Raw genomic sequence first — 72,089 nt, forward strand, 5'->3', positions numbered from 1 at the left:
TCAAGGTAGGATTTTCTGGAATTACCAACACTTGGTAAGCTTTTGGACTCCTAGGAGACATCCATTAGTTATCTCTTGCGAGTTTGTGAAGGGGAATCCAAGGTTAAAGATCACCTTGAATGGTAAGTGCTCGTGAGAGGCATGAACCATTGCAAGTTGTATCAGTGAGAGAATTAAAGTGAAATCTAATTGAAGGAGTCTCTGTACATCACCGGTTAGAGAATTGACTATAAGTTGAATCTCTAATGCGAGGAAATGAACCATCTGACCGGAGCTATGTCTTTTGCATGAGGAACCACCCCAGTGAACCTAAATCTCCAAGGAATGCTTTTCTTCCTAAATTATTCCAAACTTCTGTTAAGTTAGTTAGTTTAAGTCTAAACCTTTACCAATCAAACTTTGTGTTTTACTTCTTAAGCTAACCGTGAAATGAAACAAGACCAATTCACTTGGAATTGGTATCCTTGATTGCTTGCAAATCATTCCCAGTGAACGATCCTTAGAGCCACTATACTATAGTAGCTTTGTATTTGCTACCCTAGTGTATGGTGTTATAGGTATAAATTTTGTTGATCACTTCCTCAATCAAGGAGCACCAGCTGAACACAAATCAGCTGAGACACCAATTGGGCATGAGTCATGTACCTTATAGGAGTGTTATTCGCTTCAGTTTGGATTTGACTTCTTAAATCAGAGTTGGAGATAGATTGATCAGGGTTTCAGAGCAGCTAGGTATGGATCCTCAGTATATTACAATTGATTGACTTATAGTCACCATGACTCTATTCAAGAGACATTAGTAGGTTTGAGCCAAGGAATTGATGGACAATGAGATAGATAGCATCCAATTCAGGATGAGATGTTGTATGATTCATTACCACCCACCCCCACCACCCAGTTAGCCAGTGACATTGTTGAGGGTGACTTCGTACATATGATGAGTTTAGTGGATTATGAGTCAAAGTTTATCAGATGAGAGTTCTTATAGAGGACGTTAGTTTTTCTCAGATGGGAGATTTGATTGACATGGTTTTCTTCATGATGGGCCTGAGATGGACATGTTGGATGATAGTTGGATGGTTAGCACAGATTAGCCAGAGATAGTTCACTCTCTTAATATGCTTGAGATCTTCATCGTTGAGAGTTCAGGAGAGATTCACTTTATTTATGTTAGGGCATTCCACTCATGTTGATGATATGTTTGAGGATGATATTAGCCCGATTATCGTCATGGAGATTCATCTATTCCAAGAGACCCTAGGGACTTACTTGGAGTATACCACTTGTCATTAGAGATTTGACCCCGGAAAGGAAATATGATTGACATATCTGGATAGATGATTACTACCAAAAAGTGCTATTTTGTAGACCTAATTATAATGGTTTTAAGCACCTTTGAGTATTAATCATATTCATTTAACCCAATTAATTCATTAAGGTCCTTAGTAATTGGTTTTAACCATTTTATGGCAAGTTTATATGTTTTTATCAGCTTATGAATCAATTCAAGCATGCCAAATGATGGAGGAGCTACTTGGACAAGTTATGGCAAAGCTATTGGAAGCTCAAATTCATGAAGAACCAAGCTTTGGAGCTCCATAGCCCTTTGCCAAAGTCGTTCAAAGTATGCAAGGAGAGAAGCAAGGAGAGAGGAAAAACAGAGTGAAGAGGAAAACAGAGGACAGCAGCTGCAGTCTTCTTGCGCACTTTTGGAGCACTTCCCGAAGTTCATTTTCTACATTCTATATACCATTTGAAAGCTCAGGAAGTCAAGAATCCAACGCTTCAAACCGTGTATGATTTGGAGTTTAAATGAAGGAGTTACAGCCATTGCAAGACGATCACTCCAAGCTGAAGGAAGCATTTTGCAAAGTGTTGCGGAATCAGCCTTTTGTTGCGAGAATTTCGCAGCCTTTTTGCACAGTGTTGTGGATTTCCTCCTGAAGTTACCCGATATATGCGACACGCTGGAAGATGAGCACCTCAAGATGAAAGCCAACTTCGCAGCCCTGCGAGGATAGCTTGTTGCTACGAAGTGATTTCGCAGCCCTTTTTGGATGTCTGCGAAATCTCGCAGACCTCGTTTTCACCTGCGAAATGGTCCTTAGTGCTTCCCGATAGTTGTGCACCGACTCTTTTAGATCTTTTCTTCAGATATTTTTGTATGAATTTCCATTCTTCTCCTTGTAATCCACCAACCATAAGATTTCTTAGTTAGGAAGGTTGGAAAAACATCTCTATATATATTCCCTTGCATCCACTGTAAGAGAATCATATATGTAATCCGATCAATATATAGATATATCATATATAGAATCAACGAACAGAGCACTTGCTCTGTTTTTCATATATATTCTTGTCTTCTCTTTCATTTTCATTTTCTAGCCAACCAAACTTTGAGGATTTTTCCACAGAGGATGAGAGGCTAAGCTTTTTGTCTCTTGGAATGAGGAAAGCCGGGTAAGTTTCCACATGCATAAATTGGAAGTTTTGTTGTTTTAGTTTTTAATGAAGAGAAAGTGTGACCCGTTAATGGTTTTTATCTTTTTAGTTAACTTAAAACGTCTTTAAATCACCTGGGCCAACACTTGGTAAGGCAAGTGATCTCCGTCCATGGAGATTCACTAGTTTATCTCTTGCGAGCCTTTGGGAGGTGGTTTGAAGGTAGGATTTTCTAGAATAGCCAACACTTGGTAAGCTTTTGGACTCCAAGGAGACATCCATTAGTTATCTCTTGCGAGCTTGAGAAGGGAAGTCCAAGGTTAAAGATCACCTTGAATGGCAAGTGCTAGGTGAGAGGTATGAGCCATTGCAAGATGCATCAGTGAGAGGGATTTAGTGTTTGAACCCATTAATGGGAAGCATCTGTACAACACCGGTTGGAGAAGGAACTATATGTTAATTCTCTAATGCGAGGAAAAGAAACAAGTGACCGGAACTCTCCTTTTTGTATGAGGAACGAGCCTAGTGATATGAACTCCAAGAAACACTTTTCTTTATAAGTAAAATCAGTTACTATTTTTGGTTAGTTTAAAACCAAACCTTTTTCATTCAAACATCTTTATGTTTCCTTTTAAAGCTAACCTTGAAATGAAAAGACACCAATTCAGCTTTGAATTAATATCATTTGCAAAGTGAAAACCCATCCCAGTGAACGATCCTAGAGCCACTATACTATAGTAGCTTTGTCTTTGCTACCCTAGTATATGGTGTAATAGGTTATAAATTTTGTTGATTACTCCCTCAATCAAGGAGCACCAGCTGGACACGAATCAGCTGAGACACCAATTGGGCATGAATCAAATGGCGTCGTTGCCGGGGATCGAACCCCGAATCAGATGGTGCCATTGCCACTGCCACTGCTAGGGACGAATCAATAGAGACCAGTTCTCAAACCCCACCAATGTGGATTAGTTGAAGAAGTATTACATTTGAGACCATGGTCGCAGGATGGGTGGCCATCATTTCGATTAGCCTTACACCTTATCACCTTTATTAATATATTAAATCGTTGCTAGCCCATTGAGCCTCACGTGGTATGTTATAGCCTTATTTCTTTCTTATAGCCTTGATTACCATTTCTACACCCGGGTTGGGACCCTTTGGTGTATATGCATGCTTTGCTATGAAAGTCTCATGAGCTTTAGACTTATAGGCCTATCTTCTCATTTTTGTCATCATCTTCTTATCACCCCGTTTGTTCTATTTTGCTATCATCACATTTCCATTCTCTTTCTTGCTTTTATCATTATTTGCTTCATTTTATCTCTTCTCTTCCTTGGGCTGATGATTCTTCACATCTTAGTGTAAAGAGGGCAGTCATATCACTCCATTCATCCCATCATTTGGCATTGATTCGGAGATTTTAGTTTGAGAGGTTGTCTCATGGGTAGGGGTTCATGTATTCATCAGTGATTTGAGAGAGTTTATTCATTTCTTGTATCTTTCCCATTGGAGTTTGACTTATTGATGATCAGAGCATGCGCTAAAAAAAAAGAAAAAACAAACAAACAAATAAAAAACAAAAAAACAAAAAAAACAAAAAAAAAAAGAAAAAAAAAAAGAAAGAAAAAGTGAAATGATATGTTTGTGTGTGGAATCTTGCTCCATTGGGCACTTATGTCACCTTTTGAGGTCTATTTATTGGGTATATTTGTCATTGTGGGTTCTTGCGAGATTTTTATATAGGTTTGCACTCCTTGAGCCATTCGTGTCATGCATTTGGAGTCTCGAGGGTTCATGTGAGAGTTCTATGGTATCCTATGCTTCTCAGGTCATGGTAGATATGTGTTAGGTAAGAGAGATGAATGACCTTTTACTAGGGTCTCCAGATCATTGTCTTATTCACCATTCCATCATTGGTGATATGACTTTCCTTTATTGTACTAATATGAGTTGATCATCATTCATTCCACTTTCTCATTGCCTTCTTTTGTATCTCACCACCTCTTTCCAAATCATTGTTCCATATTTTATCTATTCCCTACATATTGATACACATTACTGATTCGATACCTTCTTCACATCACTCACATGTTTCATTGATGGTTTGACCACTTATCCTTTCTCTTGTTTCACCATCAACATTTCCTTTGGTTACCTTTAGGTTCATGACTCATGAGATTTTTTCTATGCATTACATTTTGTACATGAGGGTATGGGTTTGATCATTGGGTATTTGAACCTAGTTTCCCTTCATTTCTTTCATCTTATCACCCTAGTTTACGTTACGTCTCGTGTCTTAAGACCACCTTGAGGCCATGAGATCAAATGTTATCTTTGACAGCCTCTACTTAGGCTAGTGTTTGGGATTTGGTTGATATATAGACGTTGTTCTATTTCTTCTTCTAGGAGATGCTTCTTTGATGCTTGGAGGTGATCTAGTGTTGGATGTAGACGATTACTTCATTTTTATGGATGATATTTGATGTTGTTTAGCTTCCAATTCTATTGCACATCAGATATCCATACTAGGGCATATTCTCCTTTCATTTGGTTGAGATGAGCCCCTAGTGGAGCACTTTATTTGAGCCTGGGCATTTTCATCAATCAAAGATCCCTAGTGGAGCATGTTGAGATGATATCAGTTCTAGTGGAGCATTATTGAGCTCATTGACAGTTTTCATGATTCTAGGTTCCATCTGCAGAGTATTTTTGAGATAGACTAGTGGATCATTTTTTTGTTGGAGACAGTTTTCAGTGCAGTATATAGATCTTGTACACTAGAGTATATTCCCTCACTTGGAGGTCACCAGATTCCCATCAGATTTAGTTAGGGATTCATCAGAGACGTGCTTCTACTCTCGAGATTATCATATTCCTCATCATTTTGATTATTCATTTGAGATCAAATTTAAAGAGTCTTCCTTGAGGTATTTGTTGATACTTCATTCTGATTTCTTAGTGGATTATTGTTGAGTTGGAGACAGTTGATTGATGACATTAGATTCATCCTTTTGATTGTGCGTCAAATATCCACACTGGGGCATATTTCCCCTTTTCTCTGAGGCTTTTAGTTGTTGTTGGATGATATGACTATTCCTATCCATGGTTATTGAGATGTTTGATTGATTTTGACGAATTCTTTATTGTACATCAGATATCCATACTGGGGCATATTCCCCTCTCCATGATGAGATTATGTTCGGGCAGCGGTATATAGATGGATGATCATTGTTGGTTGTTTATCTCACGACTTTGACATCAAATATCATACTGGAGCATATTCCCCTCTCCTTTGTGAGATTAGTTTGGGCAGTGGTATGAGAATGGATGATTAGTGTCGGTTGTTTACCTCATGACTTTGATATCGGAACTTATACTGGGGAGTATTTCCTCATTTTCTTTGAGTATCCTTGAGATTGAGACAGTGGCCAACTTGGTTTTAGATTGAGTATTAGTTTAGAGCTTTTGACGATTGATTATATCAGGACCTCCCTACATGGATTTGTCGAGATAGAGATGGATCATATCAGGTTTCACCCAAGGAGCATGGGCGGATCCTTTAGCTAGATGTTCATGAGATGGATTTGTTTTCGTCATTGTTACCTTGCATATTGGATTATCCATATGAGTAGTATTTTGTGCACTTTGAGATTTGTTTTTAGATGAGCCACGATATCCACACTTTGAGATTTACCTTTTGAGATTCGTTGGCAGAGCAGCTTTTCAGACACAGAGAGTTCTTCCAGTTTGACTTTTCAGAGGTTTGTCATGGTGTATTGGTCCCTGACCCATTGATTTTAGCGGATGATTGATTTACTGGTTGTTTTAGCAATGTGAGCACCCTGGTTACTGGGGCATATTTCCCTTCTTGAGCTCAGTAGTCCGACTCTTGTCACTTTGAGTATACGACTTTGAGCCCATTTACTTCCTATCCACTTTCGAGTTGGTCTTCTTTACCTGTTTTTTCTAGGCCCTGAGCCTCAAAGCCCTGAGCTATCCACTCCTTTTAGACCCTGAGTCTTATGGCCTTGATTTATCCGTTCCTTCTAGGCCTCGAGCCTCATAGCCCTGAGTTATCCATTCCTTCTAGACCCTAAGTCTTATAGCCCTGAGCTCTCTTTCTTCCCTTAGGTCCTGAGCCTGGTAGCCCTAAGCTATCGTTTCCTATAGACCCCGAGTCTTTCCAGCCTTGAGTTGAGCCTTCATCATTTGGTCGCCCATGAGTGGTTTGACCGGGAGTTTGCGTGTTGCATTCTCCTTCTAGCCGTTCTTTCTAGAGCCCAAAGCTCATAGCCTTGAGCTATTCATTGTAACCCCGAGTTACACATTGCATCATGAACCAGAGTCATTTATGTCATCCATAGCCTTGAGCTATTCATCGTAACTCTGATTTGCTTATTGCATCATGACCCAGAGTCATTCATTCCACCCATAGCCTTGAGCTATTCATCATAACCCTGAGTTACTCATCGCATCATGACCCAGAGTCATTCATAGCATCCTGAGCCCTAAGCTTATGACCCAGAGTCGTTTGCATCCTTCACATCCTTGAGATGTCTCATTTTCATCATTCTAGCCACTTGTGAGTGGCCTCGACCCGGCACCATGAGCCGGAAAGCATCCTGATCGACTATCCATTTAGAGCCCTGAGTTCTCAACCCGGAGTCAATTTTCATTTATGACCTAGAGTCATTTCTTTTCCATTTAGAGCCCAAAGCTCACGACTTAGAGTCGTTTTTCTCATCTATGACCCAGAGTCATTCTTAGCATTTATAGCCCTGAGCTCATGACCCAGAGTCGTTTAGCCTTGCATCATGATTCATCATAGGTTTTATCCAGTGTGCATCACATACATTAGTGCACTTGCTATGGGAAACTCATCCTGATGGCCAAGATAAACCATCCCTCTAATTATGAGGAGGTGGTGCACTACAATCTCTACTGGTTTTCCCAAATCCATGAACCAACTGGGGACAACTTATCTACCTACAAAGGAACCCATTACTTGTATCTTTTGTTTAACTCTTAATGCACGTAGGTCATGTACAATGTAAGTGCGGACCCATATTTTTCACTTGCGTTCCCACTCGATCGGCGAGACTAGCTTTTTATTTGTGAAAAAATATTTAGTTTTGGAAAAGTTGGAGCCGCCACTTATTTTATTTTTATTTTAAAGGGAAAATAAAACAAGAAAGAAAAACCCTAAAACATCAATGGTTAATTCAAAAGTATGACACATGACATGCATTTTATCAAGGATGATCAGACAAGCATTGAGACAATCAAGTATGGCATCAAACAAGGGCAATGACACATATTCATGAAATTTTGGAACGTACCTAGATAGCATATATAACTCCTAATGCGCTTCCTTAGGACATGGGGGTTAGATAATAAATAATAAATAATGAATAATAAATCCTAGCATGCTTATCTAATTAATTAGCAAAAATTATCAGAATTTGGAATAATTAATTATCATACATATCTTGCATACAATTCCCAAAAAGAAAAAATGTAAATATGATTACAATAAATAGCAAGGTGGTAGCAAAAAATAAATTTTGAAAAAGATTTTCTTATGTAGGGATTTCACCAATTCCCCAAATTAATATACATGAATTTAGCCTAAAATTGTCCCATTTATTTGGGACCACAAGCTTTGATTCGCATTTTTTTTAAAACCAAAATTTTTGTTGAAAATTGAGAAGGATGCAAACCGATCGAAATATGGTTGCAAATTTTAAGAAAATGAGATTTTTTTTTTTTATTCTAAGGACTCTAAATGAATTTTTTTTAAATAGATTTTTAAAGGGATCTTTTAAGAAAAGTGTTGGATTTCAAAATAAAAGAAATTAATTTGAAAACGACAAGACATAAGGAACAAAATACCAAGCAAAACAAAAGTGATTAAAATCGCAAAGTAGAGTTTTTGACAACTGAGAAAATTGAAGTGGTGGGAATGGAGGTCAATCTTCACTATTTTCCGATGGCCTCCGAAAAGTAAATTTTACCATAGACTACCAAAGCAATAAACTATTCGAACTTAGATCATATAAGCTAACGATATACCCACCAAGAATTAATGACTATTTTCGAGAAACACATCAATTAAAAATAACAATCAAGAATTAGCACATGATCAATCAAACACACAAATGCATCTAGACTGGTTAAAATGGACGAAATTAAGTCAAGGCAAATGTGAATTTTCAGTCATAAAATTAATTTTATTAATAAGCTAATATTATAGAAAATACCTAAACTAAATAGATGAGTGAAGCCAAATCAGAGTAAACTAAAAGCATGAACTTTCAAATATAGAATCAATTTTATTAATGAATTAAAACTATAAAAGTACCTAAACTAATCAAAATGAACCAAATTAAATTGAAGCAAGCTAAAAAAAAGTGAGCTTTCGAACATGGGATTAATTTTATTAATAAACTAAAATTATAAAATTACCTAAACTAATTAAAATGCACAAAATTAAATAAAAGAAAACTAAAAGTAAGAACTTTCAAACATGGAATTAATTTTTTCAATGATCTAAAACTACAAAAGTATTTAAACTAAATAGATGAGTTTAATTTAACCAAGGTAGAATAAAAGAAACATGATTTTTTCACATAAAATTGATTAAACCAAAAAGTTAGAAACTCACAAACACATCTAAACTAAAAGAAAAATCAGCACTAAAGTAAATTGAAATGAAAAAAATAAGAACTTTATCATGTAGAATTAATTAAACTAATTATAAAAAAAACATCTAAACTAACGAAATAAATTAAAATTAAACTAAAATAAAATTTTAAAAAAAAGAAAAAGAAACTTGCCTTCAAGAATGCATATTGTTGAATCTGTTGTAGGAAGACCGCTCTTAGATGCGTGCTGTTCTTTCCGTGTTTCAGAAAATCATCTCTTAATGTGTGGCTTATGTGGCGGCCATCTTCCTCTTTCCATAAGATACAATTCCATAAGTACCCGAACCAAGTTCTTTTATGTATTCCAGGTCAGAATTTTATTTTATTTTTTATAATCTGCAGCACTCTAGTGGCTAGAAGAGAATAAAATATGGTCTGGTTGTGTAGTTGACAATGATGGGAATTGGAGGATTCATCATTTTCAAAGATGCATGGATGGATGGGCTATTGTCCAGATGGTTTCGTCAGTGAGTTCAAATAGCCACCTCTTTGCTCTCAAATCTCCTTGCACTGATCCCTTCAAAACAGCCCCTCTCACACTCTCTAAACTCTCTCTTTTATATCCCTTGAAATAGCCTCTCGCATGCTCTCAAAACTCTCTCTTCGGATCATCTCAAACAGTAGCTCCTCACGCTCTGAAAATGCGGACTGATCTTTGTGCGAACAGCAGCCTATGATCCCTTCAAAATGCTACTAATCTCCTCCCAAACGGTATCCTCAAAGGCTCTAAAAAATCCCTCATCGGATCACTTCAAACAGCAGCCTCTCATGCTTCAAAACACAGGTTGATCCCTTCCAAACAGTCGCCTCCTCCTTTATATGGCGGCTTCACTCTAATATTTCTTTCCTTTCCGTCGATGCACGTGATATAGGAAAGTGCATACATGTGGTTCACATTGGAGATTTCCCAAGGATGCAGCCGCATGTTGTTTGGTAAGTCATTAGATCAGTTGACTTTTCTTTCTAAAAAAAAACCCAAAGGAATCTCCCTCACAGCCCACTATATGCGTGTTGTGTGGCCACTTCCTTCCTATTTTGGTTTTCCTTGATAAATTATCCACCTTGTCATCTCTAAGCAACGCATGGCACCTAGAGTGCTCCTTCTCAAGCAGTTGGTTTGCAAATACCGACAGCAACTCATTCTGGACTTTCTCAAGTAGCTTTGGTTCACTTCTATCCTTGGCAGAATATGAAGTTTTTAATCTTGAATTGACTGCTACTGTGGGGGCTTCAGGCTGATCCTTCAACCCAGAATTAGATGATGAGTCCACTAAATTCTCACTATTTGTCACAGCAACATCATTGGCAGAGTTAAAATCATCAACTTGATCCTGTTTCTTCAACTCCTCATAACTATCAACAATCTCCTATGCTGCACGAACAAAATCAGCACCTTTTCCTTGACGTTTGGTAAGAAGAGATTCTTTTTTCTCTTCTATATCAGAATCTTCGTCATCAAAGAACCAATCTTCATCCTCACTCCAAGGGTCTACTCCAAAATCAAGGCTTTAGGATTTAATATCTTCTGGTACTTTAAACCGGACAGCCCCATCTTTAACAGTAGCAAGCTCTCTCAATAATTTCCTCATGCAAAACAGAATAAAATTAAATTGAAAATAAAAATAAAATAAAAATTAGAAGAAAAGAGAATAAACTAATGGAAATCATGAGATTGGTAATAAAATAAAATATGATTTAAAAGAAAAGAAAGAGAACAATGAGATACTAGATTATATATCCATCATTCAATAAGGGGGCTATATGCACATTTTGGAGTCTAAACAATTCAAGCAAATTCCTATTAGATAAGTGAATAAATAAAATAAAAATAAAAATAAAAATTGTAATAGTAATAATAATGACAATGATAATAATAAACAAATAAAGAGTAAAAAATGAAAATGAATAAACAAAATAAATATAATTATCGAATACATGCAATAATAATAATAATAATAATAATAAAAGTTATCTATATATATACATATAAAAGTTAAGCCCGATGAAGTGTTTAAACGGGCCTACATGGGTGCCTAATGAACTAAGTGTCCTAAAGTGATCGGGATATTGTCTAAGTGACCTAAACATGCTTAAGAACTATCCTAAAAAGGAATGGAAAGCTTAAGTCTAAATCAAAACTGCCAAGGGTCACAATAAAGGGGTTAGGCAATCCCTTAACTAGAGTCTCCAAGGTGGCTCAAGAAAGGTAAGTAGCACTACAAGGAAAAAGGTATATGGTGACATTTATAACGAGTCACCATAAACATAGGGTGTTACTACAACATAGCGTCACCTTCTCCACTGACACCATAGAGGGTACCAATTGGTGACGTATTTGGAAGTGACACCAAAGTAGATAAATGGTGACCCATTCGGAAGTGACACCATATATTTCTAGTGATGATAAGGTGGCACATTAAATACATCATCTTTGAGTTATGATGTCACATTAAATGCATCATCTTTAAGTTATGGTATCACATCATTGTAAATTATTGTGGAAGATATGATTGGTTTTAGTTGTTGATTTTTGTAATGCTTATGAATTAATAAGATTAACCTATTTATATTTTGTCCATAAATATAACAATCATATTATATTTAACTCATTTTTCTGTAATGTTTCTGGAATAACTCATAATACATTAATCATCTAATAATATTTGTATATCAAATGTTCACAAAAGGATAGTACGTCCAACATATCAAACCCATCAAAACTAAAAAAGAAGAGTGAATACATACCAAAACATGATTTAGAAATGTTAAAGATCCCAAGATTCATGTATACCTCCATTTCCTAAGCATAAAACCGGCTAACCATAAAATGACATAAAAGTCCCATCTAAAAATCTAAATTTCTCAGTTGCAATTAAAGTAACGTTTATGTCCTACAACGTATAACATAAGAGTTGCATTTAAAAACCCAAAATCTTGTTGCCTTCTTCTTTCTTTTTATTCTCCATTTCACCATCCCAAGAGTGTATACCTACATTTCAAAATTTAATGAGTTTTAAAGATTTTTATTGAAGAAAATAAACATGGATCGATGTTATCATAAATGAACAAATCTAAGAACTATTTTTTTTTTTCAAATAGAAACATTATTCAAAGAATAAGAATTACTATAAAATACCTATGGAAATATTCATGTAGTAGCTAAGGGACTCACCATGCATGGTGATCATGATGCATTAACATGATTCATGATTAGTTGTAGCACAAAAGTAACCCATTCTCCTCTAATTTCATCGAAGGGCGCTTCTTCTGATGAATAAATGGAAATATAATTCTACTTGAGAATATGTTTTTTTTATCACAAAACTGAAATCAAATAAGAAAATAACATTAAAATGCATAACATTTGGAAGCCTAAAACTATGTACAATTCATTAAATAAGTAATACCTTTGAAGCAATAATTGTAGGATAAAAAATTATCTCTTTAATGAATCTCATAACAAAGTAGCCACATTCGAACCCTCCTTCTTGTCTTGGACACTAATCGATCAATTATAAAATAACATTAGTACTCACATATATAAATGGTGCAAATGCATAAGCTAATGTGTAAAGAAAAATTTTTGGATGTCACTTGCACTAGTTGCTAAGATGATTCCCTCTTAGATGTTTTCTTTGCAGATATTCGAAGAGTCCTATGTAAATAAGTTCAATGGGTACATTTTAAAAATAGGTAAATGTTATATGTTTTAATATATATAAATGATAAAAAAATGTGTTTGAGGTGAATGTATTTTTTTTATTTAAAAATAATACTATGAAAAATAATAGGAAGAACTTACATGTTTACGATATCCTTTAAGTCCTCACATGGTTTGTGATGCATAGGGTCAAGATAGTGGACTATCATTTTCCTTGGCTCAAGCACTACCTAAATATAAACCTTTTAAGTCCTCATATCTATTTTTATTAACAAAATATAAAAACTTTCCAAAACTCAACTACTTAAATATAAAAACAAAATCAAATAAAATATCTAGCTAATTGGATTTTAGAAACTAAATAAACTATAAATAAACTAAATATAAAAACTAAATAAAATATCTATGCCCATGAATTAATTGAAGGGGATAGAAAGACACAGAGAGAACATGGCTATGGTTATGATTTCCATCTTATCATCTCCCGTCAATACCACACATGCCCATTTTAAGGTTGGATACTACTTTTGTTGATGGACTTGGAAAGGGAACTTCAAAATTGAAAACATAAATAAACCCTTATGTAAAAAAAAAAAAAAACATTAAAATATAATTGAGCATTAAAATATTTACTCTCTTTCATCACTTTCATTTGAATATTAATAATCTCTTATTGAGATAGATACTTACAATTTAACAAAATAGAAATTCCTAATAATAAAAAATATAAAAATTTCTATTTCTATTAACAAAATATAAAAACTTTCCAAAACTCAACTACTTAAATATAAAAATAAAATCAAATAAAATATCTAGCTAATTGGATTTTAGAAACTAAATAAACTATAAATAAACTAAATATAAAAACTAAATAAAATATCTATGCCCATGAATTAATTGAAGAGGATAGAAAGACATAGAGAGATCGAACATGGCTATGGTTATGATTTCCATCTTATCATCTCCCGTTAATACCACACATGTCCATTTTAAGGTTGGACACTACTTTTGTTGATGGACTTGGAAAGGAAACTTCAAAATTGAAAACATAAATAAACCCTTATGTAAAAAAAAAAAAAAACATTAAAATATAATTGAGCATTAAAATATTTACTCTCTTTCATCACTTTCATTTGAATATTAATAATCTCTTATTGAGATAGATACTTACAATTTAACAAAATAGAAATTCCTAATAATAAAAAATATAAAAATTTCTATTTCTATTAACAAAATATAAAAACTTTCCAAAACTCAACTACTTCAATATAAAAATAAAATCAAATAAAATATCTAGCTAATTGGATTTTAGAAACTAAATAAACTATAAATAAACTAAATATAAAAACTAAATAAAATATCTATGCCCATGAATTAATTGAAGAGGATAGAAAGACATAGAGAGATCAAACATGGCTATGGTTATGATTTTCATCTTATCATCTCCCGTCAATACCACACATGCCTTCCCGAATTGGTCCTTTTGGGGTTGGATACTCTCAACGAAATTCTATATCTCATTCCCACTTAGATACAAACAGAAAAATCATTTTTTTTTCCTCTCTCGTTTTTTAGAAAGGATGAAGATTATGTGATAGTATATCTAAAAAAAATTATGTACCTGTCATTCTCACACAAATAGATATTAAAAATCATTCATTTTTTTTTTCCTGTTTTTCCCCTTTTTTTTAAGGATTTGATCATGTGTTTGGTTTAGATTAAGAAATCAATTAATCTACAGTTTTTTCTTCTATGCTAGAAGATTAAACCTAAATTTTTCTTCCCTACAACTCAAGAATACACAATTCACAAAAACCATAATACAAAGATGTTGAAACAATTAATATAATGACATTAATAAAAGAAAAAAAAATGATAGATCCAAGAGATTTTGGGTTACCTGGAAGTCCACAAAGTGAAGAATGTCGGTTGTGAGCATGTTGACTATGGGTGAGAGAAAAGGTTGAAGAAGATCACGATTTTATATATAGGATTTATATATTGAGATTTTTTGGATTGTGGGTGAGATATGGAAACAATGGGATTTTTATATAGTATCCATCATTATTAATTCTAAAAATGGGTTATAATACTTAAAAAAAATTATTTTATATGATGTCACTTCCCAAAAAATGACACTATAAATATAAAATTAATATCATCTAACTACCTCAAGTGAAGATTTTTTATATGATGTGTCACCTTTATTAATTATAAATCCTATGGTGTCATTATTTTAATAGTGACACCGTAAATAGTGACACCATAAACTATTTTTGTAGTAGTGTAGCGTGAGTAGATATGGGCCACCAAGGAGCTAACTATAAAGTATCGAACAAGTATCTAATAGGACATGTGCTAAGAGGACAAAATTGAGGGTCTATAGTAAGACACTTGGGTTGGATGTTAAAATTAATGTCAATACACCAAGATGATAGCAAAAGGATAGTTAAGTCTAACTTTGTTATTTCATGTCTTGCTTTTAGGGGCTCAATCCCAACAAACTCCCACTATCCTCAAAAGCAAACTAGGCACTATAGAAAGATTATGCTCCATAGTCATATCACCTCCTTGTACTATCTCATAATAAGGTAACACTTCCTCTTTTGTGTTTCCTCTTCTAGTAGTACTTTTGTTAAGGAAATAGCCAAAGGAACTACCCATAAGCCAAAAGGCTTCTTTTGTTGTTATAGAAATAACAAAAAACCACTTAGAGTGTACACATACCTAGAGGTAGACCTACGAGAGTCCTTATCTGACTGAAGTCTAATTTCCTGGTACAAAAAGAGTATCAACTCATTATAAAGACTCATAAACATATAATCCCTTGTCTCCAAAGATACTAGAGTATATGTTTGATATCTGCCCAAAGCTCTAATAAGGAAATGGACTAATATCCACTTATTATTCCTATAATAAATCAAATATCTAGTCTAGCACATAGCATCACATACTCAAGGCTATCCATTGCAGAGGCATTGGATACTACCTTAATGCAATCTCTCTCCATAGATGTCCAAGGAAATTGATCAGAAAAAAGATAACTCCAAATCCAAAGAGTAACAAGCCCTTCTTGGAGTTTTGTATCATGTACTTAACTAGATGCTTATCTATGTAGGTGACATGCCATAATTTTCCTATTCTTGTAGTCTTAAAGGACCTTAATCTTAAGAATATATTATGCCTTCCTCTAGATTTTCATCTAGAATTGAGTATACTACTAGATTTTGACTGAAAATAATATCCCTACATCATATCTAATGAGTAGATTGTCATTTACCTGTAAGATCTTAGAGCATCACCATGCTTCCCTGTGCCTTCTTGTATACACAAGGCTAAATGAGACACACTGCAATAGATAGGAATAATTTAATGGATTTAAGTACGACCACTGTTGAAAAGGTTTTCCATAGTTGAAACAAAATTTTAAACTATAACCTTTAGCTAAAGTCTTAGTCACATAAAACTCAAGTTTTTCATCTACTCTTGTGTTTTTTTTGTAGATCAACTTACACCTCTGGGTCTTATCCCATTAGATGTTTTTACAAGAACCCAAATTATGTTAGAATATAGAGATTCTAACTACTTCTTCGTAGCTCCTTGCCTTAATTGATCACAAACACTGCTCACCTCTTCATCATAATCTATGGGATGTAAATCTCTAACTATGATGAGGCATAGGTGTACTAGAAATCATAGGAATGATATGTCTTTAACCCTTTGGATCTATAGTATCTTATGCAATGTGGGACTATCTTCTAATACATCCTCCAATTTGTATCACTTTTTGCCTTATTCCTTATCATATATTCTTCATAAAAAATCTAATATTTGTATCAACAAATATCTTTTGATGATCCTGACTATAAAGGTAATAACCCAAAAATCCTCTTAGTTGCCTTATAAATTGATATACCTCTAAAGAAAAAAAAAAATTATTACATAGTCTATAAGACATATCCCCAATAGAATCCGGGATGAGATGTGAAACTTATCCACAATCTCACTATATCCATCCAAGTTTGATATCTTATTTCCATCTCTCCATTTTGCAATGGAAACCTTGGTGCACATAACTAGGAAATAATATTGTGCTCTAATGAAAATAATCAAACTTACTAGACATATCACCTTAATCTAATTGAAGTGACTTGGTATGTATGTCCAATAGGTTATCCGATCCCACCTTAAATTTAATGAATGTATCAAAGGCATCAGATTTCCTATGTACATATTCAAACCGAGAGTAATCATTACTAAAAGTAATGAAATACCCATACCCTACCCATGCATGGACACTAAAAGTTCCATACATGTTAGTATGCACTAAATCAAAACATTCCTTAGCTCTAGTCCTCTTGGTCATTTTACCATCTATACATGATTCATAGACTGGAAGATCTTCTAGAGTCAAAGAGTCCAAACTTTACTAGGCTTTAGATCCTATTTAGATTAATATGACCTAGGTCTAGATACCAAATGTTTAATTAGCGCTAGGTCCAATCTTGAGATCTAACTATTCTCATCACTTGGCAAAGTGATAATATAATAAATATAAAAGAATAAGATATTATCTCCCACTAAACTATATAACTAACCTTGCATTTGAAGGTAAGGTAAGTATAATTCCATCATTTAATCTTATCATTTTTTAATATCCTATAAGGACTTACAGATAGTGGGCCTAGAATCTATCCACCATAAATGATGAAATCCACCACTAAATATTCAATAATGAGAAAATGATGTATACTTTCATTTTTCCTTTAGTAAACCAAACATTCCTTTTCTAGTGTCCTAAAAGGTCACAAAGGAATCACTTGTCCCTGAGCTTGCTCTCTTATTCCTTCTCTTGAACTTTCCTTATTTGGAGTTATTTTTCTTCTTCTTGAGAGAAAAACTTGAAGAACCTTTGACTTCCATATGAACACCCTATAATCTTTGAGAATCCCCTTAGCCATCTCAAAAGAAAATGACAAGGCCTCTAAGATCATATGAATACTAGTATTCATAACATCTTTAAGAGTAGCTTGCCAAAGCTGACCTATCCTTATCACCAAATAGTCATTGCAAACTAGAAAGATAATATCAAAGTCTTTAGTAATGGACATGTGTTGCTATTGCAACACATTATCTAAAGATCCAAGTATTAGACACTTGGTTTTTTGATCCGTCTAATACCACCTTGATATACCACTTTTTCCTTTTGCTAGATTAGTTCATAAGAAATAGCTAACTCTTCCTAAACTAATTTCTATGAAATTAGTTACTATGTCTAGAATAAGATTAGTCCAATTGATTAGTTGGGGTTGGCCTATTGTGAGAAAGAAAGTCATAATAAAACCAACATGACATCTATAACAAAGATTATAAATAACTGTATGACATAATTGAGCATTCACGGCAATTGGTAATTAATTTAGGAAAAATATAGCGCTCTCAAACTACATGTCCTTTTGCAAGGTATCCTAGTATCATAAGAATCAAGCCTATGTGGGGTAGGTTATGACCTTATTACTAGTAAGAGACCCTCTCAAATTGATCTCCTTGTCTTAACCATAAAAGTATCTAAAGGCAAAATCAATATACCTTCTATTTAGCCCATGGACTATGCAAGTGGGACTGCATGGGGCAATTTTCCCACTTCATATCCAATGTCAAGTGTATAACCATTGTCCTTGAACTAGTAAAGAATCCATTGTGGGGGTGGTTGCTCCCACTACAGACATATTTAGTCTCATCCATGTGGAGAGTTCTTATCTTTCTCTAGGAAATGTTTTAAAGAAATTTATTTACATCAAATTATTAAGCCTTTTGGTAATAATTCTTTAATAATAAATTATCTCTAATGAAAATTTCCAAAGTATTTATTTTCCAAATTGGAAACTCTTATGTAATAAGAAAATTATCAATTTATAAGATTTTGAATTATCTTGAGAGCACCTTGTCCAAGAAAGGAACTTTTGCTTCTCGTATTCAAAAATCCTTATAAGATTTACTTTTCTTATTCCTTACACTTTTCCAACTTAATAAATATTTTCATATCAATTTCATAATAATTTTTTCCATTAAATACTCCAAAAAATAAAACCTTTTAGCAATTCCTTAATGGATGAAATATTCTTTATGAAAAACTCCAAAAAAATGTTTATTTGAAAAAATGAATTAAACAATCTATTATGCAAAGTATTTTTTGAAATATTTTATATCTCCTTTAAAGTACTAAAACATTCCAAAGTTATTTTGGTAACCCTTCTTATCATAAACTCTTTATCATGAGATTTTCCAAATCCATTATTTACCTTTTAAATCGAGATTCATATGCTAAAAGATATGCTTTCTTATTCCTTATCATTGAACTATCCAAACAGAACGGTTTCCTCATTCTCTTTGGGGAGGACAACCTGAAGGACCAACTATAGATATAGCTTTCCTTCTCTCGTCGATAAAGAACAAGAAAACCTCTTAAAGTTTAATACACAGATAGTTTTAAAGAAATAACAATCTTCTTAGCAACAACTAGTTTAAATAAATAATCTTGCAAAATATCTTCTCATGAAAATTTATTAAGAATACCAAAAAACCTTTCTTTGGTTCTAATATTTATTTTGGTAACCATTCTTAATTATAAATTATCTATCATGAATTTCCAAAATTAACTCATTTTCTTCAAATCAGAATCCTATGCAAATTAAAATAGGAAAAATACTATTGTATAAAGATTCAGAAAAATAAGAGTTTTTTCTTGAACAAATGATTTTATTCTTAGTGATCCCAAAGATTTGAAAAGATTTTAAATAAAATTAAAATCTCTATGAATTAATTTTAAAAAGAAGAAAAACCTCTTAATCCTTTTTCAACTTATATTTTCTTTAAAATAAAATTTATTAATCATGCACATTCCAATTTAATAAGTTTTCCAATTTTGAAAAAAAAAAATTTATTTCTAATTAAGAATACCAAAATACCTCGAGGCCACATATGCAATTAATCAAGAGAGTTTAGGAAAAGATAAGAAACCTATCCACGATTTCACTATGTTCATCGAAGTTTGATATCTTCTTTCCATCTCTCCATTTTGTAATAGAGACCCTGATCACATAACTAAGAAATAATCCCATGCTCCAATGGAAAGAATCAAACTTACTAGACATATCACCTTAATCTAATCAAAGTGACTTGGTATGTATACCTAATAGGTTATTCGATTCCGCCTTAAATTCAATGAATGTATCTAAGGCATCAGATCTCCTATGTACATATCCAAACCTAGAGAAATCATCATTGAAAGTGATGAAACACCCCTACTATCCCCATGCATGGACACTAAAAGTACCATACATGTTAGTATGAACTAACTCCAAACATTCTTGGACTCTAGTCCTCTTAGTTATTTTACCATCTATATAGGATTCTTAAACTAAAAGATCTTTTGGAATCAAAGAGTCTAGACTTTATCAGTCTTTGGATCCTATTTAGATTAATATGACCTAGGTCTAGAAACCAAATGTTTAATTAGTGTTAGGTTTAATCTTGAGATCTAACTATTCTCATCACTTAGCAAAGTGATAATGGAATACATATAAAAGAAAAGGATATTACCTCCCACTAACCTGCATAACTAACATTGCATCTGAAGCTAAGGTAAGTACATCCATCATTTAACCTTTTCACTTGTTGAATATCTTATAAGGACTTACAGATAATGGGCCTGGAATCTATCCACCATAAATTGTGAAATCCATCACCAAAAATTCAATGAGAAAATGATGTATACTTTCCTTTTCCTTGAGGTAAATTAGGCATTCCTTTTCTAATGTCCTAAAAGGTCTCAAATGAATCACTTGCCCTTGAGCTTGCTTTCTTATTCATTCTCTTGAACTTTCCTTATTTGGTATTATTTTTCTTCTTCTTGAGATAAGAACTTGAAGAATCTTTGACTTCCATATGATCACCCTATAATCTTTGAGAATTCTCTTAGCCATCCCAAAGGAAAATGGCAAGGTCTCTTAGATCATATGAATGCTGGTGTTCCTACTAGTCTTAAAAGTAGCTTATCAAAGCTAACCTACCCTTATCATGAAATAACCATTGCAAACTAGAAAAAGAATATCAAAGTCCCTAATAATAGACATGAGTTATTATTGCAACACATTATCCAAAGATCCAAGTATTAGACACTTGGTCTTCTGATCTATCTAATACCTCCTTGGTATACCAATCTTTCCTTTTGTTCGGTTAGTTTATAAGGAATCACTAACTGTTCCTAAACTAGCTTCTATGCAGTTACTTACAATATCCAGAATAAAATTAATTTAAATGATTAGTTGGGCTTGGTCTATTATCAGAAAGAGAGTGACAATAAAACCAACATGATACCTATAACAAAGAATATAACCAAGCATATGACATAATTAAGCATTCAAGGCATCTAGTAATTAATTTAGCAAAAATGTAGTGCTCTCAAACTACTTATCTTTTTGCAAGGTATCCTTGTATCATAAGAATCAAGCCTACAGTGGGTAGGTCATGACCTTATTCCTAGTTAGAGACCCTCTTAGATTTATCTCCTTGTCTTAACCATGAAAGGTATTTAAAGACAAGATCAACATACCTTTTATTTGGCCTATGGACTATGCAAGTGGGACCGTAGTAGGTGATTCGACCACTTCAAAACCAATGATAAGTGTATAACCATTGTCCTTGAACTATCAATGTTAGCAAGTAAGGAACCCCACCGGTGGGGTGGTTGCTCCCACTATAGACATGTCTAGTTTCATCCTAATGAAGAGTCTATATCCTTTGATTCCTAGGTCCCAACTCGCCAATGGGGTGGTGATGAACCCAAATCAAGATGGGCTCGACAATGGAGGTTGTGGGCTTGCCTAAGGCCCTTTTCCACTTAATCTTTGACAAATAAGAGCATTTTAAAACCATTAGTAATTTCTCTAATGAATAAATTATCTACTTTGAGATTTTCAAAAAATAATTATTTCGTAATAGGAAACCTAGTGTAAAAGGAGAATACCAACATGAAAAATTTTAAATTTCCATGAAAGTAATTTTCAAAAAGAATTTTGATAAAATATCCATTCTCAAAATTTTAAAGTCTATTTTCATAAAATTCTCCTTTTATACACAATTCCAATTAATAAATATTTTATCTAAGAAATGTTTCAAAGAAATTTATTTCCATTAAATTACTAAGCCTTTTGGTAATAATCTTTTAATGATAAATTGTCTCTAATGAAAATTTTCAAACTATTTCTTTTCCAAATTGGAAACTCTTGCGTAATAAGAAAATTACCAATTTATAAGATTTTGAATAATCTTGAGAGCACCTTATCCAATAAAGGAACTTTTGTTTCTCATATTCAAAAATCCTCATAAGATTTACTTTCCTTATTCCTTACACTTTTCCAACTTAATAAATATTTGAATGAGATTTCATAATAATTTATTCCATTAAATACTACCAAAAATAGAACCTTTTAGTAATTCCCTAATGGATAAAATATTCTCTATTAAAAACTCTAAAAAATGGTTATGTCCAAAAAGGAATTAAACAATCCATTATGGAAAGTATTTTTCAAAATATTTTTTTATCTCTATTGAATTACTAAAACTTTTCAAAGTTATTTTGCTAACCCTTCTCATCATAAATTCTCTATCACGGGATTTTCTAAATCCATTATTTATCTTTAAACCGAGACTCTTGTGCAAAAAGAATTACTCTCTTATTCCTTATCATTAAACTATCAAAATAGAATAATTTCCTTCTTCTCTCTAGGGGGAGAGCCTGGAGGACCAACTATAAGCATAGTTTTCCTTTTCTCACTAAGAAAGAACAGGAAAACCTACTAAAGTTTAATAAACAAATAGTTATAAAGAAATAACAATCTTCTTAGCAACAACCAGTTTAAATAGATAGTCTTGGAAAATATCTTCTCATGAAAATTTACTAAGAATACCAAAAACCTTTTTTTGGGTTCTAATACTTATTTTGGTAACCATACTTAATTATAAATTATCTATCATGAATTTTCAAAATTAACTTATTTTTTTTAAATCGGAATCTTGTGCGAAATAGGAAAATATTATTTTATATAGATTTGGAAATATAAAAGCTTTTCCATAAAAGAAAATTTTTATTCTTAGAGATCTCAAAGATTTGAGAAGATTTTAAATAAAATTAAAATCTCTAAGAATTAATTTTAAAAAGGTAAAGCCCTTAATCGTTTTCCAACTTATCTTTTCTTTGAAATAAAATTTCCTAACCATGCACATTCCAATTTAAATAAGTTTTTCAATTTTGAAAAAATCATGAAAATTTATTTCCAATTAAGAATACCAAAATATCTTGAGGCCACATATGCAATTAATAAAGTGCATATAATAAAAAAACAAAGGAATAAACAAATTGAAACTTTTCTCATGGCCTTTAGGGATCTTGTTGCATATTTGGTAATTAAAATTTGGATAAAATCCAAATTACCAAAAATAGCCCTAGAACCAAAGATAGGGTTAGTAAAATTGAAAACCCAAAATACCTTATTACCACCAAATTAAGCCCAAAAGGAAAGGCCCCAGATTTAGCCCAAACAATTGAAAGGAATTGGACTTATATGCAATCCCATAACACCATGCTCTTTGTGCAGTATTACTTCAATTAACCATATCTCCCTTGTTTCAACTTCAAATTGTCATCCGTTTGAAGCATTAGGTTTCTAACTTCCTAAGATTAAAAACCATAGGTGATTTTCCTTGAAAAATCTAGTGTAAGTGGTCCCGATTTTGGCTCAAATTTGATGTCACTGTGCTACCATGCACTTTGCGTAGCCTTGCTTCAATCGGCCATATCTTCCTCATTTCAACTCCAAATTGAAATCCACTTAAACTATTGGATTCATGACTTCCTAATATTCAAATCCATATATGGCTTGCCCCAAGAAACTAATGGGAGATAGTTCTGATTTTGAGTATAGATCTCAAAACAAGAACTTCTAAGAATCCTTCTTTCTTCTTTAAACATAGAATTTGAAAAAGAACTTTCAAGATTCTTTCTTTTCTCTTGGGTCACCATGGATGGATACAAAAAGCTAAAATTTTTACAATATTGAAAATTTCTATGCTCTTATAAAGAAGCTTACAACCCATCTATTGAACAGAAATTTTTTTTACAACCAACTAAAAATCTTATACCCTTTATGGGGTGTACAACCTAATCTAGAGAACCAAAAGGCATAGATGATATCACAATTATAACCAATCAATCCAAATATATTGATACATTTAATTGAATGATAAAAAACATTTCATTCATTCATCCTTTAGGGTCATGGGATGAATAAAACAACCCTACAGAACAAAGTTAGCACACCCTAGAACATATCTAACATGCTAAAACCTACCCTAGGGCTTTGATACCAATTGTTGGGAACCCCTTTATTCCCATGCCTTGGATCACAAAGGGTGCATACAAATTTATCATAGGCCCTCCAAATTTATCACAATGAATAAACAGGTATTAAAAAACAATATGGATACTAAAAAAATCATAGATCTAGATAATAAAGCCACATATATTTGATCTGGATGTTCCTGAATCAATTCCAATCAATGTAGATAACTCCAAAGTCATAATAGATCTCGTAAACACCATGATCTCCACCATTGAGATGTCCCTTATAGGGGTATTTATAAGCTTCTTACTAGACTTAAGTGACTTAAGCTCACTATGGGCTTGAGTCACTTAATTTAGCTTAAAAAGGTTACTAATTGATTAATTAACCATACAAAGCCCTAATTAATCAATTAACCTACTTCAGCAATATAACTCACTTATCTCTATGCAACCTTGTGTAATTACCAAAATGCTCTTATGCACAAAAGTGAACTAAAACTCATCAAACCCTTATAAACCATGTCATCAAGGAATATAAGCTCGGATCGAGGACCATTGGGACTAATAAGAGTATTAGCTCCCCTAAAATCAAAATTTGAAATTGACTCAACCACTATAGAGAATCAACTACACTCTAGTACCTTATGTATATTACAACAAGACACCAAGTGCTCGAGTCTATGACCTACTATCCACTACATGCAAACTCCTCATGAATTGGTATCCGTAATCTAACAAGGTAGTATTATCACTTATCAAGATTTCCTCTCAAATCCTTGAGTTACATATCACACTTATTATGTGAAGTACTCTAGCTCTAAAGAGCATATGTCAAATTCTACTAAAGGAATTATTGTGGCTAGAGATTTCATGATCACATGTGCTTTGGATCACTCAAGGGGACACATTGTCTCAATCCCATGAGATATCATGGTGCCTCTATTAAGAATACATGTTGCCACTAACTTCTATCAATAGTGACCCAATCCATAGTGATATATGACCACTTTAGAATCTCATCCATAGGTTAAAGTCTCCTATTGATTTTGGCATAGACTCAATATCCTTTTATGGTTAAGAGTCCATGCAATATAGTAGCTTAGAGAATCATGACAATTGATATCCTTGCGTGATGATTTACCATAGGTCCCGTCTAGTGCATCACATACACTAATGCACTTACCATGGGAAACCCATCCCGACGACTAAGACAAGCCATCCCTCCAATTAGGAGGTAATGCACTATAACCTTTACTAGATTGCTTAAATCTATGAACAAATTGTGAACAACTTATCTACTTACAAGGAGCCTATGACTTGTATCTTCTGTGCAACTCCTAATGCACACAAGTTATGTACAATGTAAGAGTCATGGTCTAAATACTCAAATCAATGTCAATACACCAAAGAGATAGCAAGGGGATAGTTAAGTCTAACTTTGTTACATCATATCTTACTTTTAGGGACTCAACCCTAACATGGTAGTCATCCTCACTAGCATAATGAACTCCTCAATCATCATTTCATTGGAATTCTATATGATAACCAAACATTTTTTATAACTTCATACAATTATAAACTTGTTAATATTTCCAAAATAGGTAAAATAGAAAAAGATTTCTAGTTTTCAGTTTTTAGAGAGGAAACTAGAAGCTATATCAATTATGTCTAGTAGCAGTAGAAATAGTAGTTGTTATTGTTCTTCTTGTTATTTGTTTTCCTTGAATGAGTGTTGTAGACATCATGTAACTTAAAATCTGACAAAGTCTTACATGAGAGAAGAATTCCAAAGATTTTCCATGTTAGCTAATTCGTTTAATTCAACAAACAATTTATTATGATTATTAATATGCAACTAACTATGTTATTGCACTTAATAACATCACTCAATAGCATTTAGTTTCCATAGTCTAACAAAGTTTTTTGTTTTGTATTTTCCACTAGTTCACGTAGACTTTCTACTTTTTGGATATCGATGGGTCTCTTGCAATCTTTGTTATCTTAACAATATGTTGAATCAAATATGTGTATCTATTTAGCTTAGACAAGGGGGGGAAATCATCGACACAATGCTCTAACCAACCTCAAAAAGTAGAGCCCTAACAACATCCTAAATTGATACACCTGAAAAACTAACAACTAGAAGGAAACTCAGATATTTGTGAAATATTTTCTAGATAAGTTTATGGTGAAACATGTCTCTAGACTTGAAAGAGAGGTCTAAGAAGTAAAGAGCAAAAGTAAAAAAAATAACCTAATCGAAGGAGGCAATATGGGTACATTGAAAAAGAAAATTGATTTATTTACTCCAGTCACACAATCTGAAGAAAATATAGGCTTGCATAGGAAAAATTGAGTAAAATAGAACGTGTTCTAGATGTTCATAGCTTGGATAAGCTTCTATCGAAACATGTTTCAAGACTTGAAAGAGAGGTCCAAGAAGTAAAGAACAAAAGAAAAATCGACCCAATTGAAGGAGGAGGAATGGTTACACTGAATAAGAACTATTCATTTAGTTTAATCAAACATTTTGGAGAAAATGTTAGTGGGAAAGAAAATATTGACTTAACAAGGAAGTTGATACAAAGTTCAATACATAGAAAGAGGAAATCAAAATAAAATTTCTGCCATAGGATACAAACGAGTGTTTAGGTGAGCTTTGTGAGTCGACTGAATATGAAAATATCAAGAGGTAAAACATGAAAGCAATGTACAACATTGCAAATTTCAAGAGTTTGAACAAAGTTCTAGTAAAGCATATATCTTGAAAGTGAATGCAGGTGGTTTGGAAAATGAGGCTTAGTTTCAAGGAAGAAGTGCTGAAGGTGAAGAGAAATGGCATGAACCAGAAGTTTAGAGAATGCAGGTGGTTTGGACCAAATTCTGGTTAAACATAAATCAAAATTTGAAAGCGAAAAAATGGTTGTTGCTTAGCAACACAGACTACTAGGTTAAATATTATGTATCTCATAGAGAAACAAGAGAGAGAGTTGCAAGAAGCATGGGAAGGCTTGAGCTTAGGGAATTCCATACAACCACATCTCTTAAAACTTGAAATCATATTGAAATTAATTAGTTGTAAGATGCATTTCTTCAAACAAAAGGAGCCCAATAATTGGACGAGTAGAGGTGAAATAGAGGTATTATGATACTCATATTGAAATCAACAAAAATGCAACAATTGATATTCACATTGAAATTTGAAAGCAAATAACCTTAACTTAACCAAACAAAAATTAAAAATACCTCAAAAATGATGAAAAAAAAACATTAAATCTTTGGATTTGAATAAAATCCAAGTGAACAATCAGTGGAGGCTAGCAAATAAAAAAAAAAAAAAAGAAAAAAAAGAATAAGAGATAGATTGACCTCCGTAATTGTCGATTGAGGTTAGAAATCAAATCATTTGATGTCGGAGAGGTGGAGCTTGCTCATGTTTGGTTGTTGGTAAATTGCAAGAAAAGGGAAATGGGTAGGGTCCTTGAAAGTGCTCCATGTTTTTGGTTTTCTGGATTTGTTTCTCAAGTTTTGCCCTCATAACCCTCTTTATTTGTTGTGATATCCTCATTTTAGCATTATTCAATCAAATTTATTTATTTTATTGTATAGTATTTTCTTTTATTCTTAATTTGTTTGACTAATTTTGTTTATTGAATTTTCTAATCATTCTAATAATAAGAAAAATTATTTATTATTCATCTATAAAATTTAAAATTGATTTTTCAAAAAATAAAATAAAAATCTATGCATCTAATTCAATGTGACATGCTATGCCATGCTTATATTTTATTTTTAAAATAAATAATATATATATATTACTAACTAATATATAATAAATAAATTTAAATTTATTTATTTATGATATTAAAATTATTTATTTTTTACCATGTTGAATTTAAATTTATAAATATAAAAATTATTCATTTTTTACCATATTGAATTTAAAATTATAAAATATAAATTCATTAAAAAAATATATGTTAAATATTTATCTAGTAAAAATCATTTGCCATAAAAAAAAATTTATGACAAGATTTTATAGAAACTATATGTCATAGATTGATATTGTAATTAAATTTAATTTTTATTATGAATATAAGATTTATGCTAAAATATTATGAATTGTTTTTTTTGTCACAAATACATTATACGGTTAAACATGATTTTTTACTATAAATAATAATTTTATCCCTAAAATACCTTTTTTATCATACAAAAATTATTACAAAAATCTATTTTTTTTATTTTTTTCCATAAAATAAATTCATGCCAAAATAATAATAATAATAATAATTAAAAAAAAAAAAAAAAAACTAGGATTCTAGTAGTTAATCATTGAGAAGTTAAAAAGACTATTGACTTTAAAACGATCACACGTGTCCTTATCTTGAGGAAATAAAAGTGTCTTATAGAGTCGGCCACTAATTCCTTGCCACCTAATCCGACAGGATAAGAAGTGGTGGGGCTACTCATCTAAATTGATTTTCTCAACTGTGAAGCAATTCACAGAGCACTCCTGGAAGTCTCTTCCAAACTGGAAATGAAGCTTAGCTCAGTTGCAATTTCCTTTGCTTTTATTACTCTCCTAATATATGCATGGAGATTATTGAATTGGGTGTGGTTGAGACCAAAGAAGCTAGAAAGGTGTCTTAGGCAGCAAGGTCTGACGGGAAATTCCTACAGATTGTTACATGGGGATTTTAGAGAGATGTTAAGGATGATCAGCGAAGCAAATTCAAGATCCATCAGCTTATCCGATGATATTGTGCAGCGAGTTCTCCCCTTCCATTGTCATTCCATCAAGAAATATGGTACTATAGCCGGTTTTCTGATTTTTTTATTTTTTATTTCCCTAATTATCTTTCCTGTCGTTCCTGCCGTTTCTTCTATCTGATTTCTTCTTCTTCTTCTTAGATAGCAATTGGAGCTCTTTCTTGATACACATGAAAGAGTTGCGTAAATGCCATATCTGTTAGGTTTAGAAAGGATAGAAAAACGAAAGCTTGTCATTCCTTTGTGATTTTTTTTTTCCCCAAATTGTCTTTCCTGAACCCTAATGATCTTTCCTGCCGTTTCTTCTTCTTCTTCTTCTTCTTCTTCTTCTTCTTCTTTTTAATTAATTTTCTGAAAGAATTTACAGCTCAATGAAATTTCAATGGTACCTCTAAAATTTTTTCCTTAATTATCTTTTCACATCTTTTCAAATTTTGCATGAACTTTTGACTTTTCATAGTTAAACCAATGTTGAATTGCATATAGATAGCAATTGGAGCTCTTTCTTGATGCATATGCAAGAGTGGCGTAAATGGCATATCCACAAGCTCAAACTTATGGCAGCTTAAACCATTCAAATATTAGAAACTTTCTTGTGAGAGCTCCTAATCTGTCTCTCCTCAAAGTTGAATGGTATATAAAAGATCATTACCAGAATATTTATCATTATACATTTACTCTCATATTTATTATATAAAATTTTAATATTTGAAACACAAATTTGTTGAAGCGATGTGATGCAAATGTGACTGAGAAAAGATAGTAATTGAGAACATATTTAAATGTTAATTTCACTTCCTTCCCTTCAGTTTCGGTAAAAAACATCTATTCAATATTAGTCTTAAATCTTACCCATCTTCATTGTTATTTTCTTTCACCTCCATTTGGTATACCAAACATACCCTTAACTAACCTGGTTTAGTTATTTCACATCAAGGCTGCAACCAAAGAATCTAGGGGATTTTGGGAAGTAAAAATTGAATTTGGGCTAGCTTCGAACATAGTAACTACTTAGTTGTTTGAGCATGCCATATGGTATTGGCCGGAAGTGATTTGAACATGTTATATGGTAATGGTATTCTCTAGGCTGCAGCTGCTAGTGCCTCTTATTGAGAACCATTAAGAAACTTTACTTTAGCTTTACGAGTCTATTAACTGTTGGTTCCTGCTCAACACATACCCTCTGGGCAGCTACTCCAGCCCCTCTGTTCTCCTATATTCTGTTAAAAAAAGGCATGTCTGGATGTGTTTCAGACAGACCTCTCTAATGGCCAAGTTAGCTTAAAGGATTTTTACTGAATGAATTTTTGGGGAAGAAGTTACGCATCTCTAATTCTTGTTCCTCTGCTGTTATATAGGCTTTGACTTTGTAACCTCCTTTTCGCTATTATGACCTCTTTTTATGTCTGCATTTAATCTCGTAGCATTGACCGATGGCGCATAAATCGCAAATTCTGAAATTGTGGCTTCTGTGGCCTTTCTTATAATTTGGATATGCTATTTTGTGGTCAATCTATTAGGAATAGGGCTACATAGTTATGGTTCATTTACATTTTCATCTAACCTTGAATTGAGGAAAGCACTGATGACTACAGACACAAGGTAGTGTATATATATAAACTTTGTGTAAGCTGGGGAAAACCAGAACCATTTGAATTAAGTAGTGCAGTGATTCAAATGGTATGGTCGGATGGCGCATAACAGACATCCATTTATGGTGTCTAACTACCCGGATAGCTTTGGTTAGATGGGAGCATCCGGGTTGACACTACTTGGGATGGGTTGCCTACCCGGCTACACCCGGATGCCCACATTAACTACATCTGTTTTATCTTTTTCACATATTTAAGGATTCTTTAATCAGAGGGCCTTGACTAGCCGGGTCCTTTAGATCCTCTTGTAACATTTCTATATCCAACAATGACCATTAAAAATGCAGGTAAAAATTATTTTATATGGATGGGCCCAAAACCAGTGGTAAACATTATGGACCCTGAGCTGATAAGGGATGTTTTCTTGAAGTACAATGCCTTTCGCAAACCACCTCCGCACCCGCTTGGCAAGCTGCTGGCTACTGGTCTTGTTACATTGGAAGGTGAACAATGGACTAAACGTAGAAAGATCATAAACCCAGCTTTCCATCTAGAAAAGTTGAAGGTAATTTTATGATGCTAATTTTCCAACCAAAAACGTGACCCTAATTCCCATTCTTTCTTTATGTTTTTAGAAATTGTGAGAGCAGAATAATGGTTACATATTTACAAACGATATTTCCTCTGGGATTGAATTATATTTCCCTTATAAATACATTGAAGGATGGATATGATTAACTTTTCGAGGCACTATTTTTTTGGTTATGCAGCCATACCTCAACTTGTTGTCTGGTTTCCCTGCATAGCCCTCTTCTAATAGGAAAGAAAATAATTTTTTTAATGTTCTTCATAATTTTAATAAAGATATTACAATTTTACTGCCTCTGGAAATCTTTTTTCTTATGCATGAGAACTTCTGTGCATGTGCATTTTTTGAAGTTTATAAGTTCTCCAGACAATAACCCAATGTGCAAATGTGAGGACTGACTATTCTTCATTCCACCTCTGCTCTGTCACTCTCTAAATCCTAATCAAATCAAAATTTCTTTTCTAAGTTTATTGAAAATTTATGTCGCAGTAAACCTAGTCAATCATTTTAAGCCAATTTAGAAACTCCAATGTTTAATAATATTCCATGTACCTTGAAATCAGATTCTGGGCTTTTAAATTTATTAATTATGTTTGGATTTGAATTTGTTATAGCACATGGTACCCGCATTCCAATTGAGTTGTAGTGACATGGTAAATAAATGGGAGAAGAAGCTCTCCAAGGACGGCTCATGTGAATTGGACATTTGGCCCGATCTTGAAAATTTGGCAGGAGATGCGATTTCTAGAACAGCATTTGGTAGTAGCTATGAGGAAGGAAGAAGGATATTCCAACTCCAGAAAGAGCAAGCACATCTTGCAGTCAAGGTTTTCCGGTCAGTTTATATTCCTGGATGGAGGTAAGCAAAAAATATTTCAAGAAATATGAAGCTCAGTACCATTACCAAATTTCACATACATTGTTACATGCTAACTTCCATGGTACCCAAAAAAAATAAAAATCAATTAATGTCTGGCTAGTTTCATCTTTGAAACACCTAGATATTCTGAAAAATTGAACAAGTAAAAAGTCATTGATGAAAATGCATTAGTTGCTTCCTGTATTTCGTTGATCTTCATTCCCTAGGATTGCTTCCAAACAGGTTTGTTCCAACAAAGACAAACAAGAGAATGAGGCAAATTAGCAATGAAGTCCATGCATTGTTAAAAGGTATCATCGAGAGAAGAGAGAAGGCAATGAAGGTTGGTGAAACTGCTAATGATGATTTATTAAGTCTACTAATGGAATCCAACTTCAGAGAAATGCAAGAACATGATGAGAGGAAGAATGTTGGAATGAGCATCAAAGATGTCATCGAGGAGTGTAAGCTATTCTACTTTGCTGGCCAAGAGACTACCTCGGATTTACTTCTGTGGACTATGGTTCTATTAAGCAAGCATTCAAACTGGCAAGCTCGTGCAAGAGAAGAGGTTTTACAAGTTTTTGGCAATAAAAAACCAGATGGCGATGGCTTAAATCACCTCAAAATTGTGAGTATCAATCCAATATATATGCAGTTTAGTAACTCTCCTTGAAAATAATATAGTACTTTTTTTTTCTCTTTTTTTTTTCTTTCAATCTTGAGGCAAAATATGTTTTGTTTTTGTATCTTTCTTGCTTTAATTGAAAGCTATATGCAAATACTTGGTATCCCCACTGGAATTTTTCTTTCCTTATCTAAGTGCACACTGCATCAGCACTGGCAAAAAAGAGGTGGACTTTACTGAAGAAGAAGAGGCGGGCTCTTCTTTTCCATGTATGAGATCTTTATTTGGTGGTTAGGTTGTTTTAAGTAAAAGAGAATTCACACAACTTTCTATTCATGTTCTATATCTTTATACAACCCGAGAGGCCTAATTTTAGGCATTCAAAAATATGTAACAGAAAAGTAAATTTACAATCACAATTAAAAGCAATATTTACAAAATAGGAAATGGATCCTATAATCATGGAAGGCACAAAATCTGGTAATGTTCATGGTGACAACTAGACTTGAGTTGGCACTTGTTTGAAATTATCAGTTTCCTTGATATGTCCCTGCAAGAACAGGCTACCATCGGATAGTCCGATCTTGTCCCGTAGATAGTCTGTCCTTTGTCTGGAAAGTGGCTTTGTGAGTAAATCAGTGAGCTGGTCATTAGAGAGAACATGCCGAACATTAAGAAATTTTTTTCAACCAAATCTCGCACAAAGTGAATGTCTATCTAGATATGCTTCATCCTTGAATGCTGGACAGGATTAAAACTCAGCTGGGTTGCACCCAAATTATCACACAAGAGTAGAGGTGGCTGTGGTAATGTAAACTTCATTTCTTGGAATAGAGATAGCAGCAACATGGACTCTGCTGCAGCCGTTGCTAAAGCCTTATGCTCAACTTCAGTTGATGACCGTGCAATTGCACGTTGCTTTTTAGAGCTCCATGAAATGGGTGTGTGACCAAGGAAGAGGACATAAGCTGAAGTTGATTTTCTATCATGCAAGCTGCCAGCCCAATCAGCATCTGAGAAGCATGTGAATGTTGGGCTTGAGGTTTTTATGATATTAATGCCATGAAAAACGGTGTTCTTCAAGTATCGCAATAGTCTTTTAGTTGCTGTCCAGTGAGTTTGTGTGGGGCAATGCATAAACTGTGAGAGTTTGTTGACAACAAAGCTTATATCAGGTCGAGTTAAGGACAAGTATTGCAATGCTCCAACCACTCTACGATATTCGATTGAATCAACGGATGGCGAACCATCTGCCAATTGTAGAGAAACCGATGTAGAGAGAGGAGTTGTGACATCCTTAGCTCCATCCATACTTGTCTTGGCAAGGATATCTCGGATATACTTATGCTAAGTTAGAAACAAGTCGTCTTTGGTAGGAATGACCTCAACATCGAGGAAAAAATGTAGGGACCCCAAGTCTTTGATGGAGAATTTTTGTCCAAGTTGATCAATAATGATTGCAACAAAAGTTGAATTGTTGCCAGTGAGAATCAAATCATCGACATAAACTAAGCAATAGGCAAGTATGGAGCCATCATGAAACACAAATAGAGAAAATTCAGATTTAGCATTGATGAAACCAAATTCTAACAGTGCCTGTTTGAGAGCAGAGTACCAAGCACGAGGTGCTTGTTTTAGTCCATAGATTGCCTTTGTAAGGCAGTAAACATGATATGGTTTTTCCGGACTCCTGAAGCCAGGTGGTTGCTTCATATACACTTTTTTTGTGAGATGCCCATGAAGAAAGGCATTATTGACATCTAATTGCCTTAGAGACCAATCTTGCATAACAACAAAAGTTAAGACAATGCGTATTGTGACTGGTTTGACAACATGACTAAATTTTTCTTTGTAATCTAGTCTTGGTCTCTGATTGAATCCTTTGGCCACAAGTCTAGCCTTGAACCGATCAACAGATCCATCAACATGTCTCTTAATCTAAAACACCCACTTACAATCAACAATATTACAATCATTTGGAGGTGGTACGAATTGCCATGTATTGTGATGCATTAACGCAGTCAATTCAGAAGACATGGCGTCACGCCATCGGGAATCAGTGAGTGCTTCAGTAACGCTAGTGGGTTCCAAGGAGGATGGAAGAGGGTGTTTAGTGACAAGAAACAATTTTTTTGGCTTATAGATATCATTCATGGATCGGGTAGTCATTCGGTGGGTGCGCACTTCATTATTAGAGACAACAAGGTCATGCACTTCTACTGAAGGGAGTGGGCTCGAAATCAAGGGAGAAGAAGAGAGAGTACTTACCTATAGAGAAGTCGGTGCAAGGGATGACCCATCCTTAAGTGATGGCAAGACTTCAGTACCCACGTTCGGAGATTCAGTAGTGCCGCGTGGAACCAAGAGGAGTTGCGACAACGAGATCGTGATAGGCGGGTCTTCGGCAGCAGATGAAAGAGAGCTGGGATTTTTAGGTTTTGAAAAAGGGAAAGTCCCTTCGTGAAATATGACATGCCAAGAAGTGAAAAGCTTTCGGGTAGTGGGCTCAAAACATAGATATGCGTTTTGGGAGAGGCTGTAACCTACGAATGTGCATGGTTGGGCCTTGGGCTCAAGTTTGTGTTTGTTATAAGGCCTAGTTAATGGATAACATAGGAAACCAAATTGTTTGAGCTTGAGATAATTTGTCATCTGTTTGAACAATTTTTCAAACAGAGATTTATTGTTCAAAGTCGAGGTGGGCATTCAATTTATAAGATAGGCAGCAGTTTGAAACGCATATGGCCAATATGAGAGAGGCATGTGAGCATCCATGAGTAAGGTGAGACCAATCTCAACTAGATGGCAATGTCGTCTTTCAGACATACCATTTTGTTGTGGAGTGTGTGGAGCAGTTGTGTAATGACTAATCCCATGAATGGAAAGATAGGATTTGAGGCCAATATATTCCCCACCATTATCGGAGTAGAGACTTTTTATTTTTGTGTTGAACTTATTTTCCACAAGATTTCGAAATTGCAGAAAATTTGTTTGAACATTTGATTTATGAGTCATGGGATAAAGCTAAATGTACTTAGTATAGTGGTCAACAAAAATAACATAATATTTTGAACCATTAATACCAATATCATGAGATGGACCCCAAACATCCATGTAAATCAATTCCATGGGATCAGTGCTAGTAAGACCATGAGTATTAAAAGTTTGGCGATGAGCTTTATTTTGAGAACATGGAGTACAAAGAGATAAATGGCCATTTTTATTGGTGGGTAAAGAAAAAACATGAATTAAATGGTTAAGCCATTTTTACGATGGATGATCAAGTCATTTGTGCCATCCATCGGGTGTAGATTCATGAACATAGGCAACGACATTTTTGGAGTTTGGTGGTAGATGCTCCGGAAGTGGGTACACTCCATCTTCACATTTGCCTTTGAGTAGTATCGCCCCCGTGATATGATCCTTCACTAAAAAATAAGTAGGATGAAATTCAAGGTAAATATTATTATGCTGGGTAAAGTAGTGAACAGAAATAAGATTTTTTTTTGAATTGTGGGAACACAAAGGGTATCACGTAAATGAAAGACACGATTAGATGATGCAAGAGATAATGAACCAATATGAGACACAGGCAAACCTGATCCATCACCAATTACCACCTCATCGGTACCATCATATTCAGAATTAATCGACAGATTAGAGAGGCCGGTTATCATATTGTGATATGTCGCCGAGTCAATTAGCCACTTGTGATTTTTTCCTTGGGAGGATGTTGCACAATTTGCAGTAAAGTCATCGGAAGACATTTTTGGGCAATTTTTGGCCGTATAGCCCATTTGATCACACCATTGGCATTTTAGTTTAAATTTCCTATGGCCCGAATTGGAGGGCCCATTTTTGTGATGCTCATTGTTGTTGCGAGTCTTGTTGGAGGAAGACTTAGGGCTCGGTTTATGTTGTCTAGAAGCACCTCCTTGTCGATGAGAGTAATGAGCGGTGGGAACAAATGTTGCTGCCGATTGATTTTCCAGCCGTTGGAGGTAACTCTCATGACCTACAAGAAGATCATGAATTTCCTCAAATTTTAGGGAGGTCTCACGAGCACGAATGGGTGTCACAATTTCTCTAAATTCAGGACCCAATTCATTGAGAATGTAGAGGGTTAAATCATCATCCGAAACCGGATGATCAATGATTGCGAGTTCATCGGCAATCACTTTGATTCCATGAAGGAACTCAGTGACAGTGCGAGTTCCATGAGTGCTCAAGGTCAAATCTTCCTTCAGCTGCATCGCACGCGTCTGTGATTTTCCCACATATAAACGGTTAAGTATTGTCCAAGCCTCATGGGATGTTTTGTAGGCAGTAAGAAGAGGGGTAATAGTGGTGGAGGTGGAAGCTAGGATGGCATGGAGGATAAGTTTTTCTTGGCGAACCCAATGGGAGTTCGCGGCTTTGGAGGCAGCGGAATTTGTTGCATCAATGGCAGGACATTTTTTTACACCCGTGACAAAGTCAATGAGATCATATCCAATGAGCAAGGCTTCAAATTGAGCTGTCCACTGAGGGAAGGTAGTGGGGGTGAGTTTTTCGTTGATGGTGGTGGCGGCATTGATGGTGATGATAGGTGAATCAGTGGTAGATGTAGAGATAGCAGCCATGTCGTAGGAAGCAAGAAAGGAAAGATACTCGTTAGAGGTTTGGCTCTGCTCTGATACCATAAAAGAGAATTTACACAACTTTCTATTCATGTTCTATATCTTTATACAACCAGAGAGGCCTAATTTTAGGCATTCAAAAATATGTAACAAAAAAGTAAATTTACAATCACAATTAAAAGCAATATTTACAAAGATAGGAAACTGATCCTATAATCATGGAAGACACAAAATCTGGTAATGTTCATGGTGACAACTAGACTTGAGTTGGCACTTGTTTGAAATTATCAATTTCCTTGATATTAAGTGTGTTGAAATCTTTATGCAAAGACTTACAAGACTGAAGATGATCTTGATATTTCCTCTTGTCAAGCGTGTTTTCTTGAAATTTGAACTCTAGGCTGTAATAAATTTTCAGGGGGTTCTTAGTTTGTATTCACCAGTTACTGTATCGTCCTATATGTACATGAAAGTATATGTCATGCAAAAATTTAAACAATCTCTTTCATAACTATATTTGAAAAATTCTTTCATAGTTTGATGTATGTTTCTTAGTGATTTAATGTATTTCAATTATGAATTCTCATGATGAAACTATTTTCTATATTGCAGGTTACAATTATTTTTCATGAGGTCCTTAGGTTATATCCACCAGTATCTATGCTCATTCGAACTGTTGTTGCGGATAGTCAAGTGGGAGGATGGTATTTTCCAGATGGGGCGCTTATCACTTTGCCAATCCTCCTAATTCACCACGATCATGAAATTTGGGGAGAAGATGCAAAGGAATTCAACCCAGAGAGATTTTCTGAAGGAGTTTCTAAGGCAACAAAGGGCCAATTTGCCTTCTATCCATTTGGTTATGGTCCTCGGGTGTGCATTGGACAAAATTTTGCAATGATGGAAGCAAAAATGGCTTTGGCAATGATCTTACAGCGTTTCTCATTTGAACTTTCCCCATCTTATGCTCATGCACCTTCTAATATTATAACTATACAACCCCAATATGGTGCATACCTGATTTTACATGGACTTTAGTGTCAAATTTCCTGGTATCAGTAGCTGTTAATTAGCAAGACCTTTAAACCTAGCTAGTGTCGAATGTAAATTGTCCACGCTCCCTTTTCCTTAAAATGTGTCCTCTATATATAAAGCTAATGGATGAATTAAATTCGCTTTTTGTATGCCACTGTGGGCTTGATTATTGATATGGATGAAATGCTTTGTTTATTATCTATTCCTTTGTTGATCATGTATATGGTTTGTCTTGGAGATTGTATCAAGAATTTTGATTGTGTTAAGAATTTGATTGTATCAAAATTAGTGACTGTATTAGCTTGTAATTGGCAACATAGAAATCTTACTTACAACAAGTGTATTTGGTATCATGACCAACAAGACCATCATTCTCATCCACCAGAATACACCTGAAAAGTTTCATCACAAAGGAAGTGTTACAATTACCAGGAAGAAACAAGGGCTTCTGTGTTGCTAATCTAAGCACCCAATTAATATAGGCTGTGAATAGAAGAAAGGGAAAAATGGCTCCAACTCTACTAAAAGCACCATAACAAAATTAAATTAGAAAGTAAAAAATGAAAATGTATTAATTGTTCCAAGGAATGTGCACAACTCTATTCTATGGAGCTAATTCGGCCTACCTATGAGCTAAATGTAGTGATGATTTTTTCTTCTTCTTTTTGCTCTTCCTAGCTTTGTTATTTTCTCTCATTACTAAAGAACTAACTGGAATATGCTTGCCAAGTTGTATTTCACTTATTATATTTGTCTTTTAAATAATTTACATGATGGAAACAACTAAGAAATGCCAAAATGAAGAAAGGCCTTTTCTTAGTTCATGTTCTAAAATTCTAAAATAGGCATATGATAGTAGGTTCCAAGAATAAAATTTATGTTCTATGTTTCAAAGAAAAATCTATCATTAATATATGTGATATGAGATTTTTTTTTTAAAATCCTATTTAATCCCATTAATTGTACTTAAAAGCTTGTTATGTTCTTGTTTTCCTTTTATCAGAAGGTTATTGTTTGAATCCCATCAAAGGAGGATGTGATATATTTTTTTTCTCTTATACGGTGTTCATGACCTAATGCAATATCCATTTAATAAGATGAGATGAAAAAATGTATGCGGTTATTCTCTTGTTTGATTTGGTATTAGAGTCATTCACTTGAAGACCCTTTTTTTTGGTTCAATTCAATGGACAATGTGGTTGCACAATAAATGGTTCAGGTTAATTCTTATTTTTTCAATCCAATGCATTGGAAATCATGTGACAATGAAGCGAGATTTGAAAAATTATCTTCTTTGGAGAGATCAATTTATTCCCTTTCTTATTTCCAATGGGTTTTTAAAATATGTTGATGGGTTAGAACCAGTACCACTGAAACTATCATATTCCAAGTACAATCATGGTTTGTTACTAATCAATATGTTGTAAGCTTGATCAAAGGTTCATTGTTTCAAAGTGCATGTCCACATGTCAAAGGATCACCTCCCTAAGGTCCAAAACCCAACTCACCAAGATTTTTAAAGCTTCAACCACATCCCTATACTGGGGGAACCGCCTTTTTACACACATACATTTGGGAGTGATCAAAAGTGGATTTTCTTAAGTACAAGACTAGTTATATTAATAGTGGGAGTGACCAATCCTAAAGATGAAACTCTTTTCTTAGTAATATGGATGTTAAGGATTTTTTATATACCCTTAGATAAAATATGAAGTGGAAGAATCACTTAAAGTGGTCTCACTTGCATGATTTAAGGGTTAAACATAAATGGTATGTCAATCTTACTTTAAGAAACATTCCAAGGTCATGACCAAAATATTAATTAGAGAGGGTTTCTCTACATAATAATAATATCATGATCTACCTAAAGTAGCCTTCATTCTAATGATCCTACAAGAAAATGTGTTTTTTCCAACGAAAAATTTGGGATGAATTAAAATATCATCTCTAAAACTAACATTCCTTAATGAAATTTTGAATATTATCACTAACATGAATTTCCTACAAACTTTTCTTGACGAATTTCACATTTTCATCACCAAAAATGGGGTAGAAAAATTTAGCAATTATTTATTTATTTTTGGTGCAAACACTTTTGTGATGAAGATAGATTTTTTGCCTATGAAATTTTTGTATCACTAAATCTAATTTTTAGCGATAAAAATAATTTCATCACTAAAAGTTACAACTTTTTTTTTCTTCCCAACCAAGGTTTTTAGTTGATGACTATATTATTTCCTAACTATTAAACTTAAACTGTTGGAAAAAAAAATAAAAAATAACCAAATAACAAGATGTGATATGCAAAAACTAACACAAGAATTCAATCAACAGTGCAGTAAAAAAAAAAAAAAAACAATTATTTACATGGTTTAATCAATTTGATCTACATCCATAAAGGGAAAAGGACTTGGATGGTGCACTATCACCGAAAATTATGCTGTCAAAACTCTTATATGAATTGAGGTTTTATGCACACACCCCACCATACAATAATAATAGAGATCTCCCTAAGAAGAAAACAGTTAACCTTGTTTCCCTTAGCACTCTTTTTCTCCCTTAGCTATTCTCACCCTTCTAGTACAAAAATTTTCCCTCTCACATGGTTCCCTTGAACTACAAGAGAAAAAGCCATAACTCCTAGCAAAATGCATATTAGTAACCACCCATTCAATTTTATCAAATGTGAGTCACACAACACCAATAAATTCCTAGATGACTTATTTTATTATTAAATAGTATATTCTTAATTTTGATATAATAGTCGCATTATTATGAAATAATACAATATATATTGTTGTAGCAATTAATATTTACATTATATTAATTTGTATAAATAATAATAAAATAATTGAAAAAATAGAAGATTAAATACTATAATATAAATTTATTTAAATTTAAATGTTTTGCAATAATATTATTGTTATGAATAATATAAAAATATGATTTGAGTAATTAATATGTAGTGTAATTTGTTATTTATATTATTTCAAATAAATAAATAATAATAATAAAATATTAAAAATATGCAAGATTACATCATATAAATTTATTACAATTTCAATGCTTTGTTATATATAGTTATCCAAAAATAAATAATATTGTTGGTTCTAAGCCAACTAGAATCAGGTCTGTCTAACTATACGAAAGTCAGACAACCTTCCTCCCTTCATTGTGCCTCTTAGAGGGTTTGCCAAGCAATAATAAAGCTAGATGGACTATTTTCTTGCACAAAAAGGATGTCCAGACGGGTGGTCCGGGCACGCCCTTTTGAGCTTAAGTCAGGCAAGAATAACTCAAGCTATTTAGTGGGAAAAAATGGATAGGCGTATGTGTGCGTACCTCATTTGTGCTTTTTAAAGGGTTTTTATAGTGCTGAAGAGAGTGCCACTGTAGTGTTGACTAAGCACTTTGACTTTCTTTGTAATGATGATTTTCTTGTAGGCAACTAGGCAATCATCATAGTTTTGGGTGGCTGGCAAGTGCCATCAACTAATGCACCATGATCTTAGACTATGCAGCTGCCTATCCCTTCAGCTTGTTGATGGTCTGGGGTTATGTGCAGCAATTAATTGACATGGATTTGAGAGCTAGAAGAGGTCCCATCAGTCGTTCACATATCAAGCGTGGATGATCACGCATGCCAATGGGTCTTGAAGGCTTTGACTGGAGAATCCTACTTGTTTGGGGGGTCCGACCTCCCTTTGTCGTTTGGCCCTATAGAGGGAAAGATCCTTCTTATGCCTAGTGCCAGACATAATTGGTCGTGGTTCGGATGGAATGATTAAGATGGGTTGCATGCCTATGCTAGACGGTTAAGGTGTTCAGGTTGGAAAAGGGACACGTGGAGGGGAGTCCCCTACAATGCCCCCTTAACCCGTCTACCTATGTTCGGGTAGAGGTAGAATGGGTTGCGTGTCTCTTCAAGTCATCCAGTTGCTTTTGGGACATGTGTCACTTAGGGAATTAAAGATGGGTCACATTCACCGAGGCCACCTTTTAGGCGGCGCACTACTTTGGGGTGCGTTTCCAGGTGGCTTGTCTTTTAGGATCCCTAGGGTTTTGGTCCCCTATAAATAAGGCCTCCCCATACCCATTGGGATACTTTTTGAGTATTCCCATTTTGGAGCTTTCTTTTCTCAGTCTCTGCATCCTTGTCGTTACAATGTCGGTCGTTGTTGCAATGCCAGTCATCGTTTGTTCTCCGTCGTTTTGCTACCATTTTCAAGCCTGTTTTAGGTGGATTCTCCTTTGCAAAACTTTTCACCTCTTCCGCTAACTATTCGTTTTTGAGGTTGCAATGGGGTTTGTTAAGTTTTAGATGCAAAATGGATTATGCGACGTCTAGACTTTAGGGTTTTTGTGGTTTTTGGAGAAGATGACTGCCTTTGGAGGAGATGATTGTTTTTGAAGAAGATGACTTGTAGTGTCTGGTAGATTCGGGGCTTCTCATATTCCCCATTTTTGTTTCTTTATTATTGGTGCCCTAAGTGGTCCCTTTAGGCATTTCGTCCTGTAACCGTTGTGGTGGCATGACGGGGAAGACCTTCTTTGGGGCTAAGGATTGCTCTGCAAGTTTTGTTAGGCAGTTTGCTCAAGCTTAGGCTTTAAATCTGCTTAGGTTTCTTGTTGTACAGTTGAGGCACAGCCTAACAATGGATGGGCCGGGTGACTGTCTCTTAACAATCTGCGTTATCCCATGCAGGTTCCCACGCGGCCTAAAGCTTCTCAGTATGTTAGAAAGAGGAGGTATCGCTTCCACTAGTACAGGCAGTAAGGCCTAGAAAGGTGGTCAAAATGGTATAGGAGTCAGGTGCTCTCGACTGGAGTGCCTAGTGAATCTTCTGTCATAATAGAAGTTCCGAGCTCGCTTTCATATTTCAAACAACGTTTCCATCCTTTTGGAAGACGACGAGGCCCTGACTTATGAAAAGTAGTACCATAATGCCACCTATTTTAGCAAGAAGTAGTTTAATGTTAGGCTCTGTTTCCCTATGCCCTCTCTTTTCAAACAGTTCCTCCATTTCACTAAGATCCCTCTAGCCTTTCTTCACTCGAATGTTGTTCAGGTGCTAATGGGGTGCAGTGTCCTAGACATGCTCTACCATTTGGACCTCTCTTTGCTGGAGGTCATTTTTATCTGCATAGTCAAGTTGAGCTGGAACGAAAGGTTCAGCCTGTCCGCTCATATCCCCTCTCTCCAACTAGTGACTGTGCTCCCATATTCGAATAAGGGCAGGGTGAAAGGACACATCCTTGTTTCAGGACCTTAGAGTGGTCCATAGGGACCAGACAGAGAATTCATTCCATGATGCCCCTTAGAGATCCCGAGTAGGATATGTTCTTGTAACCTTTGTCCATCCCTTGTAGTTGTTAGTTGTGAACCTACTGTTGATATTTTTGTTTATGTGGTGCAGGCAAGAATAAGAGGGGTTAGCTTGTGGAGTGGGTGAAGAAGGCTTCTTTTGCCCATCTCAATAAGCTCTTTGCAATATCTGCATTTGAGCGGGACCACTAGGTTCTTTTGACGGACAAGAACCTACAGGTGGTGGTCAAGGAGGTCAGGTTGTTCATCCTCTCCATACTCCCCCGCTTGGCTCCCCGGACCCTAGTGCCCGATGAGCACCACGTGTTGAAGGACCTGTCCTTCTATGAAGTGGCTCGGGTGGTGGATTCAAAAGCACACTAGGCTCGCTTAGAGCAAAGGGAGAAAAAGTGTTAGGATGGGACGCTCAAGCAAGCTCCTACAACAAACCACTCGGCTTCCAACTCCACCGTTCGTCCTCTTGCCAAGAAGAAGGGACCTATCATTCAACCTGTTTAGGGGGCACCGACTCCATCATCCACATCTCCTTTTCTTTCTGCTTCAACTTCCTCTCCATCTTCATATTCTTCTACTACCAGCACCGATTCGGACATAGGGGTTGACCTGTCAGCTGCCAAAACCAATCCGAAAATCGGGGTTGAGTTGGTGGTGGCCCCTATTAACTGTGAAGAGAAAGAAGATGAGGACATGCCCATAAACTTGAGGATCGAATTCAAGGAGAGGCAGTGCAAGCGCTTGTCCGAATCCATAACAATCATCCATCTTCCCTCCAAGAGGCCCTACTTTGAGCCTCTCTACTTGGAGCTTGTCTTGCCATTGCACTGGTGCCAGAGCCTTCGACTGTTGCTGCAGGCACCAATCCTATGCTGGCCGAGAGGCTTTTCTCAATTAAAGGAGCCGCTCACCCAAAGCTAGGGAGACCTTCTTTTAGTTCGGCATAACTCAGTGATGACTTCGTTAAGTGCATGGTTTCCATTCCTCCCTATCCCCAAGAGCCTTGTGTCTCCAATCAGGAGGAGATAGCTGAACCGATGAAGCAGATTCCTTCCTTTTTCGAGAGAGAGGCTCTTGTGCACAACATGGGGGTACTCTTTCTGGCCACCTGATGGGTCTCGGTGGACTTAGAGAGTGACCCCAACTTATCATTCACAACCCGACTTCCATTCGGCACCCCGAACACCGTTGTCTCCCGCATCTTGCCTATGTAAGATTACACAGCTTTCAAGATAGCGAAAATGGTAAGCCTTTTTCCTTTTAAACTCATGTTGCCTTAATCTTTTGACTCCTTAACAACTTCCTTGTTGCATTTTCAGGTGTTAGCCGATGTCCGAATTCTGATGCAACAACATACTCAACTCTTTAAATGGTCAGAGGTTGTCGAAACCATGAGGGCATATATTGGCCACAACATGGACGACAGTGAAGAACTTCGGGCCAAGTTGAAAGCAGTAGAAGGTGAGCTTACTACTGCTTAGAAAATTACCAAAGAAGGGGTCGGGCAGTTGAGGAAAGCGGAAGAGGGAAAGGAAGCAGCCGAAGTTGAGGCTTGATGTCTCGTAGAGAATAGGGAGGTGATGGAGGCCGATAAGAATAAGGTCGAGGAGGAGGTTGAGCGGTTGAGACAGGAGGTGTAAGAGCTTCGGGTGAGGTTCTCCATTTAGAAGGAAAAGTTGGAGACGGAGTACCAGAAGCAGGTAAACGACATGTTCTTCTATGGATACTTATGTTATATGAAGAAACATGACATCACCCAAGACACTCCCAGCTATTCTTCGGACGATGAGGACAAAGTTGTAGGTGGCCTTGCCCGGGGTGAAGGAGGTGCTTCTGTAACCGGTCATTCCTACGGGCGTGCTTGATTTTATTTCTATGTATTTTTCTTTTTCATTTTTTTTGGGCGAAGATGGCCCATATGAAAATTTGTAATGACAATGATCATTTACGCTCTCAATATAAATATATTTGTCTTTCTTATCTACTTTCCACATTTACTTTACTTTTATAAGCAAGTTTTATTGATAGTACCACTTTAAGTTGGATACATTCCAAGAGCGGAGTAGGGGTACGTTGTCCAATTTTGGAAATGATATGCCCCTAAGTCCCCAACCTTAGTCACAACATAGGGTCATTCCTAATTAACCTGAAACTTCCCGGCTCTTGCTTCAGTCGTGTTCTCTAAGGCTTTTTTGAGGACTAGGGTTCTAGTCCAAAAAACACGTTGTCGGGCCTTTTTTTGTAATGAGCAATAGTTCTCTAGTGATAGGAGGCCATCCTGATAGCCACATTCCCTCTTACCTCATCTTCCAATCCAACTACCTCTCAAGTTCTTCATTGTCATCTCTTTGACCTTGCACGGCCGTTTTGGCGGTAGGCATGCCTATCTTAGTTGGAATAACATCTTCCATTCGTTAGGCAAGGGTGAAAGGGGTAGCTCCTATTGGCCATCTAGATGTTGTTTGGTACGCCCACAAAATTCCGGGCAGTTCGTCTACCCATTTTCCTTTGGCTCATTCCAACCTTTCTTTTAGTGTAGTCAACAGGGTCTTATTCGTTGCCTCTGCTTGCCCATTGCTTTGAGGATAGTAGGGTGTGGAATATAAGTTCTCAATATTTAACTTCGACTAGAATGTTCTGATAGCACTACTATCAAATTGCGGCTAATTATTTGCTACAATCGCTTATGGAACCTCAAAGCAGCATACAATGTTTTTCCAGACGAACTTAAAGACGTCCTTGTCCTTGATGCTATCATAAGCTTATACCTTTACCCATTTACTGAAATAGTCAATTGCTATGAGCAAAAACTTCTTTTATGTTGTTGCAATGAGTAAGGGGCCAACTATGTCCATCCCCCATTGTGCGAATGGCTAAGGGCTTGTGACTGGATTGAGAACTTTAGAAGGCACACAAGGAATGGGAGCATACTTCTAACACCGGTCACACATCTTAATATAATTTTCAGCATCCTACTTCATGGTGGGCCAATAGTACCATTGCGTGTGTGCGCGATGTGCTAGGGTCTGTCCACTTGGATGATTGCCACATACGCCTTCACAGAGTTTAGATAGGACATACTTGGCTTTTGGATCGCTTAAGCATCTTAGGTATGGTCCTCCAAATGATCATATGTAAAGATGGTCAAAGATTAGGGTGGACGGGCAGCTTGTATGCAGACTTTGTGTGCATGCTTCTCATCCTCTAGTAGTTCTTCCATCCGAAGGTATTTCACAATGTCATGCATCCAACTAAGGTTTGCCTCAACACTATTAAATACTTGCTCAAGTGTGCTCGAGGGTGAGACTTGGAGGTAGATGGGCATCATTACTACCTCCCTTATAGGGAGAGTGGCAACTATTCCGGCCATTGCGTTAACCTTCAAATTCTTTTTTCGGGGTACTTGTCTAATCATCCATTCGTCTAACTTTTTCAAGCTGTCTCCTACCATGGTGAGATAGTGAGCCATGCGTTCATCCTTTGTTTCATACTCTTTCTGAATTTTCCTGACAATTAGTTGAGAATCGTTGCATATTTCCAACTTGGTTATAGCCAAAGCAAGGACAAGGTCTAGCCTAGCCAAGACAACCTCATATTCTACTTCATTGTTAGAGGCAAAAAAACTAAGCCAGATAGCCTGCTTTAACAGTACTCTAGTTGGTGATTGTAGGATCAGACCTACTCTAGAACTGGAAGCTCTAGACGCTTTGTCCACATGAAGTGTCCACCATCCCTCCCTAGAGGACTCAACTGGATGTGATGGGTTTTGGGAGAGTTTGACCATAAAGTCAGCCATGACTTGTCCCTTCAATGCTAATCTTGGCTGGTATTTGATTTTGTACTCACTCAAATTGATGGCTCATTTCAACATTTGTCTGGATAGATCGGGTTTGTGTAGGGTGCTTCGGAATGAATGATTTGTGAGCACAGTCCCTTGGTGAGTCTAAAAGTACAAGTGAAGTTTCTGAGCGACGCTTTTTAGGGCTAGGGTCGTCTGCTCCATTCTGGAGTACCGAGTCTCTGCGTCTACCATTACTTTGCTCACATAGTAGATGAATCTTTGCTCTTTGTCTCGTATATGTCGGAACAGAACAACACTGACCGCACAGTCAGATACAACCAGATACATGTAGAGTTGTTCACCAGATTAAGGACTGCTCAGAATGGGTGGCTTAGTGAGGTAGCGTTTGACTTCCTCAAATGCCTGCCCGCATTCATCCATCCATCTGATCATGCTTATCCCTCTGAGCGTGAGGAAGAAAGGCCTCAGTTTGTTTGTGAAATGGGCTATGAAACGCCCTAATGCAACAAGACAACCCGTGAGGTGCTGTAATTCTTTTTTTCTACTCAGGGCATGAATTTCAAGGACGACTCCTATCTGATCCAGATTAACTTTAATTCCTCTTTGGGTCACCATAAATCCTAGAAACTTTCCCATACTGACACCAAAAGTGCACTTAGCTGGATTAAGCTTCATGTTGTACGTCTACATTAGGTGGAATGTTTCTTCCAGGTGATGTATGTGCTCGTCTTAGCATCTGCTTTTCACGATAATGTCGTCGATGTAGACTTCCACAGTTCGACTGATCAAGGGTTTGAAGATCTTTGTCATTAATCTCTGATAAGTAGTGTCATCATTCTTGAGCCCGAACAACATGACTTTGTAGCATACAACTCGTGTGGTGTCACGAAGGCTACCTTTTCTTCATCTAGTTGGAACATGGGGATCTGATGATATCCAGAGAAAGAGTCTATGAAGGAGAGCATTCCATGCCCAATGGTGGCGTCAACTATTTAATATATCCGAGGCAAAGAAAAACTATCCTTTAGACAAACATCATTCAAGTTGGTGTAATTGACACAAACTTGCCATTTCCCACCCTTCTTTGGAACGACCACCACATTTTCCAACTTGTTCGGATATTTGACTCCCCTGATAAATCCAACTACAAGCAACTTGTCAATCTCAACTTGGATGATTCTTTACCTATCCGGATGGAAACTGTGTACCCTCACCCGATCCACTGACTGGCGCAACTCACTATTTTTTAAAAAAATTAAAAGGGAAACCTGATTTTTGAGTTTTGAAAAATTTGTCCCTATGAGGAATAGTTTTGTTTGGAGTCACCACTTAATTTTTATTTTTATTTTAAATGGGGAAAATTTAAGTAAGAACAAAAAACCCAGCATGACTCCAATAAGGAAAAAACGGTCTACGAAAACTAGATTCTGGGTCCGGGGATCATGTTACCTATCGGGAAGGTACCTTACGCGAGGTAGCACCCCTCTAGGCCTGGAACTCTGTCTCTACTGATGAATTGGGTATATGGGAGCATATGGGTCAAAGATCAAACAAACCTTAGGCTAAACAAATGACATGAATCACATAGACCCGTCTAGTATTTAGCATGCACATACACTCAATAAGTAAAAAATCAGAGTGCATACTTGAGGTTCCCAGCCATGCACTGCAAGAAAAAGATGAGGCAAAAAACATAAGCATGTAGTATGCATTCATGAGCAAGCATCAAATTTCACGCTTAAAGAGGAAGTAAATGGAAATGATGGCACCCAATTATTTATTTCCTTACACATTCCCTCAAACAACAATTCACCAATCTCCAACATCAAATCAAACCAAACTTACCTGACCCTTAATGCCTCTAGCTCTGAAGTGGGTCTATTTTGATTCAGTTCAAAGCCCATTTAAAACTCTAAAGGAGGCCCACAAGTGCCTCAGATCCTAAGGGCTCAAGCCATAACAAAAATAGGGGTCAAAACATACTAAAACGGGGCTAATCATGCAGGGACTGTTGGACCGGTTTCTGACTGGTCCAATCGGTTGAGAAAAATTCTAAAATTTTAATAGTAGATTCCCCAAATAATAAAGAATTCAAAAAGAGCAATGACACTCAATTCCGAGCATGGATGAGGGAGAACCGGTCAAAACAAGGCAACGCATTTGTAAAATAGGGCTAGACATGCAGGACCTGTTGAACCGGTTCCCAACCGGTGCAACCAGTTGAGAAAAATTCTAAAATTTTAACAGTAGATTCCCTAAATAATATATAATCCAAAAAAATAAACGGTGCTTAATTCCGAGCCCGGATGAGGGAGAACCAATCAAAACAAGGCAACACATTTATAAAACAGGACTGGACATATAGGACCTATTGAACCAGTTCCCAACTAGTTCAACTGGTTGATAAAAATTCTAACCTTTTAATAGTAGACTCCCCAAAGAATAAATAATCCAAAAAAAGCAACGGCGCTCTTTTAAGTCCAAATGAGGGAGAACCGGTCAAAACAAGGCAACGCGTTTATAAAATAGTGTTGGACATGCAGGACTTGTTGAATCGGTTCCCAACTGTTTCAATTGGTTGAGAAAAATTTTGAAATTTTAACAGTAGATTCCCTAAAGAATAAGGAATCCAAAAAAAGCAATGGCACTCAATTCCAAGCCCAAATAAGGGAGAACCGGTCAAAACAAGGCAACGCATTTATAAAACGGGAGAATGATTCAAAATAGATTTTTAACATGAACAAAATCAAACGGGATCAATGACATTAACTGAATGAAGATCATGGAAAGCACACAAAGAACCAATTTTGAACATAAAAATTTGTGGCCCTTTTTGTGCACACCAATCAATAAAGCATTAAGCATTCTGGAACGATCAGAAAGAGGAACCGAATGCAAGCAAGTGTTCTGTGAGAAACCAAAAACGTACCTGAAGAACCAGCCTTTGAGAGGTGCTCCTTTAGCTTGCAAAGCTTCTCCAAACGTACGCGAGACCCCCAAAAGTCTGAGGACCTCTTCACTCCACTCCCTCAGACCACTCACAAAAAGAAACCCTCCAAAAACCTCTTATAAAATTTCCCCCCCCCCCCCCCCCCCCCCCCTCCCATGATTCCACAGAGTTTCTCCTCTCAGAAAAATAAGAAGTCCCTTCAAATCTGATTTTTTTCTTCTTTTATAGTCCCAGACCTCCAACCATCAAAGCCTCTTCATTTTTCTCTCCTTCAAGCTCTAGAAAGAGCTCTAGTCAGTCTCAGAATCAACTTCCCTAATAACTCCCCTCCTCATTTTCCATGCAAGTTGACTATCTTAAGCTTTCAACTTGCTTCCCCACCAAGGATCCATATGGATTCATGGTGGGCTGCAAGGAATCCAAAATAAGGCCCAAAATGGATCCAAAATACAGTTCAAAACTGATCTAGAGCCCATGGGCCCAAGCCATGTAGGAATTGGGCTCCAAAATCACCAAAATTAGTGTTCCATATAAGCTGACTCGATGAACCGGTTGAACCGGATGCCAATCGGTCGATCCGATTGATAAAAATTTTGAAAATTTGAAAAAATGTTCCTTGAAGAATAAAGAGTCCAGAAAAAAATGGTACGCGATTATGAGAACATGGGGGCCATGGTGGGGTCGTATGAAAACATGGGTTCATGTGACACCCATAGGATAAAATGCAAGTGTCAAGGGACAAAATTGAGGGTCTACAAATATGCCCCTCTTCAATAAAGTGAATGAACGAGTGAGTCACGAATGCAAAGTGCAAGCAATGAATGAGTGAAATGAACTCTAGTGAAGAATTCAAATGACCAACAATTTTGTCCCCATACAACCATAAAGAGGCTAAGGGCATTGCCATGATGACCGAAGGACTAAAGGACCCAGGCACACTGCCATAGAAAGCTAAAGGAATCTGGACACGATGCCAGAAAAGATAGAAGAAAATCGAACGCGTTTTCGGGAGAGATATAAGATCCAGGCGCGATGCCAGGAAAGATAAAAGGAAACTGGACACGATACCGGAAAATAGGGGATTCGGGCACGATGCCGAAGAGCCGCTGGAATGACTAGGGGATCCGGGCATGATGTAGGAGAAAACAAAGGAAATCTTGGCGCGATGCCGGGAAAGATAAAAGGAAACCGAACACAATGCCGAAAAATAGGAGATTCAGGCATGATGCCGAAGAGCTGTCGGAATGACTAGGGGATCCGGGCACGATGCTGGAGAACCGCTGAATGACTAAGGAATCCGGGCACGATGCTGGAGAGCCGTTGAATGATTAGGGGATCCGGGCACGATGCCAGAGAGCTGCCGAATGACTAAGGGATATGGGCATGATGTCGGAGAGTCGTCGAAATGACTAGGAGATCAGGGCACGATGCTGGAGTGCCGTAGAAATGACTAGGGGATCCAAGCACGATGTCAGAGAGCCACCGAATGACTAGGGGATTCGGGCATGATGCCGGAGAGCTGCCCAATGAATAGGGGATCCGGGCACGATGTCGGAGAGCCGCCCAAATGACTAGGGGATTCGAGCACGATGCCGGAGAGCCGTCGAATGACTAGGGGATCCAGGCATGATGCCGAAGAGCCGCCGAATGACTAGGGGATCCAGGCACAATGCTAAAGAGCTGTCGAAATGACTTGGGGATCCGGGCACGATGCCGGAGAGCTGCCGAATGACTAGAGGATCCGAGCACGATGCCCATCAATCATGACGAAAGAAAGGGGGTATGCCCTGGTGTGACATCAGAAAACACCAACAAACAAGAAATGAATAGCCCCACCAACAAGATAGAAAGATGGAGGTATGTGATTCGTGCCCAGTTGGGTATTTTAATCAAAAAATATTTATAAATCCTATGACCTCATACTAGCGTAGCAAAGCTACTATAGTATAGCAGCTCTAGGGTCGAACTCTGGGATGGGTTTTCACTCTACCAGTGTTAGACTCAAGATTAGAAATTGAATATGATGATTTCCTTTGTCAAAAACTTAAAGTTTAAAAGAAAATAAAATTTGTTTTGAAAGTGGTGTTTGAAACTAAACTAACATAGAACTAGGTAAAAATGGAAGAAAGAAAGTCTCCCGGGGTTGCTATGATCAAGTTCAGAATGCAAAGTGCGAAATTCTGGATTTTTCTCCTCGTATTGGGGACAACAACATAAAGGATGGTTGTTTCCCGAACCGGTATAGGTTTAACAATGAAGATTTAATCCATAAAAAGTCAATAGAAATGGTAGTGAAGTTCCATTAATGGCTTTAGACACTATGGGTCTTCACCTTGAGCCACTTTCCAATGGCTCGTACATGATAACTAATGGTCTGATGTGGATCTAGCAATAAGTATCCACAGAGACCTAAAGCTTATCATGTATTGGTCATTCAAAGTGATTCTAAGGGATTTAAAGTAAAACTTTAGATTTAAAAGCCATTTATGAACTCCAACTACCTGTATTTAATGCACGAGAGTTTTCCACTTTTGCATCTGGACTTTTCACCTAGCTTCCTTCACTCCAAGAAACTAAAGGTTTAGCCTCCCATCCTTTGGGAAAACATCCTCAGAGGTTGTTTGGCTTCCAAGAAAAAGAAAATAGAAGAGAGAAAAGGAAAGCAAAGAGAAGTCTGTATTTTTCCCCGAGAGGAAAATTTCACTAAGTGTAAAATATACATACATGTTTCGAGAGATGATTTCCACCCCTCTTATAGTCTTTACAAAGCAAAGCCTGTGATTGGCTAATTACAGGGATAAGAAAGGAATTTACATCAAAAAATACAAAAGAAAAGATCTCATGTGGAGTCGGCAGAACAAAGGAGATTTCGCACCAAAGTTGCATGGGCTGGTGCGAAATTTGCACTTGCATGGGCTGGTGCAAAATTCGCACTTGCATGGGCTGGTGCAAAATTCGCACTTTTGAGCTCCTTATACAAATGGCAATATACCACTATAGGTACTTGATTTGTTAGCAATTCTGAGCCGGTTCCGAATATGGGATTCTTGAAAGATGATTTTGCACGATGAACAAAATAGAGCCTCCCAAAGTGACAGTGCACGACTACAAAAACTGCTTCTTTCCTCTGTTTTTCCTCTTTGCTTCTCTCCTTTACTTGGCTTGTCTTAAAGATCCAAAAAGCTGTCAAAACACTAAAACTAGCCACAAATATGATTAGAAGTCATTGCTAGGTCCTTAACATGCCAATTGGAATAAAAATGGAGAACTACTACACAAAAGTGCTTAAAACATATTGAATTAAAGGCGTAAAATAACACTTCTTGAGTAGTAATCAGTATGCCCCTGTATGACAACTCTTAAACGTGACCAAAGGCATAAAGAAAGGGTCATGCCCCAGTTTACGGCATCAAAACCATGTAGTAACCCACAACTGCACATAGAGTCAAAGTAAAAAAGCTGGAAATATAAACATCCATCCCAGAGGAAAAACCCTCAACTCTAATCCATAACATCCAATATCCACAAAAAAAAAAAAAAAAAAAACTTATAGGGGGTATGCCCCAATGTGTACATCTGAAACTCAAATATCTCAATGAAAACTCTAAAATACATCGCTGAAGACCCAATCGTCTGAGCTAGCAAACAGGACATTGAATGGGGTATGCCCCGGTGTGCACACCCCTGTTGAGTCAATGAATACCGTGAATTTGATCTCAGGTTAGCTCCCAGAAGCACTCTGCTGTATGAAGAAACCAAGTTGAATGTGGGGCTTACTCAAATCCTAATATCCAAAACATCTCTAGGCGAAACGGACTGCCCGCGTACATGTGTAAGACTCGAAGCCAACATGCAAGGATGGGGGTATGCCCCAGTATGAACATGTCAAAGCATCAAGCAAAGGCACCCTCAATAGTCCTAACTCTCTATATCATCTGCCTCTGATCATGGACCTGAGGCAAGCAAACTAAATGGAAAGGCAATATGTGACCGTCGATATTCCCCGAAGCAATGGAGACCTGTCGACATCCCATACTCAATCAGTAGACGGGGCCTGTCCGAATCAATTGCGTCAAAGCAAACACGAGATCTCATGGCCTCAGGGTGATCTTATGACTCGGACCATAATGTAGGGCAGGGGTGAATAGTGAATGAAATGATGGAAAACAAATGCCCAAATACCCATTAAACTAAATGCCAAACCCTTGTACGCAATGCCAAATATCACAGAATCATGTGAGCAAGGTGACTCAACCTACATTCAAATGAATAACGTTAAATGATAGGTGATGTGCACCAAAGAACTCGTCGTTCATAAAGCGAGACGACGTTCGATGAGGATAAAAGAAGACGAAAAGGGATAAGACAAATGATGAATGGATGGAGTAGAAAAGGGAGGAACAAACTAGGATATAAATGTAGCAATGTGTGACAATGATGAACAAATCATCCCAAGAACGCCAGACTAAAGCAAGTCACTGTAAGATGGGGAAGGTGATGTAAACAATGATCCAGGGGATCGAGTGCCAAAGAAACCCAAACCTCACTCCCAATGTGTCACCCAGATCCATGGAGAAGGATCGTACAATACTCTCACCCAACTCTCAGAGGAATAATAAATCTCTCAAACCCAAATGACCTCTGATGATCCCAAGTATAACAACAAATACCAAACAAGCACTTTTTTTTTTTTTTTTTTTTTTTTTTTTTTTTTGCGCTGAACAACCAAAGCTAGCTGAATGCCACACTAGCATAGTCCAACCAAAAGAACCTCAAACCTCTCATCCCAAATAGTCCCCCCATCAACCTAAGAATCCTAGATCAAAGCCTACAAGTGGAATGAAGGGTGTGACAAGCCTGACCTGTAGCTCCGAGACAAGAGCGTGTCATCATCACATAAGAGAAAACAAAAGCGAATAGAGTCGAGATGATAGAAGCAGAACTCAAAGGCAAACGAAATGAAAATGCACAATGGACGAAAGAAGAAACCATTAATAACCCAAGAAAGAACACATGAACATTGACACAAAGCTCACGATACTCACAGATCCAATCAATAAATGCAAAGCGCACAAGGTCAGGCCCCCAACCCAAGTGAGAAAAGGTATGCAAGGCTAAGTGAATGAATAGGCCATAACAAACTGCATGAGGCTCAACAGGCTAGCAATAGGATATATCAATGTGTGGGTGTGCAACAGGGAAAATGGCTACTAAAAAATGATGGCCACCCATCCTCTGACCATGATCTCACGCATAAAACTTCTTCAACTGATCCACATTAACTGGCTCCGTAAACTAATTTTCGTCTAAGTCCATCAACCAGGCAGCTCCCTCTCAGGTCAAATCTCGAATAACATAAGGCCTGCTCCAAGTCGGTCTAAACTTGCCTCTAGGGTCATTGATCAATCCCCTGAAGACTTTAAAGACTAAGTCACCCTTCTGAAATTTCCCAGGCTTAACCCTCTTTCTGAATGCACGAGTCATCTTCCTCTGATAAGCCTGAACATGATCTGCTGCCCTCAATTTCCTCTCATCTAGAAGGCTAAGCTGGTCATAACAAGACTGGGCCCACTCAGTCTCAGATATCTGCTGCTCTAATGCTACTCTCAAGGATCCCATCTCAATGTCAATAGGCAGCATCGCCTCCATACCACACTAAAGAATACGGGGTAGCCTCGATAAAAGTACGAAAAGATGTATGGGAAGCCCATAATGCAAAAGGGAGTTTCTCTTACCAATCCCGAGAAGTCTCGACCATCTTTCTCAAAATCCTCTTAGTATTTTTATTTGAGACCTCAACTGCTCCATTAATCTACGGCCTGTACGCAGACGATCTATGATGTTGAATGCCATACTCCTAAATCAATGTATCCACTTCGCCCTTGAAATGCACCTCTCTGTCGGAAATCAACTCGTGAGGGAACCCATATCAGTAGATAATATGCGACCTGATGAATTTGGCCACCCTGGCCACTGTCAATCTAGCATAAGAAGCAGCTTCCATCCACTTGGTGAAATAATCAATGGCAACTAAGATGTACTGATGCCTACTGGAAGACTTGGGCGAGATCTCTCCAATAACATCAATACCCCACACTGAAAAAGGCCAAGGGGATGTGAGTGCATGCAACTCTGAATGTGGCACGTGAATGAAATCATCGTGCATCTAGCACTTTGGGCACCTCTGAACGAACTGGCAACAATCTGCCTCCATGGTCAATCAGAAATAACCTATCCTCATTATCTTTCGGGCCAACATATGTCCTCCCATGTGTGGGCCACAAATTCCTGCATGAACCTCTCTCATCACTTGATCTGTAGAGGCACGATCTAAACATAACAATAAGAATCCCTTAGGCGATCATCTGTACAAGGACTCTCCACAAATCACGAATTTAGTGGCTAACTGCCTCAAAGCTCTTTTATCCTTGGTTGAGGCTGACTCAGGGTAAGCGCCACATAACAGGAACTGATAAATGTCATGATACCAGGATAGCTCATCCTAGTCCTTAATATCCCCAATCAAACAACAGTAAGCTAGTACGGACCTAGTCTCAATCAACAATGGTCACACAGTCACTCTCGTAGGAATCTCAATCACAAAAGCCAAGGTGGCTAACGCATCAACAAACTGATTTTCTGACCTAGGCAGATGTATGTATCTCAACTCCTCAAACCTATCAACCAACAAATCCAAATAAGCATGATAGGGCTTCAACTTCTCATCCCGAGTCCTCTGATTACTACTCAAAAAGTGCTATTTGATAGCCTTTAATTAATCCTTTTTAACACTTTTGAGTAGTAGTTTAGGCCTTTTAACTCAATTGGCATGTTAAGGATCCTTTAAAGCAATTTTGATCACTTTGTGTAAGTTTTGGTGTTTTTGTTAGTATTTTGATCACCAAAGCAAGTCAAGAATGAGGAGAACTATGAGGAATCATGGGCAAAGCTTAGAATTCAATTGCCAAGAGTGAATCCGGATTGCAAGGAGAAAAAGCAAAGAGAATCTGTCATGAAGCCTATTCTTGATGACAGTCGTAGCAGCCACTTTTGGAGCACTTTCTGAAGTCCAAATGATGCAAGCTATATACCATTTCAAAGCTCAGGAAGTCAACAATCCAATGCTTCAAACGATGTGCAATTTGGAGTTGAAACGAAGAAGTTGCATCCATTACAAGCCAGTCACTCTAAAGTGTTGCGGAATCAGCCTTTTGTTGCGAGAATTTCGCAACACTTTTGTACAGTAAGGTGTTTCTCCTTCTGACGATGCACGAACCATGCCGCGAGAAGGGAGCTGGAAACTTCAAGGTGGAAGCCAACTTTGCAGCCTGGTGAAGATAGCTCGGTCTTGCGAAATAATTTCGCAGCCCTCTTGGGTGTCTGCGAAATTTCGCAGACCTCACTTTTCTCCTGCGAAATGGCTCCTGAAGCCTCCCGAAGCTTGCTACCGACATTGGGAGATATTTTCCATTAGATTTTTGTTGTCTAAATCCCAAAATACTCCTTGTAAACCACCAATTACATGATTCCTTAGTTTTTAAGTTAGTAAAAAGACCAAATATCTTTGTAAGAATTAGTTTTATATTAGTTTGCTATAAATACCTCTCGGGAGCATGTTCTCAGAGAGGAGTTTTTTCTGTAACCATTTGGTAAGCAAGTAAAGTCTTTTCTTTCTACTGCCTTACCTTCTCACTTTGTATTTTCATTTTATTTCTAAGTTATGAATTCTCTGAGGAGTTTTCCCCAGAGAATGAGTAACTAAACCTCCAATTCCTTGGAGCTAAGGTTGCCGGGGAAGGTTCCAAGTGCAAGAATGCAAAGCTCTGTGGTTTTAGCTAGTAATGAAGAGGAAGTGAAATCCTTTAGTGATTTCAATGTTTTTAGTTAACTTAAAACTCCTTGGAGTCACCTAGGCCAACACTTGGTAAGGCAAGTGATTTCCAACCGTGGAAATGCACTAGTTTACCCCTTGCGAGCCTCTGTTAGGTGACTTCAAGGTAGGATTTTCTGGAATTACCAACACTTGGTAAGCTTTTGGACTCCTAGGAGACATCCATTAGTTATCTCTTGCGAGTTTGTGAAGGGGAATCCAAGATTAAAGATCACCTTGAATGGTAAGTGCTCGTGAGAGGCATGAACCATTGCAAGTTGTATCAGTGAGAGAATTAAAGTGAAATCTAATTGAAGGAGTCTCTGTACATCACCGGTTAGAGAATTGACTATAAGTTGAATTTCTAATGCGAGGAAATGAACCATCTGACCGGAGCTATGTCTTTTGCATGAGGAACCCCCCCCCCCCCCAATGAACCTAAATCTCCAAGGAATGCTTTTCTTCCTAAATTATTCCAAACTTCTGTTAAGTTAGGTAGTTTAAGTCTAAACCTTTACCAATCAAACTTTGTGTTTTATTCCTTAAGCTAACCGTGAAATGAAACAAGACCAATTCACTTGGAATTGGTATCCTTGATTGCTTGCAAATCATTCCCAGTGAACGATCCTTAGAGCCACTATACTATAGTAGCTTTGTATTTGCTACCCTAGTGTATGGTGTTATAGGTATAAATTTTGTTGATCACTTCCTCAATCAAGGAGCACCAGCTGAACACAAATCAGCTGAGACACCAATTGGGCATGAGTCAAATGGCGCCGTTGCCGGGGACTGAGTGTCAAGTTCATTGTGATACCATTGTTGAGCACTTGTGATTTTCATCACAAGTTGGTAAAGTTTCTTTCACTTTACTAATTTTCATTCTCTCTTTGTTTATTTACAATCTAAGTTTATCTTTTTAAAATTTAGTCTAGTTTAATTTTGCTATTGTAGCCCTGTTTCTCTTGTTGTCCTCTGTTCTTGTTGTCCTCTGTTTTTATTTAAGTTGCAGCTGAATACTAGTTGTGTATGCCCAAGTGGATACGAGACATTGGAGGTAGGCTTGTTAAGTGTGATACACCTCAGAGAGGAGAATTGGAAGTAATCTTGAATATCATGGAGGTTGCACCTGAAGATCAGCATAGTCACCAAGGTCGTCAAGACAATCTCAATGAATTCAGATCAATGAGGGACCGTATGCATCCACCTCGTATGAGTGCACCATCATGTATAGTGCCCCCTACAGAGCAGCTAGTGATCAGACCATATCTTGTTCCACTTCTACCAACTTTCCATGGGATGGAAAGTGAGAATCCGTATGCACACATCAAGGAATTTGAAGATGTTTGTAATACATTCCAAGAGGGAGGAGCTTCAATTGACTTGATGAGGCTTAAGTTATTTCCTTTTACTTTAAAGGATAAGGCCAAAATTTGGCTTAATTCTTTAAGGCCAAGGAGTATCCGCTCTTGGACTGATTTACAAGCTGAATTCCTTAAGAAATTTTTTCCTACTCATAGAACAAATGGCTTGAAAAGGCAAATTTCAAACTTCTCAGCTAAAGAGAATGAGAAATTCTATGAGTGTTGGGAGAGATACATGGAAGCTATAAATGCTTGTCCTCACCATGGCTTTGATACTTGGCTATTGGTGAGCTATTTTTATGATGGCATGTCATCCTCAATGAAGCAACTCCTCGAGACAATGTGTGGAGGAGATTTCATGAGCAAAAATCCAGAGGAAGCTATGGATTTCTTGAGCTATGTAGCTGATGTTTCAAGGGGATGGGATGAACCAACCAAAGGAGAAGTGGGAAAGATGAAGTCTCAGTTGAATGCTTACAATGCAAAGGCTGGGATGTATAATTTGAAAGAAGATGATGACATGAAGGCAAAGTTGGCAGCTATGACTAGAAGATTGGAGGAGCTGGAGCTGAAAAGAATGCATGAAGTGCAAGCTGTTGCTGAAGCACCAGTGCAAGTGAAGTTGTGTCCCAATTGTCAATCGTTTGAACATTTGGTAGAGGAATGCCCTGCAATTTCAGCTGAAAGGGAAATGTATAGAGATCAAGCAAATGTTGTTGGACAATTTAGGCCCAATAACAATTCACCATATGGAAATACCTACAATTCAAGTTGGAGGAATCATCCAAATTTCTCATGGAAGGCCAGAGCAACTCAATACCAACAGCCGGATCCACCATCTCAGCAATCTTCAAGTATTGAACAAATAATAGCCAATCTCAGCAAGGTAGTGGGAGATTTTGTGGGAAAGCAAGAAGCCACTAATGCTCGAGTTGATCAAAGAATGGACAGAATGGAGAGTGTGTTGAACAAAAGAATGGATGGAATGCAAAATGATATGAACCAAAAATTTGATAACATCCAATATTCAATTTCAAGGCTTACAAATTTGAATACACTGCAAGAAAAAGGAAGATTTCCTTCTCAACCTAGCCAAAATCCCAAAGGTGTCCATGAAGTGGAAAGCCATGAGGGAGAATCATCACAGGTGAAAGATGTGAAGGCCTTGATCACTCTAAGGAGTGGTAAGAAAATTGAGCATCCAACACCCAAGCCACATGTTGAGAAAGAAGAAGAGATAAAGAAAGGGAAGGAAATGGAAGATAAAGGCAGTGAGATCAGTGAAGAAAAGAAGGACTCTGATGCAACAATGAAAGTAATTCCAGAGAAGGAGCTTTTGAAGGAAGAAATGTTGAAGAAATCAACTTTTCCACCTTTTCCTCAAGCATTACAGGGGAAAAAGTGGGTTAGAAATGCAGCTGAAATCCTAGAAGTATTGAGGCAAGTGAAAGTTAATATTCCACTGCTGGATATGATCAAACAAGTTCCAACGTATGCAAAATTCTTAAAGGACTTGTGTACTATCAAAAGAGGGTTGACTGTAAACAAGAAAGCCTTCTTGACTGAGCAAGTAAGTGCAATCTTACAATGCAAGTCTCCTTTGAAGTACAAAGACCCTGGAAGTCCTACCATTTCAGTCATGATTGGAGGAAAGGTAGTGGAAAAAGCCTTGTTAGACTTGGGAGCAAGTGTGAATTTGCTTCCATACTCTGTCTACAAGCAACTGGGACTTGGAGAGTTGAAGCCAACAGCAATCACTTTATCTTTGGCAGATAGATCAGTGAAAATTCCAAGAGGAGTAATTGAGGATGTATTGGTTCAAGTAGATAATTTCTACTATCCTGTAGATTTTGTTGTTCTTGATACTGATCCTACTGTAAAGGAAGCTAATTTAGTTCCTATCATCCTTGGAAGGCCATTTCTTGCAACTTCAAATGCAATCATCAACTGTAGGAATGGGCTTATGCAACTCACTTTTGGTAATATGACACTGGATCTAAATATTTTCTATATGTCTAAAAAGCAAATCACTCCAGAAGAAGAAGAAGGTCCAGAAGAGCTATGTATTATTGATACTTTGGTGGAGGAGCACTGCAATCAGCATATGCAAGACAAGTTGAATGAAAGTTTTGTGGATATTGAGGAAGGTTTTTCTGAATCTCCTATTGGGCTTGCTACTCTACAAAGTTGGAGAAAGATAGAAGGAATTCTACCTTTGTTCAATGAAGAAGAGGAGGCAGCTGTTGAAAAAGAAATTCCAAAACTCAATCTGAAGCCTTTACCTGTGGAGTTGAAATATACATATCTTGAAGCAAATAATCAATGTCCTGTTGTGATATCCTCATCTCTGACCAGTCATCAAGAGGATGGTTTAATGGAAGTTCTCAGGAGGTGTAAGAAGGCAATAGGATGGCAAATATCTGATTTGAAAGGCATTAGTCCTTTAGTTTGTACTCATCATATATATATGGAGGAGGAAGCAAAGCCAATTCGTCAATTTCAAAGAAGGTTGAATCCTCATCTACAAGAGGTGGTGCGAGCTGAGGTGCTGAAGCTACTTCAAGCAGGAATCATTTACCCTATATCTGATAGCCCTTGGGTGAGTCCTACTCAAGTGGTACCAAAGAAGTCAGGGATCACAGTGGTTCAAAATGAAAAAGGGGAAGAAATTACTACACGCCTCACTTCAGGTTGGAGGGTGTGTATTGATTATAGAAAGCTGAATGCTGTCACCAGGAAGGATCATTTTCCATTGCCATTTATTGATCAAGTGCTGGAGAGAGTCTCTGGACATCCATTCTATTGTTTCTTGGATGGGTATTCAGGGTATTTTCAAATTGAAATTGATTTGGCAGATCAGGAAAAGACCACTTTTACATGTCCATTTGGAACATTTGCTTATAGAAGAATGCCTTTTGGGTTATGCAATGCACCTGCTACATTTCAAAGATGTATGTTGAGTATTTTCAGTGATATGGTGGAGAGAATTATGGAGGTTTTCATGGATGACATCACCGTATATGGAGGTACATTTGAGGAGTGCTTGGTTAATTTGGAAGCAGTTCTTCATAGATGCATTGAAAAAGATCTGGTGCTGAATTGGGAAAAATGCCATTTTATGGTACGTCAAGGAATTGTCCTTGGCCATATCATTTCTGAAAAAGGCATTGAAGTTGATAAAGCAAAAGTGGAGCTTATTGCCAAATTACCATCTCCAACAACTGTGAAAGGAGTAAGGCAGTTCCTTGGCCATGCAGGGTTCTATAGGAGGTTTATAAAAGGTTTTTCAAGTCTTTCAAAACCTCTTTGTGAGCTGTTAGCTAAGGATGCTAAGTTTATATGGGATGAAAGGTGTCAGCATAGCTTTGATCAACTGAAGAAGTTTTTAACAACAACTCCAATAGTGAGAGCCCCTAACTGGCAGTTACCTTTTGAATTGATGTGTGATGCCAGTGACTTTGCTATAGGAGCTGTGCTTGGCCAAAGAGAAGATGGGAAGCCCTATGTGATTTACTATGCAAGTAAAACACTAAATGAAGCTCAGAGGAACTACACAACTACAGAGAAAGAATTGTTAGCTGTGGTATTTGCTTTGGACAAATTTCGAGCTTATTTAGTGGGGTCTTTCATAATTGTCTTCACTGACCATTCAGCCTTGAAGTATTTATTGACAAAACAAGATGCAAAAGCAAGGTTGATTAGATGGATTCTTTTGTTACAAGAGTTCGATCTTCAAATCAAAGATAAGAAAGGAGTGGAGAATGTAGTAGCTGACCACTTGTCAAGGTTAGTTATAGCACATAATTCCCATCCCTTACCTATCAATGATGATTTTCCTGAAGAATCACTTATGTTCCTAGTGAAAACTCCTTGGTATGCTCATATTGCTAATTATTTAGTAACTGGTGAAATTCCAAGTGAGTGGAATGCACAGGACAAGAAGCACTTCTTTGCCAAAATTCATTCTTATTATTGGGAAGAGCCCTTTCTCTTTAAGTATTGTGCAGATCAGATTATTAGGAAGTGTGTCCCTGAAGATGAGCAGCAAGGGATTCTATCTCATTGTCATGAGAATGCATGTGGAGGCCACTTTGCCTCTCAGAAAACAGCCATGAAGGTATTGCAATCAGGGTTTACTTGGCCCTCTCTTTTCAAAGATGCCCATATCATGTGTAGGAATTGTGATAGATGCCAAAGGCTTGGAAAGCTAACAAAAAGAAATCAAATGCCTATGAACCCCATTCTGATAGTTGAGATATTTGATGTATGGGGCATTGACTTCATGGGACCTTTTCCAATGTCTTTTGGTAATTCTTACATCTTGGTGGGGGTAGATTATGTTTCTAAATGGGTTGAGGCAATCCCCTGTAAGCAAAATGATCACAGGGTGGTTCTCAAGTTTCTTAAAGAGAACATTTTCTCAAGATTTGGGGTGCCCAAGGCCATAATCAGTGATGGAGGTGCTCATTTTTGCAACAAACCTTTTGAAGCTCTGTTATCCAAGTATGGAGTGAAGCATAAGGTGGCCACACCTTATCATCCTCAGACTTCTGGGCAAGTTGAGCTAGCTAACAGGGAAATAAAGAACATCTTGATGAAAGTGGTGAATTCCAACAGAAAGGATTGGTCTATTAGGCTTCATGACTCATTGTGGGCATATAGAACAGCTTATAAGACTATTCTTGGGATGTCTCCCTATCGTCTTGTCTATGGCAAAGCATGCCATCTCCCTGTGGAAGTTGAATACAAGGCTTGGTGGGCAATAAAGAAGCTGAATATGGACTTGATCAAGGTCGGAGAAAAGAGATTTCTAGACCTTAATGAGATGGAGGAATTGAGAAATAATGCTTATATCAATTCCAAAGTTGCAAAACAGAGGATGAAGAAGTGGCATGATCAACTCATCTCCAACAAGGAATTTCAGGAAGGGCAAAAAGTTCTGATGTATGACACAAGACTCCATATCTTTCCTGGGAAACTCAAGTCAAGGTGGATTGGTCCATTTGTTATTCACCGAGTATATTCTAATGGAGTGGTGGACTTATTGAATTCCAATGGCAAGGACAGCTTTAGAGTCAATGGATATCGTCTTAAGCCGTTCATGGAGTCATTCAAATCAGAAAAGGAGGCAATCAACCTCCTTGAACCTCAAAAAGCCTAAGTGAAATGGGTTTGCTGGACGTGGTTTTACCACAGTCCAAAATTTTTGTAAATTTTGTAAATTTTCAAGTTGTTTCCATACTTTTGATCTTAGTTTTTGATTTTAAATCATGTTTTTAGGTGTGTTTTAATCGTTTTTTATGATCCCAGGCGGAAGAAATTTCAAGGGGATTGAAAAGAAAAAAAATCTGGTCGAAATTGGAGCCGAAACAGAGCAAAAACAGGGGAAAAACAGAGCTCTGCGAAATTTCGCAGGGTGAAGGAAACTTCTGCGAAATTGGCATTTTGCTGCCAAACCATTCCGCAGCACTGTAGAAGCCTCTGCGAGTGTGTTTCGCAATTGCGAAAGTGAATTTGGCACACGAGTGCCACTTCGCAGAACAGTGGCATCAATTTGGCAGCTGCGAAACCCATTGCGAAATGGAAAAGCATGATTTCGCACCAAAAGTCCCATTCCGCAGGGCATTTCGCAATTGCGAAAGTGGTTTTGGCACACGAGTGCCACTTCGCAGCACAGTGACATCAATTTCGCAGCTGCGAAACTCACTGCGAAGTTGCTGCGAAAATGGCAAGTTGCTGCGAAATTGGCGTTTTGTTGCGAAACGTAATCTGACCCCTGGGCTTCCGTTTTTCCTATTTATACCGGTCAAAAGTGCTGCGAAAAGGGTTTCAAAAATCAGAGCACCATTCTCGCAGCCCCTTCGTCTTCTTCACCAAGCCACGCCGTCCGTTTCTCCGGTCGTCTTCTCCGTTTAGCAGCGCCGGCCAAAGATCGATAGCCCAAAAATGGCACGAACGCGAGGGGCAAAGTCTTCATCCCCTTCGAACCGCAAAAGGAGTCTGCGAAAGGAGTCAAGTCCAGGTTCTGTTCCAGAACCTGCTCCAAAGCCTTCGCCGTCGAGACCAAATCCTCCTCCAGTGAAGCCGGTGCCACCAAAGCCGCCGGCAAGACGATATTTAACAAGGTCAGGCGGTCAGCCATTGAAGAAGAAAACCAGGGTTGAGAGCTCTGAACCAATTGATTTGACTGAGCAATCCCCTGAGAAATCACCAAATCCTTCTCCGGTACAAATTCCAGTGCCGTCACCGGTTCCCTCGCCAATTCCCTCACCAGAAGCAGCTCCAATTCCATCGCCGATACCATCTCCGGCACCCCAAGAAAAAGCTCAGGAGCCTCAAGCGCCAATTCCAGAGCCCCAAATTGCAGCTGAAGCACCTCTGGAAGAAGTGATTCGAAGGCCAATGCTGCCTCAGCCCCCAATCGAAGGAAACCTGGATTGCCGAACTCGGGCATTCCATTCTGAGCTCTGCTTTGACTTAGCATCATTTAGAGTAAGGCCAGAGCTTGCCCAATCATTTCAACTGCTGAGGAGATATCATATGGAGCATTTGCTAGCTCCAAGGGATTTTTTCTATCCCCGGGTAGTCACGGATTTCTACCAGACCATGACAACCAAAGAAGTAAGAAATCCAACCTTGATTCATTTTATAATTGATGGAAGACATGGTATTTTGGGAGCAAGACATATTGTTGAAGCTCTGCAAATTCCTTTTGAGCCAACTCAATTCGACAATTTTAAAGCTTGGACAAATCCAACTGAGCTAGAGATGGTTAGCACCCTGTCCAGAGGAGCTGCCAATCGATCACACCTGTTGAGGGGGGAGCTACCTCCAGTGATGTTTTTGATTGATGCCTTTTTGAGGCATAATATCTATCCCCTGCAGCATTGGACCCAAAGAAGGGGAATTCTCCTGGAAGCCTTGTACAAGATGTCAGAAGGATTCTTCTTTGGGCCTCATCATCTGATCATGGCAACCCTTCTTTACTTTGAGGAGAAGGTTCATAAGAAGAAGCTTCAAAGAGCAGATTGCATTCCACTCCTCTTCCCAAGGCTGCTATGCCAAGTTTTGGAGCATCTCGGATACCCCTCTGAGCCTCAGCAGGAAAGAAAGAGAATATGCCGTGAGCCATTTACCCTTGATAAATGGAATAATATGACGGCCTACAAAATTGATCAGCCTGGGCAGCCTCAGCCAGCAGCAAGAAGAGCCTCCCCAAGACATGCACATGAAGGTATAACACTTGCTACTCCTGCCATCCCTCGAGCTCCACCAGCTACACCTGCTCCATCACAGCCATCCACATCAGCTGAGCCGAGGATGGCCATCCCTATATCCGAATATCAAGAGCTGTGCCGTGCATTGGAGACTCTTACAGCTTCCCAGAGCAATCTTGCTCAGGAATTGGCAGCCATCAAAGCATGCCAGGAGCAGATGTTAGCCTCTCAGGCTCAACAAGCTGCCATCCTAAGGCAGCTTCAAGTCCATTTCGATCTGCCACAAGTTGTAGAGCCTTCCACTGAGACTCCACCAGAGCCACACTCTCAGCCTTCAGAGTCTCATCCTCCAGAGCCCGAAGCCCCAGCTGATCCACCTACTGAGGAGGCAGATCCTTCTGCTTAGCACCATCACCCTACTCATCAGACATTATATATATTTGCTGTTTATGTTTTTATGCATGTTTGTTTTGTTTTAGTTGAAATGAAATCCCAGTATTTTGGTATTATATATGGGATTCCTTGTGTTACTTGTCTTTAGCATTGTAATCAAATGAATACAAAGTAATACAAGTTGACTATTTCTTGTTAAAAGTTAGCATTAAAATTCTCCTTATTTCCTTTTCTCACATATTCTATTCTTTTTGAAACATGTGGTTTTCCCCAATCAATATTCGAATTTGATATCAGCATGGAGGTACCACTTCCTCCCTTTTGTTACAATCACTCAAATCACATTGAGGACAATGCTCAGTTCGGTTGGGGGGTATGAGGAAGGAAGTATTCTAAACCTTTTTGGTATTGCAAATATATTGGTTAATTAGTTGTAGATTTTACTTTTTACTCTTGTTACTCTATTCTCCATGAATTTTGAGGAAAAATTTTCAAATTAAACCAAGAGAAATTGAACTGTTGTTTTTCACTTGACTTAGAGTATGGATTATGCTTACTAAAGTAGTTCAATTGTTGAAACTTCTACTGTAATTGAATTGAGTTCTTCCACTTTAAGCTATCCACACACTGTGCACTTTAGTTTCCGATTATAAGATGAAAAGCTATTTCCCTCTTGACTTAGGATAATTTTGAGACTTGGTATATTTGACCTCATTTGATAAAAATTGAAACACCCTGCAAAAGGCCAATGAGCCTTTGAAATAAAGAAAGTTGTTTGCTTGCCTTGAAACCCGAGCAAGGTCTGAGGGGTATATGGTGAAAATCTTTAAAGCCTGGTGCCCTAAGCCTTAATTGGTTGGGAGACACCGACCTCAATGCTCGTTACAAGGGTGAATAGGTAGAGTTAGCATATGGTAGATGCTTGGGTATTAGAAATTCATTCTTAAAAGTCCGGGGAAAAATCCGAGGAGTTAGTGGTTGAAAGATCCTTAAAACTTGGTGCCCTAAACCTTAATTGGTTGGGAGTCATCGATGGACCCACATTACATGGACAAGTCAGAAAGAGTACCCCATAAAGCTACCTTAAAAAAAAAAAAAAAAAAAAAAAAAAAAAAAAAAAAAAGAAGATGAAAGTGTGTTCTTTTCTTATTGATTTTGGTCAGTTTGCTAAAGTGTTGAAAAGAGATAGGTTGGGGGGTGAGATTAGTAGCATATTATTCTCGGAACCTAAGGAACCAATACACATAGATTTTTGTGGAAGATTGAAGTTTAGTTCTTTGAAAGGGGAAATGATTTTAAAACTTCAGTTTGCATAATGCACTCCCTTGATTAACAGTGCCTAGCATAGTTTGTTATGACTCTTGTTGAGATTTGGGTTTGTATTTCTTCAATGCTTCATGTGAGAGTTAGATCATCATGCCACTTGAGAATTGATTTTGTTTAGCATGATGTTGTAAATTTTAGTATAATTAGCTATTTATTTTCATTTTTCTCTCCTATATTGCTAAGGGACTAGCAATATGTCGGTTGGGGGGAGTGATTACTACTCAAAAAGTGCTATTTGATAGCCTTTAATTAATCCTTTTTAACACTTTTGAGTAGTAGTTTAGGCCTTTTAACTCAATTGGCATGTTAAGGATCCTTTAAAGCAATTTTGATCACTTTGTGTAAGTTTTGGTGTTTTTGTTAGTATTTTGATCACCAAAGCAAGTCAAGAATGAGGAGAACTATGAGGAATCATGGGCAAAGCTTAGAATTCAATTGCCAAGAGTGAATCCGGATTGCAAGGAGAAAAAGCAAAGAGAATCTGTCATGAAGCCTATTCTTGATGACAGTCGTAGCAGCCACTTTTGGAGCACATTCTGAAGTCCAAATGATGCAAGCTATATACCATTTCAAAGCTCAGGAAGTCAACAATCCAATGCTTCAAACGGTGTGCAATTTAGAGTTGAAACGAAGAAGTTGCAGCCATTACAAGCCAGTCACTCTAAAGTGTTGCGGAATCAGCCTTTTGTTGCGAGAATTTCGCAACACTTTTGTACAATAAGGTGTTTCTCCTTCTGACGATGCACGAACCATGCCGCGAGAAGGGAGCTGGAAACTTCAAGGTGGAAGCCAACTTTGCAGCCTGGTGAAGATAGCTCGGTCTTGCGAAATAATTTCGCAGCCCTCTTGGGTGTCTGCGAAATTTCGCAGACCTCACTTTTCTCCTGCGAAATGGCTCCTGAAGCCTCCCGAAGCTTGCTACCGACATTGGGAGATATTTTCCATTAGATTTTTGTTTTCTAAATCCCAAAATACTCCTTGTAAACCACCAATTACATGATTCCTTAGTTTTTAAGTTAGTAAAAAGACCAAATATCTTTGTAAGAATTAGTTTTATATTAGTTTGCTATAAATACCTCTCGGGAGCATGTTCTCAGAGAGGAGTTTTTTCTGTAACCATTTGGTAAGCAAGTAAAGTCTTTTCTTTCTACTGCCTTACCTTCTCACTTTGTATTTTCATTTTATTTCTAAGTTATGAATTCTCTGAGGAGTTTTCCCCAGAGAATGAGTAACTAAACCTCCAATTCCTTGGAGCTAAGGTTGCCGGGGAAGGTTCCAAGTGCAAGAATGCAAAGCTCTGTGGTTTTAGCTAGTAATGAAGAGGAAGTGAAATCCTTTAGTGATTTCAATGTTTTTAGTTAACTTAAAACTCCTTGGAGTCACCTAGGCCAACACTTGGTAAGGCAAGTGATTTCCAACCGTGGAAATGCACTAGTTTACCCCTTGCGAGCCTCTGTTAGGTGACTTCAAGGTAGGATTTTCTGGAATTACCAACACTTGGTAAGCTTTTGGACTCCTAGGAGACATCCATTAGTTATCTCTTGCGAGTTTGTGAAGGGGAATCCAAGGTTAAAGATCACCTTGAATGGTAAGTGCTCGTGAGAGGCATGAACCATTGCAAGTTGTATCAGTGAGAGAATTAAAGTGAAATCTAATTGAAGGAGTCTCTGTACATCACCGGTTAGAGAATTGACTATAAGTTGAATCTCTAATGCGAGGAAATGAACCATCTGACCGGAGCTATGTCTTTTGCATGAGGAACCCCCCCCCCCCCCCCCCCCCCCAGTGAACCTAAATCTCCAAGGAATGCTTTTCTTCCTAAATTATTCCAAACTTCTGTTAAGTTAGGTAGTTTAAGTCTAAACCTTTACCAATCAAACTTTGTGTTTTATTCCTTAAGCTAACCGTGAAATGAAACAAGACCAATTCACTTGGAATTGGTATCCTTGATTGCTTGCAAATCATTCCCAGTGAACGATCCTTAGAGCCACTATACTATAGTAGCTTTGTATTTGCTACCCTAGTGTATGGTGTTATAGGTATAAATTTTGTTGATCATTTCCTCAATCAAGGAGCACCAGCTGAACACAAATCAGCTGAGACACCAATTGGGCATGAGTCATCCTCCAAATACCCTGAGTCTGCTGAATAACCAAGTTGGAATCCTCGTGGATCTCCAACTGTCTGACTCCAAGGTCTAGCTCAGTCTCCAAACTTGTGATGCACGCCTCATACTCAATAATATTATTCGTTAGTCGATGATGATCAGAGAATGCCAACCGGACTGATTTGGGAATATAATCACCCTGAGGTGATATTAATAGGATACCAATACCAAACCCCGACTGACTGGCGGCACCATCAAAGTACAATCGCCATCCTGCAATACTGGTCACTGAGACAAACTACTCATCAGGGAAATCATCGTCAATCGGTCTGTTGTCAGATATGGGCAAAGAAGCCAAATGATCTGCAACAATGTTCCATTTTACTGACTTCTATGTAACATATTAAATATCAAACTCTGTCAACAGCACCAACCATCTCACGAGCCTACCAGTTAAGACAGGCCTATCAAATAAATATCTCAATGGATCCAATCATGAGACTAATAATATGGAATACTCTATCACGTAGTGCCTCAACCTCTTGGTGGCCCAAACCAGTGCTAAACAGAGGCGATTAATCATAATGTATCTGCACTCATACTCCAGCATCCTTGTGGACCCGCATTTTTCATGTGTGTCCCCACTCGATCGGCGAGACTAGCTTTTTATTCGTGCAAAATTATTTAGTTTTGGAAAAGTTGGAGTCGCCACTTATTTTATTTTTATTTTAAAGGGAAAATAAAACAAGAAAGAAAAACCCTAAAATGTGACTCCATAATTTTTTGGAAAAGAGCATGTCTTTAAAAAACCCGAGTCTAGGTCCAAGGATCAGGTTACTTATTGGGAAGGTACCTCTAGGAGGTAGCACCCCTCTAAGCCCTAAAGAGGTCTTATTGACTAAATTGGGGGTAATGTGGCAATTAATTGATTAATTGGGGATACCTAGATAGACTAAGGTGATTTCAAAAAATAACATGCCAAATAGGATCAAATTTCCATAAAAGAGAGTTAGGGTGCATACCTGGACGACTTCTCAAAGTGCTATCATAAAACATGAAAGTTAGTATTGAGATACATCACACAACATGCATTTTATCAAAGATAATCAAACAATCATCAAATATATATCAAGGCAATCAAACAGGATAGCAAGCATGGACATAGTACGCAACAACAATCATATTCATAGGGTTTAGAAAGTGGGTATTAGGGAACATACCTGGATAGCATATATAACTCCTAATGCGCTTCCTCAGGACATAGGGGTTAGATAATAAATAATAAATAATAAATCCTAGCATGCTTATCTAATTAATTAGCAAAAATTATCAGAATTCGGAATAATTAATTATCATATATATCTTGTATACAATTCCTAAAAAAAAAATGTAAATATGATTACAATAAATAGTAGGACGGTAGCAAAAATAAAT

At 37.1% G+C, this 72,089-nt stretch overlaps 1 protein-coding gene and 1 long non-coding RNA gene across 3 annotated transcripts; one reads left to right on the plus strand and one right to left on the minus strand.

The window, feature by feature from the left end:
* Positions 1–11,887: 11,887 nt before the first annotated feature.
* Positions 11,888–12,740, minus strand: LOC132253438 (uncharacterized). 2 transcript variants are annotated; one of them, XR_009465305.1, is made up of 3 exons: positions 12,557–12,740; positions 12,322–12,416; positions 11,888–12,138 (listed from the first exon to the last, which is right to left on the minus strand). It is a non-coding gene; the product is annotated as an uncharacterized LOC132253438 (long non-coding RNA). The 2 variants fall into 2 exon arrangements; XR_009465304.1 differs by having other exon boundaries at positions 12,322–12,473.
* Positions 12,741–28,670: 15,930 nt separating this feature from the next.
* LOC100262651 (cytochrome P450 CYP72A219) lies at positions 28,671–38,509 on the plus strand. Its single transcript, XM_002271267.5, has 5 exons — positions 28,671–29,025; positions 30,927–31,144; positions 31,783–32,027; positions 32,271–32,658; positions 37,887–38,509. The coding sequence occupies exons 1-5, from the start codon at positions 28,755–28,757 to the stop codon at positions 38,310–38,312; spliced, it is 1,548 nt and encodes a 515-aa protein (XP_002271303.2). The 5' UTR covers positions 28,671–28,754; the 3' UTR covers positions 38,313–38,509.
* The last annotated feature ends 33,580 nt before the right edge of the window (positions 38,510–72,089 follow it).

Source organism: Vitis vinifera, chromosome 19 (genome assembly GCF_030704535.1).
Source record: "Vitis vinifera cultivar Pinot Noir 40024 chromosome 19, ASM3070453v1".
NCBI classification, from domain to species: Eukaryota; Viridiplantae; Streptophyta; class Magnoliopsida; order Vitales; family Vitaceae; genus Vitis; species Vitis vinifera.

Coding starts and splice junctions, on each gene's coding strand:
- LOC100262651 (XM_002271267.5), top strand. CDS start 28,755: ATGAAGCTTAGCTCAGTTGCAATTTCCTTTGCTTTTATTACTCTCCTA. Junction 32,028..32,270: donor GTTTATATTCCTGGATGGAG/GTAAGCAAAAAA, acceptor GCTTCCAAACAG/GTTTGTTCCAACAAAGACAA. Junction 32,659..37,886: donor GCTTAAATCACCTCAAAATT/GTGAGTATCAAT, acceptor TCTATATTGCAG/GTTACAATTATTTTTCATGA.